The following is a 71,168-nucleotide window of genomic DNA, read 5'->3' as shown; positions in this document are numbered from 1 at the left end:
TTTTGGGTGATGACAGGGCTAAAATCCCAGATGCCCTGTCAGGATCCAATTTTTTCTTTCCTTGGCTAAGCCAATGTCCTAAGTACCCTATTTCCTTTTAGTGGTCCTCCGTGTCTCTTTTTCAGTCTCCCCAGCTATTAATAGGTCATCCACATATTGCAACAATTTCACTTCCCCCTTTACCTCAAAAAGCTGAAACAATTTTTCTAAGGTTTGGCCAAATAAATTTGGCGATTCAGTAAATCCCTGAGGAAGTACAGTCCATCTAAGCTGTTGTCGCCTTCCTGTTTCGGGGTCTTCCCATTCAAAGGCAAAGTAATTCCGCGACCCTTCACTTAATGGGAAGGCCCAGAAAGCATCCTTCAAATCTATTACACTATACCATTTATGCTGAGGTGTTAGGTGGTTTACTAAAGTGTATGGGTTAGCCACCACTGGAAATTTGGTTATGCTTCGCTGATTCACAGCCCTAAGATCCTGAACCAACCTATATGATCCATCAGCCTTTTTTACTGGCAAAATGGGGGTATTCTGTGGGGACATACACGGTTCCAGCATCCCCTTTTGGAGCAACCTGTCTATAACTGCTTTGAGTCTTTTCCCCTCCAATGGGATAGGATATTGCCTAATCCTTATTGGCTGTTGTGGATCCACTACTTCTACTACCAAGGGTTCCATATCTAATTTTCCTGAATCTCCCTCTTGATACCATACTTGTGGGTCTATTTCTCCCTCATCTTCTTGGGTTAGGGTATATAGCTGAATTTTTAGTTCTCCCCCCGGCTCTTGATTTCCAACCCTAATCTTAATAGTAAGTCCCTTCCTAATAGATTGTGCTCAGCCTCAGGCATCAGCAATAGGTCACTGAGACATAGAATCAGAGAAGAAACTATTTCTATATTTTCCAATAGAGGAACCTTGAAGGGCTCACCTTTTGCTCCTACTACCATGGTATTCCTCTTTCCTTCCTTAACCCCTTTTGGTAATTTTCTAATTGTTGATTTCTCTGCTCCAGCATCTACCAAAAAATACACCTCTTCCCTCTGGGGACCTATTAATAATTTTATCAAGGGCTCATTCGATGTTCGGGTCCCAAAAGATACAGCCCCTGACACCCCTAGTCTTCCTTAAACATTTCTTCATCCTGTTTCTTTTTTTTTCCCCCTACTGTTCCTCTGAAGGTGCCCCTTTTTGCCACAATAGTAACAGATCGGGATTCTATCTTGCTGTCCTTTCCATTTAGCCATGGGTTCTCTTTCACCCTGGTTTTTTCCTGATCCTTTCCTGCTTTCCTGTCCACTTGGTTTTTGACATTCCCTTATTGCTGCCGTAAAAACATTTGCTTTTCCCTTCTGTTTTTCCCCATCTCTCCTCACATAGACCTTTTGTGCTTCCCTCAAGAATTCTTCTAATCCTTTTTCATGCCAATCATCAAGTTTCTCCAATTTCTTTCGGATGTCTTCCCAGGATTTTGCTACAAACTGGGTTCTCAACAGTGCCCCTCCTGCAGGGGAATCAGGATCTATCCCCGAGTACATCTGAAGGCTTTTTCTCAGCCTGTCTAACCCTTCAGTTGGAGATTCGTCTCTGCACTGACACTCATTAAAAGCTTTATTTATATTTTGTCCCCTTGGAACCGATTCCTTTATCCCTTGTAGCATTATGGTCCTAAGCTCCCTCATATTTTGCCTCCCCTGAGCAGCCTGATGATCCCACTTAGGGTTGGTATTTGGCCATTTCACATCCCCTGGAGGACCTCCCTGGTTTTGTCTTTCCCACAGTCTCATTCCTGCTTGCCTGATCATTCCTCTTTCTTCTCTAGTGAAGAGGATTCCTAATATGGACTGCATTTCTTCCCAGGTCTACGTGTTTGGACCTAGGAACTGGTCCAATCTTTCGGCAACTCCTAAAGGCTCATCTGAAAGGTTTCCCATTTCCTTCTTAAAATTTCTTACATCCGACGTCTTCAAAGGAACCACTACAAACCCTATTCCCCCCTGGTTCCCCCCAAGGGCTACCTCCCTCAAAGGGCAAAGGCCTCCTACATCATCAGTCCAGCCTCCCGTTTCACTTTCCTCCCTTTCTGTGGCCCGTATCTTACTTCTAGTCCTTTGTGCAGGAGGAGAGGGATAGAGAACAGGGGCCACGGGCAATCGACTTTCAAAACGTGGCAGTTCTGGTTGCCATGAACAGGGAGGGGGTATATTATCCAGAGGTTCCCATTCTTCCTTTCCCCTGTCGGTTCTTGTATTTAAAGCGAATATTTGTTTTGGGGGAAATGCGTTTGAGGCTCCTACCCATAGAGCCGCATCATCGCTTTCTTCTTGGTTAAAAGGCTCCTTGGAGTTAACATAGCCGTTTAATGCCTGACATACCCAATCCTCAAAGGATCCAAAAACTGGCCAAAAAACATGCGGCCTTAAAGGTTCCTTTGGCCATTTTATCACACAAAATTGAGCCATTTTCTCTTTATTTTTTCCTTTCCTCCATTCCCAAACATCCCAATATATTAACATTGTCCCTAATGGGCTCTCTGAGTCTCCCAGGTCAGAGAATCTACTTTCCCCCAGACCCATCCTGGAACCTTCACGTAAGTTCTGAATCCCTGGAACCCTCTCAGAGGTTCCAAATCCCTGGAATCCTCTAAGAGGTTCCGAATCCCTGGAAGCTTCAAATAAGTTCCAAATCCCTGGAAACCTTAAAGAGGTTCTGAATCCCTAGCTGTGTTTGCGTAGAGGTGTCTTGCAAGCGGTTAACCCACCCACGAATTCCTGGACCGATCGCTTCGGTCCTTCACCGGCCGAGTCCCTCGCGGGAGATCAGAACCGTGCTTAGAAGACCTCCGCACTCACTTCAGAACTACGTTCCATCTCAGTCACACCCTTACACAGTCACACAGCCGAATCCCACCCAACCGAACGGTATACTCACAAATCCTCTTTGTTCGGGTCTTCGCGCGCAAGATTACGGGTCACTGATGGAGAGCTCTTTTTTTATTATTATTATTTTTTTACTTGCCTCTTATGTTCAAAATCTTGTTGAACTCTAGCGCCGCTATCGGCAAGGGCCACTAGATGGGGCACCTCCCTTTACCGGTCGCAGATCCAAAGTCCAAGATCACATCGGGGTCACCAATTTGTTATAAATGAAGTCTCAACTCTGAATTTAGTAGCATAAAAGAATATTTATAAAAGGCAAGTAAACAGCGCTGGGTGCACGGGGAGTCTATGCTCTACCAACACGCACACGCACCCATCCAACTTCCCAAATCTATAGAGGACATTGCTGTTACATCTTTACAAGAAACCCCAGTATGCCTATACATACGGATATCCTATCCCCGCTTCATGTTAGAATTCTCTTTGTGGTGGTCCTTGTGGGTGAAAGGCTCACGGTTTCCCCATCACCATTAGCAACCTTTTGTTCCAGACTGCAGGAGCGGCTTCGACTGTCTCCTCTTCTTCTGCACATGCTCTGCCCACCACAAGGTTCCCGAAAGCAACAAAACGGGATTGCTTTTCCCACGTTCCGTTAACCCTTGAAATCACACTAATAATATTAGTATCATGTAACATTCAACAATAAATGTTAACAGTTCTAACCAGCAACCCCCCCAGCAACTTCCATGCCTTAACAGTGGAGAAAACAAGCAACCCCAAACGGCAGGGCGTCGCCTCAATCACCCTTGTTTCCTCTAAACATTCCCAAAACTCCCCCTTCTTTATTAACATCAACCATTTTTCTGACACGAATTACCACTCCATATATAACAAGAACAAGGGTGGAAATCAGGTCTGACAGGGCGAGGGCATGCTGCAGTCAGAAAAGATGGCAGAATCAAATGGCGTCCGCTTAAGCCCATCAAACCACACCTTCAGAATAAAACTAAGGAAAACTGGGAGTTTCTGTTCACAGGACAGGATCATCGGACGACCCCGTAATCCGTATACCCCAGTGACAAGACAAGCCCAACAAGGATGGTTTGAATCATGGTTTAACCATTCACCGTGGTTAACCCCCCTGATATCTGCCTTAGTAGGGCCGATCGCAATGATCCTAACACTGATCTTTGGACCTTGTATACTAAACACGCTTGTGTCCTCTGTTAAAAGCCAGCTAGAGAAAGTTAACATCATGTTGGCAGAACACCAGCAACTGCTCAGAGTGTATTTACTCAGTGTTATCCCCAGTTATCCCAAGTTACACCCCATTATGACCAGTTACCCCCTAGTTTTCTCCTGTTTATTGTGCCTTATGCTTTTTATTCAAGCTACGATATCTACGTCCTAAGATTGTTGTAAAGCATAGAACTAAGACAGGAGCAGAGTTTTTTTGATTGTTATATTTAAGCTAATTTAGTTACACATAGGGAGGGGGGAAATGTAGGTAGTTAGGGTCTGGCAGCCCAAAGATATCGCGCTGTACGGAAAGCTAGAGCCCCTCCCTTCATAGGCAATAGCGTGTAGTTTATGATGGAAGCAGACGCAAGTGTCGTTGTGAACCCAAGCTATATAACACTGTGCAACTCAGCAATAAACGCCATTTGCCATCGACCACATTGGCGTCCGTGAGCTGATGGCCCGAGCGGCCTGCGGTTGGTCGCCGTGCCGTTCCTGAACCAGGTCGCCACTGCCAATGAAGGCAACAAAGGAGCCCAGCGACGCCTCTGCTACTGGGACCCTGACAGACCAGGGGGCCAGCTCTTGCAAACGCGAAATGCCAAAGCTCAAACCCAGGCTACCGACGCCATCACCCCATCCACGGTGACCCGAGCTTTGATTGCCCGGAGCTGCAAGAACATCGTCAGAGGGTTCAGATTCCAACCTCTTGGGTTGGAGCTCCTGGCCAGCCTCTTGGGGTGGCCAAGAGCTGCGGTCCTGCCGGCTCCCGCTGCCCTGGGCTCCTCCAGGACCTAGTGGAGGCCAGGCAGAGGACATTTGCCATCTTCATGCTCATCCCCTGCAGGTCCCCCAGCTGATGGACATGGTGGTGTCCCCGGTGTCAGCCGTGGCCTCCCTGACCTTCTCTGACTGTGTCACCATCTTCCCCGAGTGAGCATCTTTGCGGCTGTGGCCGCTGCTCGGGCTCGGTAGCATTTGCCCTTGCACCCATGAGTGCCCAGCCAGGGAGGTGGATGGGAAGCAACGCCTGCTTCCCATCGAGGCCTGGGCTTCTTTGTCGCCCACTTCCCAGGACGGTCCTTAAGGACAGTGACTCTATGGCAACGTCAAAGTGTCTCCGTGAGATCGGGGGCAGTGGTGGTGCCCTGGCTCACGCCGATCTCTTCTGGAGGAAGCATCCAATTCCAAGGACCCCTCTGCTTCTGGGACAGTGACACACCAGGGGGCCAGCTCTTCCAATGGCGAAATGCCAAAGCTCAAACCCAGGCTCCCAGTGCCGTGGCCTGTAGGTATTAGAGCCAGCCTGCCCAAGGCACCCAGCGACCCCTTGACTTCTGCGACACAAAGGGGCCACGTCTGCTCATCTTCAACCACCAAAGCTCGTACACAGGCTCTTCACACCGTTGCCTATAGGTATGAGCGCCAGCCTGCCAAAGGAGCCCAGCGACCCCTCTACTTCTGGGACACAGACCGCCCAAGGGGCCAGCTGTGTACATCTTCAACCACAAAAGCTCCTACCCAGGCCCTATACACGCTGTTGCCTATAGGTATTAGAGCCAAACCACCCAAGGAGCCAGGCGATGCCTCTACTACTGGGACACCGACACACCAGGGGGCCAGCTCTGTGCATCAGCTGCCAAAGCTCAAACCCAGGGAGGGAAACGGCGGGACCTGAAGCCATCCACGGGGTCTGCGTGTGGGCAAAGAGCCCCAAAAACCCGTAGCAGTTTTTGCTCAGAGTCTCACTCCCTTCACAGAAATCCATCTGACAGAGGACGGCGAGACAGTGGAGGAAAACACAACGATGTTTCCAGCTGAGGGACCTTCTCCACGGCCTCCATGGCCAGGAACCTCCCCTTGCTGGGACAAGAGCTGGGAAGCTGCCCCCAGAGCAACGTGGAGAAAACCTGCACATCCCTGGAGGGGAAAGGAGAGGATGCGACGGCAGCTGGGGAGAAAAAGACAGCACCATTTCCATCCTGCTGGACGCTTTCACAACGGAACCTGCAAGTTAAAATGATTTTTCCAAGTGCTTCTGCTTGTCAAGTAAAATTCTGTACAGCAATTGCGGCACTTCAGACTCACTTGGGTTTGAGGGGGATTCTATTGCTCGAGAATTTCAACTTTTGATGGGAGAGCAGAGTGGGAGCAATTCGCTCAGACACCAAGTGACGGGAGAGAAGAAAGGACGAAATAGGCTCTTTCCTCCAGGAAATAGGAAAGGGGCGTTTAGAGCTGGCTTACCTGAACCATGGCTGAAGGACCGGAGCCCAGTCTCTTGCTCTCCACGTGCTGCTGCCTCAGCACCACGGAAGAGATGGGCATCTGGTTTTGGGGGGGTGTGCGCGTGTCTACCTTCTGGGGACAACTTCCAGGCTGCAAAACATTTAAAAAGTCAACCTAAGATTTCCCCTGGGGGGCAGAGGGCGCAAGATGGCTCCGTATCAAGTTCGCCAGCGCTGGGGCTGTGGCTCCAGTGCCAGAATGTGCTCGTGTATATTGGTCAAGGCTGTGCGTGTTTAAGAACTGCTTGTGATTTTGTAGAAGTAGATAAGGAGAACAGAACTCTCCGTAGCAAACCTCACGCTAACTTTTCTCTTTGTAACTGTCAGAACCGTTGGCTGTGACTTTCTCTATTTGGCACCAGGGGTATCCCACCAGCTGATCAAGTCTAACACCACAATGGATCGTAAGTTACTACAATTTTAAAAGGCATTCAGGAAAATGGAGAGAAGACTCTAATCACCGGCCATCATGAGACAAAGGAAGTAAGCAGAGTTTTGCAGAGAGTAAAACAAGACCCAAATCACAACTGATGGGATACACTCTGGATGGTCGCCAACTGCAACTGGGATTTTGAACACCTCGAGACACCCAAGTATTGTTTTATTCCTATTAGTTGGTATAAGTTTAATACTGTTTTTGCATTGCTTGTTCGGAATTGGAAGTTGTTACAACACATGTCCATGTTAGCTTCCTCCACAAACGTGCATGGCAAGCTATGGGGAACATATCATAAAGAGCGGGAAGACAAATTTTCGTATTAAGTAAAAGAATTTACTAGATTGTCCAGAAAAGGGGGGAATGCCATTGTATAAACTCACTTTAGGATAGAGTAAATCTTGTGGTTATAATAATGAGGACAAAATAGACGACATCTTGTGATCTGTCGACCCTCTCTTCTGTTGAAGCATCTTGTTATTAGAAACATCGCGCTGTCTGTCACCCTTCAGTTCTGCTGAAACTTGAGCTAACTTGAGCCAAGTCGGCATTCCTGTGGCTTGGAAAACAACTGACTCAGCCCCCCCGGCTCCGCCCAAACACCCTCAGGGTTCCCCCCAACACCTCAAGTCCCCATCCACAACACCCCCACAAGAAAATCCTCCAGAGCCCCGCCAAACACCCCCCGGCCACCCCATCCCCCCCAACCCTTCACCAGAGTCTCCACCCCCCCAGACACCCATAACACCCCCCTGCACCCCCAAACTCCCTCCAGAAACCTGCCAGGGCCCCCTCAGCTCCCCCCCACAATCCACCAGGAGTCCCCAATCCTCTCAAGCCCCCCCGCAAGCCTCCCCAAACACCTCCTGCAGACCTCCCTCCACCAAAACACCCCACGTTCCCCCAGTCCCGTATGTCCCAATGTCCCCCCATGTCGCCCCACTCCCATACGTCCCCTCCATATCCCCTCGAGCCCCCGCTGTCCCTACCACATCTAGGCATCCCCAAATCCCATGTCCCACCCCAGCCCCAAGTCCCCCCCATGTCCCCACGTGTCCCACGTCCCCTCCGTGTCCAGATGTCCCCCCAGTCCCATATGTCCCAGTGTCCCCCATGGCTCCACGCCCTCCCCCCCTCAGGTCCCACCAATCTCCCTCCACCTACGATTCCACTTCTGAGGCTGCTCTGATGTCTCTAATTCTAGGATTCTGCGATTTCTCCTATTCTGCCATTTCTGCCATTCCGCGATTCTGTTCCTATGATTCCAATTTCTCCAATTTCAGGACTGGATTGCGCGACTCCTCCGATTCCTCCGACTCTTTGATGTCCTCCCCCCAGCACAGAGGTGCCTGGGCAGGCAGCAGCCTGTTGGTGCCGCCGTCACCGCGGGCAGCAGCCAGCACTGCCCGTGTCACCACGATGTCACCGCGACACGGCCATCGACAAGAGGCTGCGCGATGGGTCCTGCGCCAGCGGTACCGAGACGTTCGGGCAGGAGGAGCTCCCAGGTGGCTGATGCCAGCAAGGAGCAAGCTGCTCGCACCAGGTGGACCACGTTAGACTGCTGGGAGAACAGTGCTATGGAGCACGTCTCTGCGATATGAGGCGTCACTGACCAAGGTGCGAGCACCCCCAGCACTACAGGAGCGCGGCTGAGCCCCGTCTGGGGCTTTCTGTGGGGAGGACCTGGCTCTGTGGTCAACTCGGGGGGTCTCCGTTTGGGGACGGAGATGTGACGGCTCTTTTCCTCTGCCACCAAAACACGGTGGTGGGGGTGCTGGAAGGGTGGCAGCCACCAGAAGCAGCACGTGACCTGATTTTCCTTGCCTTCCAGAGAGATTGTGTGTCTGGGATGCTGTGTCAGCCTACATCCGGGAGCACCTCCAGCTGCGCCAGGTGGCTTGGCACCTACGTCGCCCTTGTTCCCCACCCCAAAAGCAGGAAACTCACCCCAAAAGGCCCCACCAAGAGACCCATAGGTATCGCACAAGTGCGGTGTTGCTTCTGGTAGGTTGGTGTGGTATCTCAGGGCTGACCCCAGTTGCTGGAAGCCCCTGGGTCCCCTCAGCCTGGCTCCCAACAGCGGGAAGTGCACAGCAGGGCCCGAAGCACCGTTCCTGGATGAGACCACCTCCGGCTGATCCTTAACCTTCGGCCCTTCCGTTCTCTGCCACTTGCAGGGCGTCCGAATTCCCACTCTTGGCTGCTTTGCCGTTGTTTCTGAACGGGTCGAGGTTGGGAACAAGTCCCTTACGGTGCAGTGGCCCACGTTCCGCCTGGCCAGGAACCTCATCGTTGCCCACAGCCTCACAGCCGACAAGGAGTACCTGCCAGGTAAGAGGGTGCAGGAATCCCTTGCTGCATGGATCTCAGGTGCTTCTCAGAAGCAAAGCGTCGCCTGCACGGAGCAGGTCCCAAACCGAAGCCTTTCTGGGTGACGACTGCCATGAGCAGCACTGGGGAACACGCGGGGAAGGGCCGCTGGTGACCGACTCCATCCCTCTCGTGTCGTTTTCCAGGTCATAAGGAGCTGGAGCCCCTCCAATTCCCTGAGGTGGCTGCAGCTGCCTCCGTGTCCTGGAAGAAGGTGGAGAGCTGCATCCGAGGCACCACGTCCCTCATCTCTCGCAGCCTGGGGAAGGGGGAGAACATCGCTCTCGTGCTGAAGGACATTGGGGTGCTCCTCATCGAAGGCACGAGGGTGGAAATCAAGTTCTATCGTGACTTCTTGGAGAGCCTGTCAGAACAGGAGAGCCTTCAGAAGGCTCTTTTCAAGGTGAGGGTTTTGTTTTCCCCACGGCCTGGGCAGCCTCACACAGGGGCAGCAGCAATGCTTGCCCTTGGCCCAGCAAGACCTCTTGGCTTGGAGCTCTTGGCCAGCCTCTTGGGGTGGCCAAGAGCTGCGGTCCTGCCGGCTCCCGCTGCCCTGGGCTCCTCCAGGACCGAGCGGAGGCCAGGCAGAGGACATTTGCCATCTCCTTGCTCCTCCCCTGCAGGTTCCCCAGCTGATGGACATGGTGGTGTCCCGGGTGTCAGCTGTGGCCTCCCTGACCTTCTCTGGCCGCGTCATCATCTTCCCCGAGTGAGTATGTTTGTGGCTGTGGCCGCTGCTCGGGCTCGGTAGCGTTTGCTCCTTGCCAAATGTGTCCGTGAGCGGGTGAGCGTGGGGAGTGGTGGTGCCCTGGGTCACGCCGATCTCTTCTTTTGCCAGCTATATAATGGACAAAGCGCCCCAGCTATCACCCGGGGAGCGTCTCAAGGCCCGCAGGGATGACAGGCAGGAGAAGGAACGGGCTGTGTTGTCTTCCAGCCAAGGTGAGAGATACAAAGCGGCTGCTGGCTCCTCTTGTGCCACAGCTTCATGCCAGCTCAGCACAGCCTCTTGTCTCCGGGCCTCCAAAATGGAGCCCTGGTATGTGACGTGCCCAAGGTGCCTGTCCCTGGGTGCTGCAGGAGGTCGGGGATCCAAAACACCCCAAATTGGCTGTACCCAGCTCCTCTCTGCCAGAACTTGGCCCCCAAACCACGTCACGGCCTAAGATTGAGCCGGCTGAGGCTGGTGCCAAGGAGGGCCGAGGCCCCTGCAGATGGAGGCTGGGAGGGGAGCACAGCGGCCCCTGGGACAGCGCAGGAGGAGGCCTCAGCACCCGGCGTGTCCCGGGTACAGCAGAGTCATGGAAATGTGCTTCTGACATCTCTCCTTGCCGATTCCAGAGAAACGGCCTGAACTGCCACCCTTCCTGTCGTGCAGGTGGAGGAATTCTTTTGGCTCTGTCCTTTCGGCAGGCTGCCGCTGATGCCCAAGCTGCCTCCTGCCATAAAGGAGCTTTTGCACAACCAGCTGCAGACAGGAACTGCGCCCAAAACAGAGCCCAGGAGGAAATGGAAACAAGAGCCCAAAACAGCAACCGGTGCAAGACCAGGGCCGGGCAAAGGCTGAAAGATGTGGAAAATGTCAGGAGAGCAAGGGCCAAAAAGCAGCAAAAGCCCCTCCTGAAGTCAGGAAGCTAGCCAGCCTGGAAGCCCTGCCAGAGACGGAGCGAGTGAAGCGCCCCGACTCTCAGAAAGCCCCAGGCCCGCTAGAAACACCCATCGTGCCCATGCTGTCCCTGCCGAGCTCGGAGGGCAGCCTGCCTCAGGAGCCCAGCGACGACACCGCTACTACTGGGACACAGACGGACCAGGGGGCCAGCTCTTCAAAACTGCAAATGCCAAAGCTCAAACCCAGGCTCCCGACGCCGTGCGCTGTACATGTGAGTGCCAGCCTGCCCAAAGAGCCCAGCGACCCCTCTGTTTCTGGGACACAGATACACCAGGGGGCCAGCTCTGCACAACTTCAAGAAGCAAAGCTCCTGCCCAGGCTCTCAACGCCGCTGCCCGTAGGTAAGAGAGCCAGCCTGCCCAAGGAGCCCAGCGATGCCTCTCCCACTGGGACAGAGATGCACCAGGAGGCCAGCTCTGCTCAACATCAACCACCGAAGCTCCTCTTCAGGCCCTGCACGCCATTGCCAAAGGCAAAAAAGAGCCAGTCCGCCCAAGAAGCAGAAAATGCCAAAGTTCAAACCTTTGTCCTTGGAGCTGTGCCCTTATCCTATCAGAGCAGGACCACCCGGATGTAGGCTGACACTGCATCCTCAGCCACCAGAGCTCAAACCCAGGCTCCCGACGCCGACGCCCAATCCACAGTGAGCCGAGCTTTGATTGCTCGGAGCTGCAAGAACGCCGTCAGAGGTGGCAAAAGAGGTGAGTGATCCACATCCCTGTTCCCTTGGGGGCTCAAGCCTCGGAGGCAAGTAGTTCTGGGGACAGCGGGGCCTCTCCAACGAGATCTCAGTTTGGAGCCGGGGGTTGGCTCGATCCAAGCAGAACCTTGGGCTCCTCCATGGCTAGCCTCAAGTCCCTCAAGTTCCCTTCTGTTGCCACGCAGACACAGCAGACACACGTTATTTGGCAGCATTTAGAAGGCCTAACGAAGCAGGAGGCTGCTCTTGGCCCGAGAGGAGAGTGTGTGTTTGCAGCTGGGTGCTGGTTTCCAGGCCGGGTGGGAAGAGAGGGGCTTTGTGGGTGGGCCTGGCAGAGCTGAGCCCTGCTGCTGGCCGGGTCTGGGGATGGGGTGAGCAGAGGGAGGGAAACGGCGGGACCTGAAGCCATCCGCGGGGTCCACGTGTGGGCAAAGAGCCCCAAAAACCTGTAGCAGTTTTTGCTCAGAGTCTCACTCCCTTCACAGAAATCCATCTGACAGCGGACGGCGAGACAGTGGAGGAAAACACAACGATGTTTCCAGCTGAGGGACCTTCTCCACGGCCTCCATGGCCAGGAACCTCCCCTTGCTGGGACAAGAGCTGGGAAGCTGCCCTCAGAGCAACGTGGAGAAAACCTGCACATCCCTGGAGGGGAAAGGAGAGGATGCGACGGCAGCTGGGGAGAAAAAGACAGCACCATTTCCATCCTGCTGGACGCTTTCACAACGGAACCTGCAAGTTAAAATGATTTTTCCAAGTGCTTCTGCTTGTCAAGTAAAATTCTGTACAGCAATTGCGGCACTTCAGACTCACTTGGGTTTGAGGGGGATTCTATTGCTCAAGAATTTCAACTTTTGATGGCTAGCCTTGTTTGGGTAAAGGCTCATCGGTGGCTTTTGATGCAAATTGCAGGCTTTGGTGGTCAGCTTAGTCCAAGGACTGAATGCTTCTGCCCCTGAGCCCCGCATCTGAAACTCCCAGCAAAGAATCAGCTACCATTTGCTGCTAACCCTCTAACCTTACTTAGCTTTCTGTCTTCCCTCGACATTTCTCTCTGTCTTTTTCTCCCAGACCTGCTCGTATTTCTTTTTGCTCTGTTTCTTGACTGTGTTTTCGCAGCCCTCTGCACCCTTTCTGGTGAGTGCTTTTTCCTCATCAGCCCCGAGGGAAGTGGCAGAGTTGAGGGCACAAATCTTTTCCTCGCCTATTTCCAGGCTGCTGCCAGCCCACAGCACTGCTCTGCTCGGGGGTCGCTCACGCCACGCGCGCCAGCGGCTTTCTTAACTCTCCCCGAGGCCTCCTGTCTTCATTTTGCCTCGACTCCCCCCAGATCCTCATCCCAGTGGCAGAAGGCTCTCTCAAGCACCTCTTGGGGCAGGGGAGGACGAGGAGCAGCAGGTGGAGGAGCTCTGTTTCTCCCCCCTCAGTTCTCCCGGAAAAGCTCTTCCTCTGTGCTGGCTTCTCCCCTTCTGCCGTGGCAGTGCCCCCTCCCCTCCTGCCTCGTCCTGGTGCTTCCCTGCTCTGAGAGATGGAGCAAGGATGTTCTCATCTTGACACCCTCTCAGCCCTCCCTCCCTCCTCTTCTCACTGCTGGCCACTTTGGGAGAGCAGAGCGGGAGCAATTTGCTCAGACACCAAGTGACGGGAGAGAAGAAAGGACGAAATAGGCTCTTTCCTCCAGGAAATAGGAAAGGGGCGTTTAGAGCTGGCTTACCTGAACCATGGCTGAAGGACCGGAGCCCAGTCTCTTGCTCTCCACGTGCTGCTGCCTCAGCACCACGGAGGAGATGGGCATCTCGTTTTGGGGGGTGTGCGCGTGTCTACCTTCTGGGGATAACTTCCAGGCTGCAAAACATTTAAGAAGTCAACCTAAGATTTCCCCTGGGGGGCAGAGGGCGCAAAATGGCTCCGTATCAAGTTCGCCAGCGCTGGGGCCGTGGCTCCAGTGCCAGAATGGTTCCTTCTATGAGCTCACCCGTCACGTTTCGTTCTTAACTGTCCCAGTCCCTACTGTCCCTCAACCCTAACTGCTAACCCAAAGGCCAAACTCAAAATAACCCCAAATCCAAAAAACATGCCTAAACCCAAACCATAAACCTTAACCTCCAACAGGAAGCCCTACCCATAATCTCAACCAAAAACCCAATCCTACACCTTCTAACCCCTCCCCTAAGGATACCTGCCATCCCTCAATGCCAAAACAGAACTCAAGCCTTTCACCCTAACACTTAACCCCATGCATAAACCCCAAACTTAACCCGTATTCTTGCACTCCAACTCTAAATCCCGAAGAAATAATCACAAACCATAATCCCCAACCCAGAACTTTGCCCCTCAACCCCTTTCCCAAACCACTACCCCTAGCACTAACCTCTACCCTAACCCTAAACCCGAACCCAGGGACCTGCAGGCTGGGAGGTGTCCGGGAGCACAGCTGAGGTGGGACCAGCGCCTGGTGACGCTGGCGACGCTGTCACCCTGCCTGGCCACAGCACAGCTGTGTCACCCACCCCAACGGCTCCAGCGACCACAGCTTCCCCCAGCACCTCCCAGTTGGGTGACCCCAAACTGCTGACACACGAGGGCAGTGCAGCCCTCGAGGGACCCAGGTGGGCTGGGACACCGGGGACAGGGACCTCAGGACACTCACCCATGGTCTGGGGCAGGAACGGGCCCAGAACTGGGGGCAGACACCACGTCCTGCCACCACCACACAGGGGTCCTGCTGTCCCCAGGGACCCCCAGGACCCAGAGAAGCTCCCCACTGCCCCCAGAGAGCCCATCAGCAGCACTGAGGGCACACCCAGCCACGTGCTGGGCTTTCGGAAAGTTTTTCCCTCAAAATCACACAACACAGCACAAACCTCTCACCTGCTGCAGGTCACCTGCTGCAGTTCTTCAACATCATTTTTTAACCCCAGCGTCACTGCACCAACCCAGGCGCAAAGACACCGACGCCACCAGCAGCATGTGGAAACCTCCCCCACCCCCCTATCCCTTGTAGGGAAAATGGTTGCACATCCTGAACATTTCTCTACGTATTCCTACTGCCAAGCAAAGCCCTGCTCGGTGGAGGCAAAATGGGTCAAGAAAGGGCTTTTCCACTTGTGGGAATTGAAGTGTTTTTGCAGAGTTACACTGTTTAGAAGGAGGGAATGTGGTACTGAGATATGCTTACAGTGATAAGAAAGTTTAGCAGGCGACCTTGTAAAATGCAGACAATCAGACTCCTTAGGACAATTAGGTGAAAATCACGGTGTCAAGTCAGATAAGTGAAGAAGCATGACCACTTCAAGCAGTAAAAATGTCAAAAGAAATTTGAAATTTAACAGGCCAGCGACTGAAGGCCATGCATTGTTTGTGAAGCATTAGATAGATTGTGGATCTGGATTACCCACTCAGTGGGGAAACAGGGGAGGGTCCTGCCATCAAAAGGTATATAAACTGTGTTTTGGAACTAGTAGACGCGCTCTCTCCTGCTTGTGGGGCGCCCGCCATTGCAATCGCGAATAAATTGCTACTTCACTGAGATCCTCGCCTGAGCCTAAGTTATTGGCTACGGAGTGTTTCTCACACACTCATTGCTGACTGGGAAAAGCTCCAGAAGAGTTGGTGCTGGGTATGGACACGGAGGGCTGGAGATGGCAGAGACAGGTTTTGGTTTCTGTTTTCCTCCCCCACAATCACAACTTTTGGCTCCCCAAGGCTGGGGCTGCCCTGCACGGGCACGGGGAGGAGCAGCTGTGGCAGCCGGCAAACGCAGCCACAAATTACCCAGGACAAGCAAAAGCAAAGAAAACCACCCCAAGCAGAACGTGACCTCCTTTCTCACCCGCTCCCTCTCTGCCTTTCTCAGCTTTTCACTCACCAAAACGACAAATGGGGCTTAGCCACGCACCACAGCCTGCGGCTCACGACCAAACCCAGCACATTCGGGTTGTCAGAGCTTTCCAATTCCCCAAACGCTGGCTTCTGCACGCATTTTAGCGGCCCCCCCTCAGCCAGAGACCACCCCCGGCCTTATTTCTGGGGGAGGGCAACTGTAAAGGGAATACAAATGCAAACCAGCGGCACCTCTCTGGCCTCAAAATGGCGGCCGCGCGTCTGGGGAAAGCCTCCGTGAGGGGACGCCTCTGCTCACAGCGCTGCCCCCTGGGCCCCACAACCAAAGCAAAGAAGAACACCGGCAGAAAAAGGCCAAAAACGGGTGAAAACGGGTTACTGGGCCGGCCGGGGAGGCTGCAGCAGGGCTGCGACGCCTGGACGAGGCGGCGGCGGCTCTTCAGCGCCTCAGCCGCGGCCCGTGAGCGCCGCCATTTGGGAGAGGAGGGAAAGCGACGGAGGGGGCGATGGGCGGGAAAACCCTCGCCCCTGATTGGCTGGTGATGGCTGGAGGCGGGAAGCGGCAGCCACTCAGGAAGCGGGGCGGGCAGCACCCGCACCTTGATTGGCTGAGAGCTGCCGCCTCAGCGAGGGCGGGAAGCCTGAGGCGCCTCCGGAGCCTGGGGACCCCAAAAAGGTACCCCCCAAACAACCCCAGGGGCCCCCCCAACAATTCAGGCCCCCACCCAAAACCCCTCAGGGCTCCCCCCAAACACCCCCTGGTCACCCAACCATCTTCCAGAGCGCCCCTAAACACCCCCAGGACCTCCCCAACTAGGGCCCCTTCAGGCGCCCCCCAAAACACCCAGCCCCCCCCAACCTCTCCGTGTCCCCAAAAGCATCCCCAGGACCCTCTCGAATCCCCCCATGACTCCTCCAACCCCCACAAGAGCCCCTTCGGGCCCCCCAAATGCCTCCAGGACCCCTCCAACCCCCCCCCCAGGATTCCCCAGAACCCCCAGGGCCCTCCCAGATTCCCCCAAATCACCCAGCCCCCCCTGAAACCCCTGAGAGACCCCCAGACATGTTCAGCACCCCTGCCAAAGCGCCTCCAAACCCCCCAAGGGCCCCTAGACTGCCCCCCAAAAGCCTCCAGGACCCCCCAGCCCTGCCCCCTCCCCCTCAAGCCCTCCCCCCAACCATCCCCAAGAGCCCCCCTCCCCCCAAGGGTCCCCAGACCTCCGCCCCGACACCTTACGACTCTTCCACGCTCCGTCAACAACATGGCTGCCCCCCCTTGGGAAAAGCCCCTTTATTGCCCCCAACCGCGGCCCCGCCCCTGCCTGGAAGCGCTGCGATTGGTGGGGAGAGGGAGAAGGGGCGGGGCTTGTGCTTGGAGCGCTGAGCCACGCCCCTCTCCAGCGGAGGGGGGAGAGCCCCGCGGCAGGGGGCGTGGCCCAGCCCCAGAGGAGGGGCGGGGCTCATGCAGGATCAGACCAATCAGGTGAGGGGGGGGCGTGGGTTGACGTGGCAAGGGCTTGGGAGCGGGGGGCCAGAGGGGTGGTTGCTGTGAGCAGGATCTGGAAGCTGCCCCGTGGTTGGGAAGGGCCCCGCTGGTTTGCAGAGCTGAGCCACTAAGCGATGTTGTTTTGCGCCTCTGTGAGAGCAGGTTTAAGACAGGGGAAAAAACGCTGCGCCACACAGCAGCTGCGAGAGTGAGAGGAGCGAGGAAGAGCCTTGCAGGCGCCAAGGGCAGTGAAGAGGGAGGGGGAGGGGGAGAGGTGCTCCAGGCATGGAGCAGAAGTCCCCTGCGGCCTGTGGGGAGGCCCGTGGTGAAGCAGGCTGTCCCCCTGCAGCCCATGGTGGAGCAGGGTTCCACGCTGCAGCCCGTGGAGGAGCCCACGGTGGAGCAGGTGGCCCTGCACCGACGGAGGCTGCGGCCTGTGGCAGAGCCCTGCCCGAGCAGATTCCGGGCCGGAGCTGTAGCCCGTGGAGAGGAGCCCACGCAGGAGCAGGTGAGCTGGCAGGAGCTGCTGCCCGTGGGGGAGCCAGGTTGGAGCAGTCTGCTCCTGAGGGATGGAGCCCGTGGTACAGGCCCATATCTGGAGCAGTTCTGGAAGAGCTGCTGCCTGTGGGAAGCCCACGCCGGATGAGTTCATCAAGGACTGCATCCCGTGGGTGGTGTTTCCACCCCCTCCCACGATACACAGCCAGCACACGATACTTCTGGAGTCCGTTTCAGTGTCAGTTTCAGGTCCTCAGGTCCTGGCGCTACTTCCCACTTATCCTCGTGGACTGGTCCTTTCACGCGGCTGGCATGAGTCCACCCCTTCTCCGCTGTCGGGACGGCCGTTTCTGTGGTAGGGGCCTTCCCATCGTGGTGTTAAAGACGTCTCTTTCCAAGTCTTAATTAAAACCTTGTCCCCGGGTTTTATCTTGTGAATTGCTGTGTCTAACGGAGGGCGTTGCGCTACCAAACCTTTTGCCCGGAGCTCTATCCGTCGGTTCATGAGTTGTATTAAATAAGGTCTTAACTGGGCATCCTGTAATTGGGGGTGATCAAGTGGCAATTCCAAGTCATAGGGCATACCATATAGCATTTCAAAAGGAGAAATTCCTACCTCAGTCCTGGGCTGTGTCCGTATGCTTAACGGTGCAAGAGGTAAACATTTTACCCAAGAAGCTTTTGTTTCCAGCATTAGTTTAGTTAGTTGTTTTTTAATGTCGCCATTCATTCGCTCTACCTTTCCAGCACTTTGGGGATGCCACGGAGTGTGGTATTCCCAGCTTGTTCCTAGAGCTTTCATAGTCTCTCGAGACGCTTTGGAGACAAAATGAGGGCCTCGGTCAGAGTCAATTGTTTCTACAATTCCATATCTAGGAATAATATTCTCAAGTAGTATTTTTCCCACGGTTTGAGCCGTGGCCCTTGCCGTCGGAAAAGCTTCAACAAAATGTGTAAGATGATCTACAATCACGAATAGATATTTGAACCTCCCTGTTTTTGGGAGGTCTGTAAAGTCCAGTTGAATTTTAGCAAATGGTCGGTGAGCCAATTCCCGACCTCCCGATACTTTTTCTCTCAAGTGTTGGGCGTTTACCTTTCTGCAAGTTAAACAATCATTTACAATTCGTTTTGCTATATTATACATTCCAAGACACATATACTTTATTGCAAATTGATCCACCAATGCTTGAGTTCCCCAGTGGGTGTTTTTGTGAAACCTTTGTAATAGCCTCAGAGCTGCGGATTTTGAAAGCACTTCCCGTCCGTCGGGTAGCACCCATTTGCCTTCATCTGTTTCTTTTATTCCCATTTGAATCATTTTGCTCTTTTCTTGTAATGTGAAGCTAAGCAGAGTATAAATTGGCCTATGATGGGAACAATGTGACTATTTCTTCCCGTCCTCCCATTCGTAATCACAGCATGGAAATTTCCTTAAATCATTCCTGCAGTCTGAGCAGTCTTCCCTTGTTTTTAGAATTCGCACGGTCATTAGTGCCGCTCTTTTAGCCTCCTGGTGTGCCAAATGATTCCCTGTGATCTGAGGGGTGAGGCCCCGCTGGTGTCCTTTAACGTGTACTACAGCAATGTCTTTAGGTCCTCTGATAGCCTGTAAGACTTGGGTAATCGGTTCTTGGTGTACTAATCCCTTTCCCTGTGAATTGATGAGCCCTCGCTCTTCCCATATTTTACCAAATGTATGTACTACCCCGTATGCGTCTTTTGAATCTGTATATATTGTGCCACTTTTGCCCTTTGACAGTCTTAAGGCCCGTAGTACAGCATAGAATTCGCAAGCCTGGGCAGACCAACTTGGACTTAAAGGTCCGGATTCAATTATTTCAAAAGTTTTCCCATTCCCTAATGCGTACCCCGATTTGCGCTTCCCTCCCGCTATTCGTGAAGAACCATCTCCATATATCTGTTCCCCTATACGTAACTCTTCTTCCTCCAAATCAGGTCTCAGTTTTGTTTGCTCTTCTGTATTTTGGAGGCAATCATGTTCTAAGGGCTCGTTCGGTTCCCCATAAAGAAACTGAGCAGGGTTTTGTAGGGAAGTTGTTGTTAATGTTAGTTTTGGGGAGGAAATTAAAATTCCTTCATATTTTAGTAAGCTGGCATCTGTGAACCATTTTTCTGCTTTTTGCTGTAGTACTCCCCGGATATTGTGTGGGGATATCACCTTGATCTCTCCTCCGAAGGTAATTTTCTGTGCTGCTTCTACTAATAAAGCAGCTGCTACTACTACCTGTAAACAACTTGGCCAGCCCCGACTAACCGGGTCCAGCCATTTAGATAGATAAGCCACAGGCTTTTTACTCCCTGCCCATTCTAGGGCTAATACTCCATCTGCAGTGCCCTCAGTGCTGTTAACAAATAAGAAAAACGGTCTCCTCAAATCCGAAAGACTCAACGCTGGAGGGCGTGCTAATTCTTCTTTCAATTTTTCTAATTGTTTTTCGTCTTCTTTGGTCCATTTTAGCAACCCATCCTTAGTCAATTTCTTAGAAAGAAATGTAACTTTGCCGCTGTAATCTTCACTCCATTGTCTACAATAGCCAGTCAACCCTAATAGTTGTCGTATGTCGCGTTTAGGGGTGTAGCTGATTAACCGTTACGGGCCCGGTCGTATTCCGGGTACTGAACCGGTCGGACACTCACCAAAAACGCATTAACCGTCTGGGGGTCTGCTTGGATTCAGAACACTGAACTATCACGGAGAACCACCCTTACCCTCGTTGCACTTAATGAGAGCTATGACAATGCAATCAAGTATGGTTTATTACAGCAACAGATAATCAGGTTCTTTTGGATTGCCAGCGGTAGTGACAAAAACAAGCTAGCGTGCATGAAATACACAGGTGTTACAGGCGTTACAGGTGCACGGCCTAGAAATAAATGCGTTAAAAAGATCAAAGACTCTAGAGAGATTTATAAGCAAGTATTCAGATCTCACCCAAAGGCGTCCCAATGAGGGGGGGGGGGAAGAGAGGCTCAGCCCGTCGACTGATCCCAGGAGTCAGGAGGTCCTAAGGATGTTGTATTTCCTCGGGATGGTATCTTCCCTGACATCCCCTCTCTCTTGGGCCAATTTATCTTATTTTCTATCCTTTAGGTGGAGCTTGAGTGGCTCTAGTCAAGCATCTCTTAGTTATGATTGGTGTAAAGTTCTCCCGTCTCCGTTTAAAGTAATAGGCTCCGAGAAATTCAGGGCGCATGCTTGGTGAGGGGTGGTCGCACGTTGGAGGCAGGTAGCTTTTGGGATGGAGGTGTGTTCTGGTATTATAATGATCTAGGGTACAGCATTTGTCAAAACATGACATGTCTTTGTCTCAGGGTGGCAAAAAGTGCCTACCCTGAAAGCCTCTTCAGTGCTGTACCTTTTCCTTAAAAATGTGAATGTTAGTTTTATTCTCCTAGTTACTTCAGGCAATTACACCACAGTCGTACCTGCCTCTTAGTTCATGGGGTCATTAAAGCCAATATCCCACTGATTCTGTCTGGGTCTAATTTCTTAGTTCCCTCACTTAGTCGGTGGCCCAAGTATTTTACCTCTTGTTCTACAAACTGCAGCTTCGATTTCGAGACTTTCAGTCCCTGCAGGCTAAGAAAGTTCAACGGCTGTATGCTGGCCTGCCTAACAGTATCTTCGTCTCTCCCTGCTAATAACAAATCACCTACATGCTGTACTAATGTTACTCCTGGTAACCCAATCGTCAAAGGACCCAAATACGGGCCAGTAAAGGTGGTCTCCTCGAATCTGTTTACCACCCCAAACTTCAACGCAATAATGTATCATTTTTACTTTATTCCTTCCCCGCCTAAAAGGGGAATCATCCCAATTTTGGATCCTTAATCCCAAAGGACTACCTGGAGGAATAGGGGGTAACCTAACATCTGTCGTTACCCCACCCATGGGACCAGAGGGCTTACTCTTCTTCTGTCCCATCTTCCGGAGCGCCTTCACACACACACACACGAATCGCTTCCCCCTTTTCGTGGCCCAGTCCCTCGCGGGATGTGGGAACCGCACTACCGAGGGGTCCGCACTCGCTTCGTCCGCAATTGGACGTCTCACAACGCTACGCTCCAGGAAAGCCAACCCCAACCGAACGGATCACCGGCCTATACTTACTCACTCCTGAGTCTTCGTTCGGTCTTCGTGCAGAAAGATTACTAGGGGTTGCCGGCTTTATTTGCTTGCTGCCGAATCTAGGGTTCGTCGGTGAAGGGTTTGAGTGAAAGCAGTCCTAGCAAAGGCCGCTGAAATCAGTGGGGCGCCCCCTCCGAAGGTCTTTCAATCAAATTGCCTTCATCCGAGTCACGGCACCAAATTTGTTATAAGTTGCCCCCTTCATTAATTTTCAGAGAGCATTGCATTAAGAATAGAAAGGAATTTATTGAGTAAGCAACAGCAAGCAAAACAGCGCTGGGCGGCCGGGGAGTCTCGGCTCCGCCAACGGCGCGCACCTCACCCCTGCCAGGGTCCCTTTTTCTATCTTGGTAATTCCGGGATTACGCAGCACATCCTGGTATATTCTGCGACTGCGCGCACTGTTGCTAGGGGGTCGTCTCTGTCCCTCTGGTGGTCGTGAAGATGAAGGCCGTAGTCTTTCTTGGCGTTGTGGTTCAACTTCTTTTTTGTTTTTTTTTTTTGGTCATGTTGGCCCAGCGTGAGACAGGAAGGCAGGATGTTGCTACACTAGTTTAGCAACTTATCAGGAGATGGTTAGATGAGCTTTGCAGCAGTGTCTTTGAACAAAAGAGGCAACTGAGATGCAGAAGGAGAGAAGGGGAGGGGGTTCTCTTTTTTGTTACATTAAGCAAAGGAATTTTCATAGTGTCTAGCCAAGCACTGTACATCTCCTTACTTCAGCAGGAAGCTTTTGCAACTCCCGCTCCTCAAACAGAACTCCTTGTTTTTATAATACAAAAGACAATGAACAAACATTTATTGTGTATTCCAGGTGGGACTCCACAACACAGGGGACGAGAGTGACCGAGAAGGAGCGGCAGAGAAGAAGTGCGGTAGAGTGACCATAACCCCCATTCCCCTGCGCCGCTCGGGGGGAGGAGGTGGAAGAGGGTGGATGGGGGGGGAAGGTGCTTTTGGTTTCTTTCCTTTGTTTTGATTCAAAGATGGAAGCCGAAATTCCTTGAAGTGGTATATTCTTTATTGCAGCGCTGGATGCACGGGGGATCTCTCCAGCTATCGTGCATGCCCAAAGCGGAAAGCAGTCTTGAATTTCTACAATCAATCTATCAATATTCTACAAGCGCCTCTACGTATTCATTCCCTATCCCCGCCTGCCCTGGCTTCTCATGCTAATTAGCCTTTTGGCACCTTGCGCCTGCGTCGAGCCTCCCAAGCCTTGTGGGCAGGGGTCTTTGGGAGGAAGACGCCGAGTCTTCCTCACAGTGTACTTTTCACCTTTGGTCAGGGTTGTGCTGAGTTGGCACGTTTCTGAATTGCAAGAGCTGGCTGTTGCTAATTCTTCCGTTTGTTGGCTCTTTCTCATGAATTGCAATGTCCAGTTTCGAGCCTTATAGTCCTTCCATTTGTTTCTCTGTCCGCCTGCCGCTTCCTTCTCGTGAGTTCCAGTGTCTTGTTTCGAAATACACAGTCCTTGTCTGGGGATTGTCCTTGCCTCCCCAATGCCTCCTTAATCAGTCCCCACTTTGCTTTTCCCATGCAAATTCTTTTGCGTCAGATACTTCTGTTATTTGCGGTACCACAACAAAGCAGGCATCTAAACAACATACACACAAATATTCCTAACACTACTAATGCGATTAGAGCAATGAAAACTTGTTTCTACCATTGGAAACTGGGCAACCAGGAGGTTAACTTATTCCATATTTCACTAAAACGCCATGAAAGATCACCTTTACTGATCTCATGTAGGATCCTTGTCTGCTCCCATATTTCTTCCAGGTCGGTAGAGATCCTTCCTCTCTGATCTACCTACATACAACAACTTGTGTTTATTACTGTACAGACTCCCCCTTGAAGGGCCAATAGGGCCATCCGATTTCGTAATACTACCTGTGATAAACTAGATATCTCTTCTTGTTGAGCCTTTACAGCATCCAGCGTTTTCCTCTCTAATTTCTCTCTAATTGCAGAAATATTTTTACTATTGCCTTTTCCAATTCACTCACTCCCAACCATGGGATAAAGCATCAAACAAAACTATGAAAAGCATTGGTTCTCTCTATCAACGGATTGTTAATTTTTCGTCCGATTCTCCGGAGATGATTTCTCAAGTAACCTTGAGGCACTACATACTACTGCTCCAAGAGTGCAAGTTCCCTTCCAGTTCTCGGGCAAGACCTTACGGGCTGTATCCTTGCATAGCCAATACCACCCTTTTCCTTCTGGTACTGGCCAGCTGGTTGAATTTGCCCAACTGCTAGTTGTACTAATATCAATTTTTCGATGGCAAGATGTCTGATTTCCCACAGAAGTGGTATTTGTATTTATACAATCCTGTGTTCCCATACCCTTAGGCGGGTTACACCTTTGTACACATCCATAGTATGATTCCAACGGCACGAGGCTACTCACTTCTAGTTCCAAAACTTCTTCATATTTTCGACCCCAAGCTGTGTTTTCCCACAAATTAGTCCAAGATACATTTGCAGGCAAAGGAATCCCGATTAACGCTACACCCTTATTCCCATGCTCTGACAGATGGGTGCATACCCAACAGTTGGTCTTATTAATCACTTGAGGTACAGTTTGTATTAGGGTCAGGTGTAAGTTCTCGTCCCAAGTTGCCCACCCCAAATCCGAGAACCACCCCCCCCGCAATCATTAGGATCTGGAAAACCGTAATTTTGTTGGTCCAATTGGAGTGGTGGTCCATATCCTCGCCGGGGCCTTCTTCACCCTTGAATAGTGGATCCAAGCTGCTTGCTCCTAAATCTTAATGGCGGTGTGTGTTGTCAGCAATACCTGGTATGGTCCTGTCCACTTTCCTTCCATTTTTCCTCTAGGGGTTGTCCTGAAAAAGTCTTTCTATATATGTGTGCATATATATATATATATCTATAATCCCCGAGCTTAAAGGCATGGATTGGTTGATCCAACCCTCTAGCCCTGGCCCCTAAAACAAATGTATGTACTTTATATAATTGTTTCTGAAGTTCAGTTATATAAGCATATAAATATTCTGATCCTAACCGCGTTAGGTCCTCTCCACTAAATTGATACGGCCTTCCATATAAGATTTCAAAGGGGCTCATATTCCCTTTTATTCTAGGTTTAACTCTGATTCTAAGTAATGCTAAAGGGAGGGATTGAGGCCATGACAAATTAGCTTCTTGTCCAATTTTAGCTACTTGTTGTTTAACTAAATGGTTCATTTTTTCTACCTGTCCACTTGCCTGCGGTTTATAAGGAGTATGCAGTTGCCAATCTATCTTTAGAATCTTACTTATCTGTTGTACCAGTGTGTTTTATTGTGTTCTGTAAGAACTCTGGGCCATGTCAAATTAGAGGGTATTATTACGCGGTTATCTTTTACATATACCCATCCATCTGGTTTCATTTTACCTTTCAAATCTTCAATTAATTTTACGTCTTCTTTGGTATAATTTGGCTTTTGGTTCATGTATATAGCTTGGATTTTACCATCTGGTATCAAAGACAATGCCTTCACCTCAGTTATTTCAGCTGCCCGCTTAGCCTCCTGATCTGCCAATCCATTTCCAATTTCAAAATCGGCAATTTTGGTGTCCCCGACAATGCATGATAGCTACCTTTTCTGGTTGTTTTACTGCCTGTAACAATTTTAAAAATTCTTCAGCATGTTTTATCTGTTTTCCCTGAGCGGTCAGCAATCCACGTTCTTTCCAAATCGCTCCATGAGCATGTACCACGCCGAATGCATATTTAGAATCTGTCCAACTATTTATTTTCCTTCCTGCTGCTAGTTCCAGTGCTCACGTAAGAGCAATTACCTCTGCTTTCTGGGTGGACGTCCCAGGGGGTAATGGTTTGGACTCGATTACCTGTTGAGTGGTTGTAATGGCGTACCCTGCCTTACGTTGTCCTTGTTTCACAAAGCTGCTTCCTTCAGTATACCAAGATTCGTCAGCATCTTCTAAAGATTCTTCCTTAAGATCGCGTCGATTAGGATACACAGTCTCCATTGTTTCTCTACAATCGTGGGTGATGGGTTCATCCAGAGTTCCGCTAAGGAAAGAAGCTGGATTTACGATGGTAGTGAGCACAATTTCCACATCATCTTGTTCTACTAATATTGCTTGATATTTTAAAATCATCAATTCTTGTTTAAGTTGTTCAAAGAATTTTTGTGCTTCTCCAGTCCAGACTAACTTTGACGGGTTAATCTTTATCAAATCATATAGAGGCTTTACCATTAGTCCGTAATTATAAATCCAAAGGCGACACCAACCTGTCATTCCTAAAAAGGTTCATAGCTCCTTTACCATTTGGGGTTCTGGAGTGCGGCAAGTGACTTTCTTACGTTCAGTTCAGTTCCTAGTTCTCGTTGTCCTCCCGAAATTTCAAATCCCAACTAGGTCACGCTTTATTGATCCAGCTGGACTTTCTGTCGAGAGACTCGATATGCATTTAAACCCAGAAAATTAAGAAGACTTATAGTCCATTGAATACAACTCCCTTTAGTCTCGGTAGCTATCAAGAGATCATCTACGTAATGTAACAAAGCACCTTCAGTGTCCGGAGGCATCCAAGTTTCGAGTTCCCTTGCTAATTGGTTTCCAAAAATAATGGGGTTATTCTTGAATCCTTGAGGTTAGTACTGTCCACGTAAGCTGCGTCTTTCTGCCTGAATCGGGGTATTCCCATTCAAAGGCAAATAGGTTTTGTCTTTCTGTGGCTAAGGCTAGGCAGAAGAAGGCGTCTTTTTAAATCCAGTACGGTAAACCAGACTTGACTATGCTTTAATTTAGTCAGCAAAGTATAAGGGTTTGCCACTACTGGATGTATATCCTCGGTGATTTTATTTATGGCCCTCAAATCCTGAACTAGCCTATAGCTTTTTCCATCTGCCTTTTTAATTGGCAATATTGGTGTATTGTATTTTGATTCGCATTCAATCAATAATCCATACTGTAAAAATTTATCAATTATCTCTTTCATTCCTTTCCTATCTTCTATCCGCAAAGGATATTGCTTAACCTTAACGGGTTTCTCTCCTGGCTTTAATTTAATAATTATTAAGGTCACATTTTTAGCTCTTCCAGGGACTTCGGTGGCCCAAACTCCTGGTTATACTTGATCTGTGATCTCTAAAGGTATTTCACTTTTAGGCTCAGTTTGTATTATTGCCAAGCTTAGCACATTTATTAATTGTTCTTCTCCTATTCTTAATTCCATTTTCCCTTTTTCAAAGACAATTTCTGCTCCTAAGTGCTCTAATAAATCTCTACCGAAGAGTGCCTCTGGGGAGTTAGGCATATATAAAAGATCTGTGTATGCCCCATTGTTTCCCTAACTTGTACTTCAAAGGTTGACAAAAATAAGCCTTTTCGGTTGCACCTTTTACCCTAACATAATCATTCCGTAAAGGCATTAATGCTTGATTTAGAACTGAATACGTTGCCCCATATCAATAAGAAATTTCACTTCTGTTCCTCCCCTAGCTTCATTATAACCAGTGGAGGATCCGCTAGGGTAGATTCCCCAGGTCCCCGTTATTCCTGTTGAAATCAGGGACCAGTGATTACCCTAGAAAAAGGCTAGTCAATTTGTCCTCCGAAGCCAGGTCCAAACTGCTTTTTTTTTTTTTTTTTTTTTCCCATTATATTTCAGAGTTGGTTCAAAAATTCCATAGGGGTTTCTTTTGGACCTTATTGGAAGCATATTTTCAATTCCCAATTCATCCAGATTTTAGTATTTACTTAACCGTTCATAATTTTGGGGATGATTCGGGTCTTAGTGGGGGTCGGTCAGGGGAATGCAATTGTCCGCAGTTCCCTGAGCGGTCCCATCGGCAATCTGAGCTCACACATGAACTCAGGTTGTTTTAAGAGTTAGCTGCTTTTCTGTTTCCGTGACAACTCTCTTGGACCCATCATGATCCCTTTGCCCCAGAGGGCTAACACCCGTGACCTTGAGATCTCAGCCTCGGGCTGAGACAGAACTGTTAACATTCCTACATCCTCTTTCCCTGCTCATTCAACTTCAAACACCTTTAACACTTTCAACAACCTTTTAACACTTCCTTTATCTTTCTCCAGCCTGTACTTTCCTAATGCCAACATCAAAAGCTCAGTCAGGGGCCAACTTAGTTCCGTACCTTTTCCCACCAAGGTGCTGAAACAACATCAGTATACACCATTTCATCCTGTTCTCCTTCTCAAAAACAACATTAACTGTAGCAAAATATTAGAGATTAAAGTTCTGTTTAGGGGCCACTTTTCTCCACATTCCAGCTTATAAAGCGGCCACCATTGATTACAATATTTTATCAATGTTTTCCTGTTCACGCTTCCACCGGCAGATCCTCCAATATCCTTCCAATGACTCAAAACACATCCTAAAGTGCTTTTCTTTAAAATCCCACCAGTTTGCCTTCCTCCCATTTTCCCAGTTCACACTTTCAGAAGACACTTATCACTTACAAAATGCAGCACGCAGGTATCTTTCAATAGCGATGTCATGAAACTACTCCTATTACCAGGAATATCGCCAAAATCACAATAACAATAATCAGAGTCAAATTCCACATGCGATAAGTCAGAAAACCGAAATATGTGACACTGTAACGATACCTTTCTTATAACAACGCCACGAACCTACTATTATCACCAAGAATATTGCCAAAATCACAGTAACAATAACCAGAGTTAAATACCACACTCCATGAGTCAGAAAACCGAAATAGGCAACACAATTCCAGATGGACCTGAAAGTGAGCTCCTCCCTTACGGTCCCCCAACATATACTTACAGTGCTAACCACAAAGTATATTCCAAACACTGCCTTGCGGAAGATCTCCTTCCGACCTACAGACAGTTCCAGATGACCGGTCTACCAGACAACCAAACCAGAATAAAGAGTATACTCACTTACACTGATGGGGTCCTTGTCTGCCTCCGCAGTGATCCAGTGAGTCGAGGAGTCCCTCTGGGAAATCCCGGGGGTACCCTAGGGAGTCCTGTTCCCAGCGGGTCCTGCGGTCCGGCAGAGAGGTTGTCCCATCTTGGGTGCCAGCTTGATTCAAAGATGGAAGCCGAAATTCCTTGAAGTGGTATATTCTTTATTGCAGCGCTGGATGCACGGGGGATCTCTCCAGCTATCGTGCATACCCAAAGCGGAAAGCAGTCTTGAATTTCTACAATCAATCTATCAATATTCTACAAGCGCCTCTACGTATTCATTCCCTATCCCCGCCTGCCCTGGCTTCTCATGCTAATTAGCCTTTTGGCACCTTGCGCCTGCGTCGAGCCTCCCAAGCCTTGTGGGCAGGGGTCTTTGGGAGGAAGACGCCGAGTCTTCCTCACAGTGTACTTTTCACCTTTGGTCAGGGTTGTGCTGAGTTGGCACGTTTCTGAATTGCAAGAGCTGGCTGTTGCTAATTCTTCCGTTTGTTGGCTCTTTCTCATGAATTGCAATGTCCAGTTTCGAGCCTTATAGTCCTTCCATTTGTTTCTCTGTCCGCCTGCCGCTTCCTTCTCGTGAGTTCCAGTGTCTTGTTTCGAAATACACAGTCCTTGTCTGGGGATTGTCCTTGCCTCCCCAATGCCTCCTTAATCAGTTTCTCACTTCTCTAGCTTGTTAGTAATAAGCAATAACTCTTCCTATCTCCTTCTGCCGAGTCTGTTTTGCCCGTTACAAGAATTACTGCGTGATCTCCTTGTCCTTATCTCCACTTTGAGCCCTTTTCATCATATTTTCTCCCCATTCCTCTTTGAGGAGGGGGAGGGAGAGAGCGGCTGTGGTGGAGCTCGGCTGCCCACTCGAGCGGAACCACGATAGAGGGGCCGTGCACCCCCCACCCCATAGATCCCCTCTGGGTGCCCCCACCCCATAGAAGCCCCCCCAGGTGCTCACCACCCCATAGAATCCCCCCCTACCCCACAGACCCCCCCCCGTGGCCCCATACGTTCCCTTATGGCCTCCCCATGCCATATGGCCCCACGGACCCCCAATGTCCTCCTGTGCCCCCCCAGTCCCATGTGTCCCCATGTCCCCTCCACGTTCCCTCCATGCCCCCCATCCCATGTCCCCATAATGTCCCCCATGTCCCCACATGTCCCATGCCCTCCCCATGTCCTCGCGTGTACCCCCAGTCCCCACATGTCCCCTCATGTCCCCACCTCCCCCCATGTCCCCATTCCCCCACCCACGCTCCCGTGTCCCTGTCCCACCCATGTCCCCCCAAATCCCCACGTCCCCCCCACGTCCCCACATTCCCCCATGTCCCCTTGCCCCCCAAGTCCCCACGTCCCCCCTATCCCCACGTGCCCTGCATGTCCCCCATCTCCCACGCCTCCCCATACCCCCCCCACACCCCGGCGGGCCCCCAGCCCGTGGTGCCCCAGTAGAGGGCCAGCACCTGCTCCACGGGGCTGCCTTCAACCCCCCCAGGCACCCCTAAACACCCCCCAGACTCCCACACACCCCGAAACTCCCTCCAGAAACCTGCCAGGGCCCCCTCAGCTCCCCCCCACAATCCACCAGGAGCCCCCAATCCTCTCAAGCCCCCCCGCAAGCCTCCCCAAACAACCCAAAGACCTCCTGCAGACCTCCCTCCACCAAAACACCCCACGTTCCCCCAGTCCCGTATGTCCCAATGTCCCCCCATGTCGCCCCACTCCCATACGTCCCCTCCATGTCCCCTCGAGCCCCCGCTGTCCCTACCATGTCTAGGCATCCCCAAATCCCATGTCCCACCCCAGCCCCAAGTCCCCCCCATGTCCCCACGTGTCCCACGTCCCCTCCGTGTCCAAATGTCCCCCCAGTCCCATATGTCCCAGTGTCCCCCATGGCTCCACGCCCTCCCCCCCTCAGGTCCCACCAATCTCCCTCCACCTACGATTCCACTTCTGAGGCTGCTCTGATTTCTCTAATTCTAGGATTCTGGGATTTCTCCTGTTCTGCCATTTCTACCATTCCACGGCTCTATTCCTATGATTCCTATTTCTCCAATTTCTCCAATTTCAGGACTCGATTCCGCGACTCCTCCGATTCCTCCAACTCTTTGATGTCCTCCCCCCAGCACAGAGGTGCCTGGGCAGGCAGCAGCCTGTTGGTGCCGCCGTCACCACGGGCAGCAGCCAGCACTGCCCGTGTCACCACGATGTCACCGCGACACGGCCATCGACAAGAGGCTGCGCGATGGGTCCTGCGCCAGCGGTACCGAGACGTTCGGGCAGGAGGAGCTCCCAGGTGGCTGATGCCAGCAAGGAGCAAGCTGCTCGCACGAGACGTTCCACGTTAGACTGCTGGGAGAGATGGAGGCTGGGAGGGGAGCACAGCGGCCCCTGGGACAGCGCAGGAGGAGGCCTCAGCACCCGGCGTGTCCCGGCTACAGCAGAGTCATGGAAATGTTCTGCTGACATCTCTCCTTCCCGATTCCAGAGAAACGGCCTGAACTGCCACCCTTCCTGTCGTGCAGGTGGAGGAATTCTTTTGGCTCTGTCCTTTCGGCAGGCTGCCAGTGATGCCCAAGCTGCCTCCTGCCAAAAAGGAGCTTTTGCGCAACCAGCTGCAGGAAGAAACTGCGCCCAAAACAGAGCCCAGAAGGAAATCGAAACGAGCCCGAAACAGCACCCAAAGAGCAGGCGCAAGACCGGGGCCAGGCAAAGGCTCAAAAATCTGCAAAACGGCAGAAGAGCAAGGGCCAAAAAGCAGCAAAGGGCCAAAAAGCCCTCCTCAAGTCAGGAAGCTATCCATCCTGGAAGCCCTGCCAGTGACGGAGCGAGTGAAGCGCCCCGAATCTCAGAAAGCCCCAGGCCCGCTAGAAACACCCATCGTGTCCGTGCTGTCCCTGCCGAGCTCGGAGGGCAGCCTGCTTCAGGAGCCCAGCGACGACAGCGGCAGATTCCAGCGAGGGAGCTCCAGCTCCCAAAGACTGCCGAAGTTACGGGCTGGGAGGTTCTGGTCCGTGCTTCCAGACCGCCCGAAGATGGAAGCATCCAATTCCAAGCCCTCTACTTCTGGGACAGTGACACGGCAGGGGGCAAGTTCTGAGCATCAACTGCCAAAGCTCGTACCCAGGCTCCCTACAGCGTGGCCTGTAGGTATTAGAGCCAGCCCGAGCACCTGTACTACTGGGACACAGACGGAGCAGGGGCCAGGTCTTCACAACTGGAAATGCCAAAGCTCGAACCCAGGCCCTCTACACCATCGCCTGTAGGTAAGAGAGCCAGCCTGCCAAAGGAGCCCAGCGAAGCCTCTCCTACTGGGACAGAGACAGACCAGGGGGCCAGCTCTGAGCATCTGCAACCACCAAAGCTCAAGTTCCCAGGACGGTCCTTAGGGACAGGGCCTCTATGGCAACGTCAAAGTATCTCCGTGAGATCGGGGGGGGAGTGGTGGTGCCCTGGGTCACGCCGATCTCTTCTGGAGGAAGCATCCAATTCCAAGGACCCCTCTACTTCTGGGACAGTGACACACCAGGGGGCCAGCTCTTCCAATGGCGAAATGGCGAAGCTCAAACCCAGGCTCCCGACGCCGTTGCCTGTAGATAGTAGAGCCAGCCTGCCGAAGGGGCCCAGCGACCCCTCTACTTCTGGGACACAGACCGACCAGGGGGCCATCTTTGAGCTTCAGCAACGACCAAAGCTCCAATTCGGGCCCTCTCCGCGAATGCCTACAGGTAGTAGAACAAGTCCGCCCAAGAAGTACAAAATGCCAAAGTTCAAACCTTAGTACGTGGAGCTGTGCCCTTATCCTATTAGAGCCAGACTGCCCAGGGAGCCCAGCGACACCTCTATTTCTGGAACACCGATGGACCAGGGGGCCAGCTCTGAGCATCTTCAGTCGCCAGAGCTCAAACCCAGGCTCCCAACACCGCCGCCCAGTCCAAGGTGACCCGAGCTTTGATTGCCCGGAGCTGCAAGAACGCCGTCAGAGGTGATCCACATCCCTGTTCCCTTGGGGGCTCAAGCCTTGGAGGCAAGTAGTTCTGGGGACAGTGGGGCCTCTCCAACGAGATCTCAGTTTGGAGCCGGGGGTTGGCTCGATCCAAGCAGAACCTTGGGCTCCTCCATGGCTAGCCTCAAGTCCCTCAAGTTCCCTTCTGTTGCCACGCAGACACAGCAGGCCATGTTATTTGGCAGCATTTAGAAGGCCTAACGAAGCAGGAGGCTGCTCTTGGCCCGAGAGGAGAGTGTGTGTTTGCAGCTGGGTGCTGGTTTCCAGGCCGGGTGGGAAGAGAGGGGCTTTGTGGGTGGGCCTGGCAGAGCTGAGCCCTGCTGCTGGCCGGGTCTGGGGATGGGGTGAGCAGAGGGAGGGAAACGGCGGGACCTGAAGCCATCCACGGGGTCCACGTGTGGGCAAAGAGCCCCAAGAACCTGTAGAAGTTTTTGCTCAGAGTCTCACTCCCTTCACAGAAATCCATCTGACAGCGGACGGCGAGACAGTGGAGGAAAACACAACGATGTTTCCAGCTGAGGGACCTTCTCCACGGCCTCCATGGCCAGGAACCTCCCCTTGCTGGGACAAGAGCTGGGAAGCTGCCCCCAGAGCAACGTGGAGAAAACCTGCACATCCCTGGAGGGGAAAGGAGAGGATGCGACGGCAGCTGGGGAGAAAAAGACAGCACCATTTCCATCCTGCTGGACGCTTTCACAACGGAACCTGCAAGTTAAAATGATTTTTCCAAGTGCTTCTGCTTGTCAAGTAAAATTCTGCACAGCAACTGCGGCACTTCAGACTCACTTGGGTTTGAGGGGGATTCTATTGCTCAAGAATTTCAACTTTTGATGGCTAGCCTTGTTTGGGTAAAGGCTCATCGGTGGCTTTTGATGGCAAATTGCAGGCTTTGATGGTCAGCTTAGTCCAAGTACTGAATGCTTCTGCCCCTGAGCCCCGCATCTAAAATTCCCAGCAAAGAATCAGCTACCGTTTGCTGCTAACCCTCTAACCTTACTTAGCTTTCTGTCTTCCCTCGACATTTCTCTCTGTCTTTTTCTCCCGGACCTGCTCGTATTTCTTTTTGCTCTGTTTCTTGACTGTGTTTTCGCAGCCCTCTGCACCCTTTCTGGTGAGTGCTTTTTCCTCATCAGCCCTGAGGGAAGTGGCAGAGATGAGGGCACAAATCTTTTCCTCGCCTATTTCCAGGGGGCTTTCTTAACGCTCCCCCTGAGGCCTCCTGTCTTCATTTTGCCTCGACTCCCCCCAAATCCTCATCCCAGTGGCAGAAGGCTCTCTCAAGCACCTCTTGGGGCAGGGGAGGACGAGGAGCAGCAGGTGGAGGAGCTCTGTTTCTCCCCCCTCAGTTCTCCTGGAAAAGCTCTTCCTCTGTGCTGGCTTCTCCCCTTCTGCCGTGGCAGTGCCCCCTCCCCTCCTGCCTCGTCCGGGCGCTTCCCTGCTCTGAGAGATGGAGCAAGGATGTTCTCATCTTGACACCCTCTCAGCCCTCCCTCCCTCCTCTTCTCACTGCTGGCCACTTTGGGAGAGCAGAGCGGGAGCAATTTGCTCAGACACCAAGTGACGGGAGAGAAGAAAGGATGAAATAGGCTCTTTCCTCTAGGAAACAGCACTAAACACCAAAGGGGTGTTTAGTGCTGGGTCAGTGAGTAGGGCACAAGGCTTCTCGTTTCCTGCTCATTTCTTGTATCCTGGGGCCTCTTCAGCACATGTCATCTCCTGCTCTGGTGAGGATGTTCCCAAATCTGTCTTTTCTTCAGTCCACGATCACTTCCACACCGGCAGCCGGGGTGCCAGGAGGAGCCGTGCTGCAGCACCAAGCACTCCCGAAGCAGCTCGCACCCCTCCATACGCTGCCAGTATCTCTTGTTTGGGGGGTTGGTTTCAGATGCTCTTCATACCAGACTCCCAAATCCTTGGGGTTGACCTCAAATCTCCCCTGGAGCTTTCTGCCAGAGGCTCCAGGTGGGGCCATTCTCCCTGCCTCTGCTATAAAGCAGACTTTAGACTTTTTTATACCTTTTGTCCTACCTGAAGTAGCCCAAGGGCTACTGTGTGAACGGTGTCCTGCTTAATTCGCTCAAAGGCTTCTCGTTGCTCGGGTTCCTGGTTGGAATTGTTCTGCTGGGTCACTTGGTAGAGAGGGCTACGAATCACACCACAATTTAGATCAGATTAACCATATAAAATTGAATCGTTCTCGCCTAATCCTTAGGTTTAGTGCTTCTGAATGTCTGGTAATTTTCCTCCTTTTTAAACCTGAGGCCCCTCCTCGAGCCTCCCGAGTCTGAGGATCTGCTTTGCCCCTGACCCACTCCTGGCACTTCTTGTTATAGAAAAAAACACCTTCCGAAGTCCTGGCTGGGCCAGTAGCTAAAGGGGTCTTGGGAGTGTTATCCCACCCACGAATACCTAGAACGATCGCTTCGGTCCTTCCCCGGCCGAGTCCCTCGCAGGATATCAGAACCGCGGTTAGAAGACCTCCGCACTCGCTTCGGAACTGAGTTCCGTCTCAGTCACCCCCTTACACACAGTCACACAACCGAACCCCCCCAACCAAAGGGCATACTCACGCAACGATAAATCTTTGTTGGGGTCTTCGTGCGCAGAGTTACGGGTTTAAACCAGAGGAGTTTACGGGTTTAAACAAGGCTGGGGGCACCTCCCTTAGCCGTTCACAGCCTTGGGACCCAAGAGGATCACGTCGGGGTCACCAAACTGTTAGAAATTCCGAGTCAATCTAGCTTTATAAGCTTTATTTATGGGCTTAATAAAAGGCAAGCAACAGCACAGGGTGCGCGGGGAGTCTGGGCTCCTCCAACACACACACACACGTTACATCAGGCGGCTGGTTTTTATGCTGCTAGGCTAATACATATTCATCACTACTTCTAGAAAAGGCAGGGTTATTTGAATTAGTTCCTGGAATCTGGACCCTCCCTCTGGCGCATGCATATCAGTCTCCGGTGCTCCCTCTGGGGGTCTCTCGTGCTGAAGGCTCATAGTCTTCCTCCCAGGCTTTGTCCTTGTCCTTCTTCTTTGTCCATCTTGGCCGCATGTCGGAGACTTGCGCAGCGTCCCATGCAATAATCACAATAGAGAGCAGTTATTCTGAAACCCCTTTGTTCTCTTATCCCCGGATATCAGAGACTTGAGGTTTACCCTTCAAGCGCTCTATTGACATGAATTGCTGGGACATTCCTTACAATCCCTCATCTGCTTATTAATCTTCTCAATTTGTGTCTCTTCAACTTTTGCCAGTAACAACTGGATTTCCTCGGTCGGTTCTTGGGGGGTCCGTTTCTTAAGCATCATTCTTGACACATCACCTTTCTTCTCTACCGAAGTCATCACAAATTGGGTACTATTTATTATTCGGTGTATCAATAACGTAAAGCAAGGCATCATACAAGGTATAAACAATAACGTCATTACACCACAGAAAAATGAAAATGACATCCTTTTAACCCGTGGTCCACCGGGCAGCCATGAAAACAAATCCCAATCCGTACCCTTCCAAGTTTGTACTGGGATGTGGGCTAATTTCCTAATTTCCTTTGTTATCCGCCTAACCACTTTTCCATTATCATCAATTTGTAAACAACAATTAGAATCGTTCAGTTTTCCACACGCTCCCCCTTCTTCTGCTAGTAAATAGTCTAAAACCATTCTATGTTGAAAGATGGCATTCCTCATCTGGGTGGCTTGGTCAGCCAAATGATCCAAAGGCGTCGCTGTTTGGTTACTATTTGGAGGACAGCTTGCAACCTAATTATTTGATTCCAATTATCAATAGGTTCTCGGGCCCCCCATACTACCTCATTTGGGTTCCAGGTAGCTGGTCCATAATGCTGTATGATTCAGGAGGCCATTCATTCTCTCCCCATTTTTGAGCACTACCCCCAGCTAAGGAAGCATAACTAGATCGTTTGACTCTGTTCAGATCATCATATAATCTTCCTAAATGATTTCCTTGTATTTGTGACAATAAAAAGAACCAGGGTCTTAGGTACCTGATGAAGACTGGCTGAAAGAGCAAGGGCACGGGTCTCTAGAGGAATTGTACAAGCAAGGCAAAGAAAATGCAGAGTTTATAGCCATGGAGTAGGCCGGATGAGAAGCATTCTTGTGCAAATATGCAAGGAGCAGTCTGTCCTTGAGAGAGAGAGAAACGGGGATGTGAGGCCTGGGAAAACAAGGGAGTAGCTTATGCGCTGTAACCGCAAGTAGGAGAAACAGTATTGTTTGCAACACTTTTAGGCTTAGCCACTAGGCTAGTGACCAGTAGGCATAATTAAAGCTGTGTGTATAAATATACGGATATCTGCGCAATAAAGTTGACGCTTGTATTACCACTCATATTGAGTCGATCACTTGCTTCCCCGCGCCGTTAATCGGAGGGTCTCGCACCCGCATGTACCCCACATAGCATATTGCCAACCAGTTTTCGGGTAGCCTCTTGTAGGCATGTTTGCCACACACCCAATAATGACCCTTTAGAGCCCACGTCCCATTTGGAAAAGGACCATCCCATCCTTCTTTATTTATTGGAGCGTGAAAATACAGTGTTCTCGTTACCGAGTGGTCCTGTTACAATGTCTGCCCCATTTGTACTCGTATATGCACACCTCCAAGCTCCCGCATTGGATTCCCGCTTACAATTACAATCAAGTTTTCCTTGGCGGCCTGTCATATTACGAGCTGACCAGAAATGTTTAAAGAAAACTCACCTCCCATTCTCATCCTGCCATCTCCAGGGGTAGACCCTTACCACATGCTGTTCCTTAGTGGTGTTATCACGCTGACGGCTCAAGATCTGAGCGTCAAATTGGCCCCCTGCTTGTGCTCTTGCCACGGTTTCACAGCCAGATCCCAAAAATTCCCTGTATGAGCATTTCAGCCAAGTGCCCTTTCTCAGCTGGACATGTGTGGCGTTCCATTTCGCACTACGTGCTGTACAGTTTAGAGGTCCACATTCAGGACCAGTACAATCATATCCGGGAGACAGAGTCCAATTACAAATGCTTTTTCCTACCGCTAACGTTCCTGTTCTGTTTAAACAGTATCTACGCCGATCTGACGAGTGCAATTGCCATGGGCCTCCTTCCTCTTTCCAAAATTGTGTCCCATTATGAACTTCACTCAAATTATTAACCCACTACTTGGGTTCGACCGGGCCAGCTACCCAGGGCCAGCTTTCAGTTCCCCCCCAGTCCTCCACAAACCCAGCAGTTACTAAGGTTAAAGGTCTTGGCCACTTCCTCCCCCAGAATGAAAGAGTTATTCCTCCAGTCTTGCCCATGGCTCAACTGCCCCTGTAAAAACAATACCAGTAGTATAGCATTTCTTATCCTTTGCAATGCTGAGGGTCTTGGAAACGCCTTCAATCAAGGGCTTGGGCCTGCTTTCAGGGTTCATCTGGGCTTGTGTTACTGTTCAGCTTTTTGGGGTGATCCAGCTCCTGGAAAACTAAGCACAATTGTACATGGGTTTTTAAAAAAAGGTTCTTATGTTATTTTCTCAGGACAACCGGGCTTTAGTGCGGGAGAAGTCAGGTCGAGGCCCTCTCACTCGGCAGTCAATACCCATAGGGGTTGCCTCCCTCGGTAGACCATACACACCACACTGGAGGGTCCTGGGTCCTGCCCCAGTCTTGTCTTCTCCCTTTCCTCCCTTCAGGCTTGTCCTCTTTATCTGGTGCCCTTAATTCATGCAGAGCCTTGTTGCCAGAATATTAGTCCCTCTTTAGCCTTATTTCCAGTTCCCCAGGAGTGGGCTCAACCTTCCAAGCTTCGGTAGTTATTGGTCCCTTTACTCTGGATGCATGGGTCCAACCCCTTTGTGCTGTTCTCACAGCTGTTTCAGTAGTAAGTAAAACAAGGGACGGTCCCTCCCCTCGGGGGTTCAGTGATTCTTCCCGCCAGGTTTTTATTAAGACTTTGTCTCCTGCTTGTATCTTATGAATAGCAAACCCCAGTGGGGCGTTTTGTGCTAAATTTCCCTTTTCCCTTCATTGTTGTAGTTGTTTCTCTGTCACGATCACGTATTTCTGACTTTCATAATTCTCTATCAAAGAATAGTCCAATGGCATTCCTTGGGAATACGGCATTCCATATGACATCTCGTAAGGTGAGATATCTGTTTCACTATGGGGCATAGTCCTTATGTTCAATAATGCCAATGGCAAACATCCGAGACAGTTGGGTTGCCATCATTAATTTAGCCAATTGTTGTTTAATCGTTTGATTCGTTCTCTCAACTCGTCATGAGCTTTGTGGATGCCATGGAGTATGGTATTCCCATTTAATGCCTAGGGCTGTGGTTAAGTCCCGTAACACCTTAGATGTGAAACGTGTCCCCTGGTCAGAGTCAAAACTCCCTACCAACCCAAAACGTGGTGTTATATTTTCCAACAGAATTTTAGCTACCATAGCGGCAGTTGCCCTCGCCACAGGGTAGGCCACTATCCAGTGGGTTAGTTGATCCACTATCACCAACAAATATTTATATCGTCCTCTTTTTGGTAGCTCGGTGAAATCAACCTGTACTCTTGCGAATGGCCTGTATGTGATCCTCCGTCCCCCAGTAGGTTCTTGCCTCACACTTTTCTGATTTATTTTCGGACATGTTAGACACCCTTGAGTAATTTGCCGAGCAATCTCATATATCCCAACGCACCCCTAAAATTTTAAAAACGGATCGCTCCATGCTTGAATTCCCCAAAGGATTTGCAAGTGCATCCAAAATAGCAGCTCCTTTGCTTGACTCTTAGGCGTATCTCGGCCATCCGGTGGGATCCGCTTTTCTTCCTCCTTTTCCAAAGATTGTAATAACTTTTCCAAAGTTTGTTCAAACAGCTTAGGAGACTCGGTAAACCCCTGTGGTAGTACTGTCCATCGTAACTGCTGTCTCCTTCGTCTTTCTGGGTCCTCCCATTCAGAAGCAAAATAATCCCTAGATTTTCTTCTAATGGACATGCCCCAAAAGCATCCTTCAGGTCTGTTACACTACTCCAAATATGTTGTGGGGCCAAATAATTTAATAGTGCATAAGGATTTGCCACTACCGAGAATTTAGTCACTGTTCTTTGATTTACAGCTCTTAGATCTTGGACCTATCGGCATGTCCCATCAGCTTTCTTTACGGGTAATATAGGCGTATTATGGGGGAACGTACATGGTTCTAAAGTCCCTCCTTGGAATAGCCGAACTATGACTGGTTTTAATCCCTTCCTTCCTTCTAATGGCATGGGATACTGTTTTACAGGTTTCTGGAGTTCTGTTACTTCTACCATTAGGGGTTCCACTTCCAACTTTCCCAATTCCCCTTCCTTATACCATACTCGGGGATCTATATCACCCTCATCTTCTTCTGTTAATGTAAATAACCAGATTTTCCCATTCTCCCCTATAAGCTTTAAGCCATTTTGATAATCAAATCCCTCCCCAGTAGGTTATATTCTGCTTCTGGAACAAGCAAGAGATCATTAAGACCCACACAGGTCTCAGATTCCACATCAACGTTTTATAATACTGACACAGGGAAGGACTCCCCTTCTGCCCCTACCACAGACATTTGCTTTTGCCCCTTTTTGAGTCCCCTTGGTGTATTCTGATTAAGGAGGTATTGGGGAGGCATTGGGGAGGCAAGGACAATCCCCAGACATGGACTGTATATCTCGAAACAAGACACTGAAACTCATGATAAGGAAGCGGCAGACGGACAGAGAAACAAACGTAAGGACTATAAATCTCAAAACTGGACATTGGAATTCATTATAAAGATACAACAAACGGAAGAATTGGCAACAACCAGCTCTCGCAATTAAGAAACATGCCAATTCAGCAGATTCCTGACCAAAGGTGAAAAGTACACTGTGAGGAAGACTCGGGGTCTTCCTCCCAAAGACCCCTGCCCACGTCCCAAAGACCCCTGCCCACAATTCTTGGAAGGCTCTACGCAGGCGCAAGGTGCCAAAAGGCTAATTAGCATGAGAAGCGAGGGAAGGCGGGGATAGGTAATGCATATGTATAGGTGCTTGTAGAATATTGATAGATTGATTGTATAAATTCAAGACTGCTTTCCGCTTTAGGTATGCACGATAGGTGGAGAGATCCCCCGTGCATCCAGCGCTGCAATAAAGAATATACCACTTAAAGGAATTTCGGCTTCGATCTTTGAATCAATCTGGCACCCCAGATGGGACGACCTCTCTGCCGGACCGCAGGACCCGCTGGGGACAGGACTCCCTAGGGTACCCCCGGGATTTCCCGGAGGGACTCCTCGACTCACCGGATCACTGCGGAGGCAGACAAGGACCCCATCATTGTAAGTGAGTATATTCTTTATTCTGGTTTGGTTTTCTGGTAGACCGGTCATCTGGGACTGTCCAGTAAGTCGGAAGGTGACTTCTGCAGGACAGTATTTGGTATATACTTTGTGGTTAGTACCACAAGTATATCTGGGGACCTTGGGGTCCATCTGTATCTGGAACTGTCTGTAAGTCAGAAGGTGATCTTCTGCGAGGCAGTGTTTGGTATATACTTTGTGGTAAGCACCATAAGTATATTTGGGGACCTTAAGGAAAGAGCTCGCTTTAAGGTCCATCTGGAATTGTGTTGTCTATTTCGGTTTTCTGACTCATGGAGTATGGTATATAACTTTGGTTATTGTTACTGTGATTTTGGCTATTTTTCTGGTGGTAATAGTAGGTTCGTGGCATTGTTATAAGAAAGATATCGTTACGGTGTTACACAGTTCGGTTTTCTGACTTATCGCATGTGGAATTTGACTCTGACTATTGTTATTGTGATTTTGGCAATATTGCTGGTAATAGTAGTTTTGTGACATCGCTACTGAAAGATAATGCGTGCCCGTATTTTTGTGAGTGATACATTTTGTGATACGCTTTTGCAAGTAACATGTGTATTCTGAAACTGTAAACTGGAAAATGGGGGGGCAAACAAGCAGTGAAATTTTAAAGAAAAGTGTGTTAGGATGTGTTTTAAGTCACTGGAAGGATATTGGAGGATCTGCCGGTCGAAGTGTGAACAGGAAAACATTGATAAAATATCGTAATCAGTGGTGGCCACTTTATAAGCTGGAATGTGGAGAAAAGTGGCCCCTAAATGGAACTTTAAACTATAATATTTTGCTACAGTTAGTGTTGTTTTTGGAGAAGCAGAACAGGATGAAATGTTGTATACTGATGTTTCAGCATCTTGGTGGGAAAAGGTACAGAATTAAGTTGGCCCCTGACTGAGCCTTTGATGATGGCATTAGAGAAGTACAGGCTGGAGAAAGATAAAGGAAGTGTTAAAAGGGTTGTTGAAAGTGTTAAAGGTGTTTGAAGTTGAATGAGCAGGGAAAGAGGATGTAGGAATGATAATAGTTCTGCCTCTGCCCGAGGCAGAGATCTTAAAATCATGGGTGTTAGCCCTTTAGGGCAAAGGGACCATGATGGGTCCGAGAGAGTTGTCACAGAAACAGAAAACCAGTTAACTCTTAAAACAACCTGAGTTCATGTGCGAGCTCAGATTGCCGATGGGACCGCTCAGGGAACTGTGGACAATTGCATTCCCCTGACCGACCCCCACTAAGACCCGAATCATCCTGAAAATTATGAACGGTTAAGTAAATACTAAAATCTGGATGAAATGGGAATTGAGAATATGCTTCCAACAAGGTCTAAAAGAAACCCCTATGGAATTTTTGGACCAACTCTGAAATGTAATGAAAATAAATAAATAAATAAATAAATAAATAAAACAAAACGGTTTGGACCTGGCTTCGGAGGACAAATTGACTAGCCTTTTCCTAGGATAATAGACCCCTGATTTCAACAGGAATAACAGGGACCTGGGGAATCTACCCTAGAGGATCCTCCACTGGTTATAATGAAGCTAGGGGAGGAATGGAAGTGAAATTTCTTATTGATATGGGGCAACATATTCAGTTCTAAATCAAGCATTAATGCCTTCACAGAATTATTATGTTAGGGTAAGAGATGTGTCGTGGTTTAACCCGGCCGGAAGCTAAACACCACGCAGCTGTTTGCTCACCCTCCCCCTCCCTCTCTGGGACGGGGGAGAGAAATGGAAAGTGAAGCCTGTGAGTTGAGATAAAGACAGTTTAATAAGACAAAATAATAATAATAATAATAATAATAATAATAATAATAATAATAATAATAATAATAATAATATGATGATGATGATGATGATGATGATGATGATAATAGTACTACTACTAATAATGTGTACAAACAAGTGATGCACAATGCAATTGCTCACCACCCGCTGACCGATGCCCAGCCTAACCCCGAGCAGTCCGGCCCCCGGCTAGCCACCCCTATATATTGTTTAGCATGACGTCAGATGGCATGGAATACCCCTTTGGCTAGTTTGGGTCACCTGTCCTGGGTCTGTCCCTTCTCAGCTCTTACTGCACCCTCAGCCTGCCCACTGGCAGGACAGAGCAAGAAGCTGAGATGTCCTTGGCTTGGTATAAGCACTGCTCTGCAACAATTAAAACATCAGGGTGTTATCAGCACTCTTCTCATCCTAAGCCAAAACATAGCATTCTACCAGCTACTGGGAAGAAAATTAACTCTGTTCTAACTGAAACCAGGACAAGGTGTAACCGAAAAGGCTTATTTTTGTGAACCTTTGAAGTACAAGTTAGGGAAACAATGGGGCATACACAGATTTTTATATATGCCTAACTCCTCATGGGCACTCTTAGGTAGAGATTTATTAGAGCAAGTAGGAGCAGAAATTGTCTTTGAAAAAGGGAAAATGGAATTAAGAATAGGAGAAGAACAACTAACAAATGTGTTAAGTTTGGCACTAATACAAACTGACCCTAAAAGTGAAATACCTTTAGAGATCACAGATCAAGTATGTCCAGGAGTTTGGGCTACTGAAACCCCTGAAAGAGGTAAAAATGTGACCTTAATAATTATTAAATTAAAGCCAGGAGAGAAACCCATTAAGGTTAAGTAATATCCTTTGAGGATAGAAGATAGGAAAGGAATTAAAGAGATAATTAATAAATTTTTACAGTATAGATTATTGATTGAATGCGAATCAGAATACAATGCACCCATATTGCCAATTAAAAAGGCAGATGAAAAAGCTATAGGCTAGTTCAGGATTTGAGGGCCATAAATAAAATCACTGAGGAAATATATCCAGTAGTGGCAAACCCTTATACTTTGCTGACTAAATTAAAGAATAGTCAAGTCTGGTTTACCGTACTGGATTTAAAAGATGCCTTCTTCTGCCTAGGCTTAGCCACAGAAAGCCAAAACCTATTTGCCTTTGAATGGGAAAATCCCGATTCAGGCAGAAGGACGCAGCTTACGTGGACATTACTACCTCAAGGATTCAAGAATAGCCCCACTATTTTTGGAAACCAATTAGCAAGGGAACTCGAAACATGGATGCCTCCGGACACTGAAGGTGCTTTGTTACAATATGTAGATGATCTCTTAATAGCTACTGAGACTAAAGGGAGTTGTATTCAATGGACTATAAGTCGTCTTAATTTTCTGGGTTTAAATGGATATCAAGTCTCTTGACAGAAAGTCCAGCTGGCTCAACAAAGTGTGACCTATCTGGGATTTGAAATTTCGGAAGGACAATGAGAACTAGGAACTGAACATAAGGAAGTCATTTGCCAGACTCCAGAACCTCAAATGGTAAAGGAGCTACAAACCTTTTTAGGAATGACAGGTTGGTGTCGCCTTTGGATTTATAATTATGGACTGTTGGTAAAGCCTCTATGTGAATTGATAAAGATTAACCAGTCAAAGTTAGTCTGGACTGGAGAAGCACAAAAAGTGTTTAAACAACTTAAACAAGAATTGATGATTTTGAAATATCAAGCAATATTGGTAGAACAGGACGACGTGGAAATTGTGATAACTAATATTGTGAATCTAGCCTCTTTTCTTAGTGATGCTCCAGCACAACCTGTGATTCACGATTGTTTAGAAATTATAGAGACTGTGTATTCCAGCCGACCAGACCTTAAGGAGGAGCCCATGGAAGATGCGGAAGAAACTTGGTTCACGGATGGGAGCAGTTTTGTTATGCAAAGACAACGTAAAGCTGGATATGCTATAACAACTACTCAGCAGGTAATCGAGTCTAAGCCTTTACCCCCTGAAACATCAGCTCAAAAGGCGGAGATAGTTGCTCTCACAAGAGCATTGGAACTGGCAGCAGGAAAAAGGGTAAATATTTGGACAGATTCTAAATATACATTCGGCGTGGTACATGCTCATGGAGCAATTTGGAAAGAACATGGATTGCTGACCGCTCAGTGAAAACACAAAGTATGCTGAAGAAATTTTAAAATTGTTAGAGGCTGTAAAACAACCAGAAAAGGTAGCTATCATGCATTGTCAGGGACACCAAAAGGGGAACACCGATTTTGAAATTGGAAATCGATTGGCAGAGGCTAAGCAGGCAGCTGAAATAACTGAGGTGAAGGCATTGTCTTTGATACCAGACGGTAAAATCCAAACTATATCCAAATTATACAAAAGAAGACTTAAAATTAATTGAAGATTTGAAAGGTGAAATGAAACCAGATGGATGAGTATATTTAAAAGATAACCACATAGTAATACCCTCTAGTTTGACATGGCCCATAGTTCTTACAGAACACAATAAAACGCATTGGGGAGCTGGCACACTGCATAAGAGCCTGAGTCAGACATTAGTGGGACGATATGATAAAACAAGTAACTCAACAATGTAGCATTTGCTTACACAATAACCCCAATACCAAGAATAGAATAAAATTTGGAATAATCGGTAAAGGAAATTATTCGGGGCAACAGTGGCAAATTGATTTTTCAGAACTCCCTAGAAAAGGGGGATATCATTATTACTGGTTCTGACTGACACGTTTTCAGGAAGGCCTGAAGCCTTTCCCTGTCGAACAAACAAAGCAAGAGAAGTGGTTAAAGTCTTGTTAAATGAAATAATACCATGCTTTGGGATTCTAGTAGCAATGTCTTCTGATAGAGTTTCACATTTTTGTGCACAAGTGGTAGAACAGATAAGTAAGATTCTAAAGATAGATTGGCAACTGCATACTCCTTATAGACCACAGGCAAGTGGACAGGTAGAAAAAATGAACCATTTAATTAAACAATAAATAGCTAAAATTGGATAAGAAGCTAATTTGTCATGGCCTCAATCCCTCCCTTTAGCATTACTTGGAATTAGAGTTAAACCTAGAATAAAAGGGAATTTGAGTCCCTTCAAAATCTTATATGGAAGGCCATAGCAATTTCTATTTAGTGGAGAGGACCTAATGCAGTTAGGATCAGAATATTTATATGCTTATATAACTGAACTTCAGAAACAATTAAATAAAGTACATAAATTTGTTTTAGGGACCAGGGCTAGAGGGTTGGATCAACCAATCCACCCCTTTAAGCTCGGGGATTATATATATATAAAGACTTTTTCAGGACAACCCCTACAGGAAAAATGGAAGGAAAGTGGACGGAACCATACCAAGTATTACTGACAACACACACCGCCATTAAGATTAAGAAGCAAGCAGCTTGGATCCACAATTCAAGGGTGAAGAAGGTCCCGGCGAGGATATAGACCACCACTCCAATTGGACCAACAAAATTACGGTTTTCCAGATCCTAATGATTGCAGGGGTGCGGTTCTCGGATTCGGGGTGGGCAACTTGGGATGAGAACTTACACCTGACCTTAATACAAACAATTTCTCAAGTAACTAATAAGACGAACTGTTGGGTATGCACCCATCTGCCACAGCATGGGAATAAGGGTGTATCGTTAATCGGGATTCCGTTGCCTGCAAACTTATCTTGGACTAATTTGTGGGAAAACACATCTTGGGGTCGAAAATATTAAGAAGTTTTGGAACTAGAAGTGAATAGCTTTGTGCTGTTGGAATCTTACTATGTATGTGTACAAAGGTGTAACCCACCTAGGGGTATGGGAAAACAGCATTGTATAAATACGGATACTACTTATGTGGGAAATCAGACATCTTGTAATTGAACAATTGATATTAGTTGGTATAAGTTTAATATTGTCTTTTGTATTACTTGTTTGGAATTGGAAATTGTTACAACGAATGTCCATGTTAGCCTCCTTGACAAATGTGCATGGTAAGGTATTGAGGGGTACATATCATAATGATTGGGAAAGAAAATTTCCGTATTAAGTCAAAGAATTTACTAGATTTTCCAGAAAAGGGGGAGTCTGTACAGTAATAAATACAAGTTGTTGTGTGTATGTAGATCAGAGTGGAAGGATCTCTACCGACCTGAAAGAAATATGGAAGCAGACAAGGGTCCTACATGAGATCAGTAAAGATGATCTTTCGTGGAGTTTTAGTGAAATATGGAATAAGTTAACCTCCTGGTTGCCCAATTTCCAATGGTTGAGACAAGTGTTCATTGCTCTAATCACATTAGTAGTGTTAGGAATATTTGTGTGCATGTTGTTTAGATGCCTGCTTTGTTGTGTTACTGTAAATAATGTATCTGATGCAAAAGAATTTGCATGGGAAAAGAAAAGGGGGGATTGATTAAGGAGGTATTGGGGAGGCATTGGGGAGGCAAGGACAATCCCCAGACATGGACTGTATATCTCGAAACAAGACACTGAAACTCATGATAAGGAAGCGGCAGACGGACAGAGAAACAAACGTAAGGACTATAAATCTCAAAACTGGACATTGGAATTCATTATAAAGATACAACAAACGGAAGAATTGGCAACAACCAGCTCTCGCAATTAAGAAACATGCCAATTCAGCAGATTCCTGACCAAAGGTGAAAAGTACACTGTGAGGAAGACTCGGGGTCTTCCTCCCAAAGACCCCTGCCCACGTCCCAAAGACCCCTGCCCACAATTCTTGGAAGGCTCTACGCAGGCGCAAGGTGCCAAAAGGCTAATTAGCATGAGAAGCGAGGGAAGGCGGGGATAGGTAATGCATATGTATAGGTGCTTGTAGAATATTGATAGATTGATTGTATAAATTCAAGACTGCTTTCCGCTTTAGGTATGCACGATAGGTGGAGAGATCCCCCGTGCATCCAGCGCTGCAATAAAGAATATACCACTTAAAGGAATTTCGGCTTCGATCTTTGAATCAATTCTGAATAGTCAATCTTTTGGCCCCTGTATCTACCCGAGCTCTAAACACCCCTGTCCTATTTCCTAGAGGAAAGAGCCTATTTCGTCTTCGGTGTCAGGTAGCAAGGAGTAGGTGGTGGGCAGAATACGCCCCCTCTCCTGCTGCTGACCTTGATCTCTGCAGTGTTTTGCTTTCTTTCCTGGGAGAAAGTGACTGCTTGTCTAATTAGTCAGTTCTTTCCTCTCTGTGATTCCCAGGTACTTTCTTCTCTCCCATTGCTTGGTGTCTGAGCAAATTGCTCCCGCTCTGCTCTCCCAAAGTGGCCAGCAGTGAGAAGAGGAGGGAGGGAGGGCTGAGAGGGTGTCAAGATGAGAACATCCTTGCTCCATCTCTCAGAGCAGGGAAGCACCAGGACGAGGCAGGAGGGGGCACTGCCACGGCAGAAGGGGAGAAGCCAGCACAGAGGAAGAGCTTTTCCGGGAGAACTGAGGGGGGAGAAACAGAGCTCCTCCACCTGCTGCTCCTCGTCCTCCCCTGCCCCAAGAGGTGCTTGAGAGAGCCTTCCGCCACTGGGATGAGGATTTGGGGGGAGTCGAGGCAAAATGAAGACAGGAGGCCTCAGGGGGAGCGTTAAGAAAGCCGCTGGTGCGCGTGGCGTGAGCCATCACCGAGCAGAGCGGTGCCGTGGGCTGGCAGCAGCCTGGAAATAGGCGAGGAAAAGATTTGTGCCCTCAACTCTGCCACTTCCCTCGGGGCTGATGAGGAAAATCCTGAAGTAGCCCAAGGGCTACTGCGTGAATGGTGTCCTGCTTAATTCGCTCAAAGGCTTCTCGTTGCTCGGGTTCCTGCTTAGAATTGTTCTGCTGGGTCACTTCGTAGAGAGGGCTACGAATCACACCACAATTTAGATCAGAGGTGAGGAGGAAATTCTTCCCTCGGGGGGTGGCGAGGCACTGGGACGTTTTCACTCCCTCTCTGCCAGGGCAACGTCCTGGACCAGTTCTTCTGCCAGATCCCCCAGATCCTCGAGCTCTCTTGCTCCAACTCCTACCTCAGGGAGGTCGGGCTTCTTGTGCTCGGGGTCTCTCTTGCCTTCGGGTGCTTTGTTTTCATCCTGCTGTCCTACGTGCAGATCTTCGGGGCCGTGCTGAGGATCCCCTCCGAGCAGGGCCGGCACAAAGCCTTCTCCACATGCCTCCCTCACCTGGCCGTGCTCTCCCTGTTCAGCAGCACGGCCATGGGCACCTACCTGAAGACCCCCTCCATCTCCTCACCTCGGCTTTCTGGAACAAAACAATCTCCCCTTTTTACCTGCAGTGCCTGAAGACTGTTCTTTGAAACAGTACCAGCTGTTCTTTGAAGGCTGGTAACAAACACAGGCACAAGCAGCTTTTCCAGGAGCAAAGCGCTCTCCTACAGCACCTTGGGACCTGCTGGAGACCCAGGGATGCATTTGGGGCTGACCACCAGGCTCTAATGGCCATGGAGCAGGTTTCTTTTCAGCTGTGCCCAGCCACAGGACGAGGGGCAATGGGCACCAAGTGAAGCCCAGGAGGTTCTGGCTCAATGTGAGGGGGCACTTCTGCACTGGGAGGGTGGCAGAGCACTGGGACAGGCTGCCCAGAGGGGCTGTGGAGTCTCCTTGTCTGGACTGGGCGATCTTCAGAGCTCCCTTCCAACCTCGGGCGATTCTGTGCCACGCAGAGGAAGGAAGAGCCCTGAAAGGGCAGCACCGCTCTGAAACTGGTCAGCTGTGGTGCAAGGGGCCTCGAGCGCAGGCCGGGATCTCACCCCCAAGGCACAGGATTGCTCTGTAAAACCCAGCAAGGCTTCCGCCAGCACAGGAGCCCCCTGCGCTTCACCTGCCTGTGCTCACAGCTGGCAATTACCTGCACTAACGAGGCCACCGGGACTCGCTCCCAGGGCTGGGCCTCATTAAGCCTTCAGTAACACTCAGAGCCGCTTCTCACTTCTCCGTGCAGCCTCCTCTCGGCACCAAAGACACCACGGGGATCAGTCCAGCGCAGAACGCCCGCCTCTGCCTCGTCCCTCCACAGAATTCTCTTGAAGTCCAGCTAATGAACACCACGAGAGCAAGGCTACGACGAGGGGAGAGAATTAACTCCGTGGCACTGAGTGAAGTAACTTACTGAATTAACTACGTGGCACCAGCCCAGGCTTCTCCTGCGTGCACTTTGCTCCGTTTCCGTCTGTTCCTCAGGGGAGCTTCAAGGCGGAGGAGGCTCCTGGGGCTCCAACTCTTGGTGCTGCGGTCGCACCAGTTCGCGCCCAGCAAGGTCCTGCAGAGAAAGCTCCGCTTGGAGACGCACAGGGTGTTTCAGGAAGGCGCCGTGGTTTCCCTCCGAAGCTCTGGGCAAGGAGAAGAGATTCCCCAAACTCAACATATTTCCAGCTCCAGAGAGCCTCAAGCACTATTGAATGCCCACTTTAAACTCCACCAGCAGCCAACACACAGCCAGTCACTGCCTAATGGCAGCCCAACCAAGCCACCCGTCAGCATGTGCACATGGAACGTGAAGACGCTCGGAAAGACCAAGATTCTAATTAAAGGTGTGTTAATGTGAAGAAAACAAAGAGAAATGGAGCAGATGCTGCACATTCCTCGTGGGTACTTATGTTTCTGTGTGATGGTGGTGGAGCTGAGTATCTGTGAGCAGAATCAGTGCGTAATTTGCACTAGTGGCGTCCCACAGGGCTCGGTGCTGGGGCCAGTCCTCTTTAATATCTTCATCGATGATCTGGACGAGGGCATCGAGTGCACCCTCGATGACACCAAGTTAGGTGCGTGTGTCGATCTGCTTGAGGGTAGGAAAGCTCTGCAGGAGGATCTGGATAGGCTGCACCGATGGGCTGAGGTCAACTGCATGAAGTTCAACAAGGCCAAGTGCCGGGTCCTGCACCTGGGGCGCAATAACCCCAAGCAGAGCTACAGGCTGGGAGAGGAATGGTTGGAGAGCTGCCAGGCAGAGAAGGACCTGGGAGTGATGGTGGATAGTCGGCTGAATATGAGCCAGCAGTGTGCTCAGGTGGCCAAGAAGGCCAACAGCATCCTGGCTTGTATCAGAAACAGTGTGACCAGCAGGGCTAGGGAGGTGATCGTCCCCCTGTACTCAGCTCTGGTGAGGCCGCACCTCGAGAACTGTGTTCAGTTTTGGGCCCCTCGCTACAAGAAGGACATCGAGGTGCTTGAGCGAGTCCAGAGAAGGGCGAGGAAGCTGGTGAGGGGCCTGGAGAACAAGGCCTACGAGGAGCGGCTGAGGGAGCTGGGCTTGTTCAGCCTGGAGAAGAGGAGGCTCAGGGGTGACCTTATCGCTCTTTATAGGTACCTCAAGGGAGGCTGTAGCGAGGTGGGGGTTGGCCTGTTCTCCCACGTGCCTGGTGACAGGACGAGGGGGAATGGGCTTAAGTTGAGCCAGGGGAGTTTTAGGTTAGATGTTAGGAAGAACTTCTTTACTGAAAGGGTTGTGAGGCACTGGAACAGGCTGCCCAGGGAAGTGGTGGAGTCACCATCCCTGAAGTCTTCAAAAGATGTTTAGATGTAGAGCTTAGGGATATGGTTTAGTGGGGACTGTTAGCGTTAGGTCAGAGGTTGGACTCGATGATCTTGAGGTCTCTTCCAACCTAGAAATTCTGTGATTCTGTGATTTAGGTTGGAAAGGATTTTGGAATTCCCCAAATGGTGGCTTTTTCACGCATTTTCGCGTGAAATATGCATTTGGCATGGTACATGCTCATGGAGCGATTTGGAAAGAACGTGGATTGCTGACCGCTCAGGGAAAACAGATAAAACATGCTGAAGAATTTTTAAAATCGTTACAGGCAGTAAAACAACCAGAAAAGGTAGCTATCATGCATTGTTGGGGACACCAAAATTGCCGATTTTGAAATTGGAAATGGATTGGCAGATCAGGAGGCTAAGCGGGCAGCTGAAATAACTGAGGTGAAGGCATTGTCTTTGATACCAGATGGTAAAATCCAAGCTATATACATGAACCAAAAGCCAAATTATACCAAAGAAGACGTAAAATTAATTGAAGATTTGAAAGGTAAAATGAAACCAGATGGATGGGTATATGTAAAAGATAACCACGTAATAATACCCTCTAATTTGACATGGCCCAGAGTTCTTACAGAACACAATAAAACACACTGGGGAGCTGACACATTGCATAAGAGCCTGAGTCAGACCTTAGTGGGACGAAATTTATATACAACGATAAAACAAGTAACTCAGCAATGTAGCATTTGTTTACACAATAACCCCAATACCAAGAAGAGAATAAAATTTGGAATAATCGGTAAAGGAAATTATCCGGGGCAACAGCGGCAAATTGATTTTTCAGAACCCCCTAGAAAAGGGGGGTATCGTTATTTACTGGTTCTGACTGACACGTTTTCAGGAAGGCCCGAAGCCTTTCCCTGTCGAACAAAGAAAGCAAGAGAAGTGGTTGAAGTCTTGGTAAATGAAATAATACCACGCTTTGTGTTGCAGGAAGCACGGCCGAAAGCACGACAGACACCAGTAGAGTCAGATCATGCTCCATTTTATTGCCCGAATAGCCTAACTTTTATAGTGAACTTAAGAGGGGCGGACAGTGTTTCACACAAGATTATTGGTCAAAAGCACTCAGACAAACAACTACAAGAAAACAACCCCACCTGCAAGAAAACAACCCCCTTGTGATTAGCAGTCACGTTGACCTTGTCCTTGAAGCCCCATGCTGGTAACAATATTTTTCTAAATTCCTCACTTGGGCGATGTGGGAACACTGTCATGGGAACTTCTCAGTTGCCCTGGTAGCTTGGTTTGCTCAGCTGCAGCAAGCCATGGGATTTTTGCCGTTTCAAAAAATCCTTCAACAGCTTTGGGATTCCAGTAGCAATGTCTTCTGATAGAGGTTCACATTTTTGTGCACAAGTGGTACAACAGATAAGTAAGATTCTAAAGGTAGATTGGCAACTACATACTGTACTGGCTCTGGCTGGAATGGTAACTTTCCCTGCAGCAGCCCATACAGTGCTGTACTCTGCACTTGTACTTGGAACAGCAGTGTTATCACACCAGTGTTTTGTCTCCTGCTGAGCAGTGCTGGCACAGCATCGGGCCTCTCTCTAACCCTCCTAGGGGGTGGGCAAAAAGGGAGAGGAGAAACATCACCAGGGCAGCTGACCTAAACCAATCAAAGGGATATTCCATACCAGGTGATGTCACACTCAGCAAGAAAAGGTGGAAACAGGCAGCAGAGCGGAGGGGTGGGCGCTCCTTGTGAAAACGTTGGTCCTCCTCCCGAACACCGGCTACGTGCGTTGAGGCCCTGCTTCAAGGACGCGCTCAAGCATCGCTCATTTGTGGGAAGTAGAGGTAAGTTCTGTCCTCTGCACTTCCACATAGCCTTCATTTGTTTTATTTGTTTGTTTTCCTTCCTTTATTTTTATTTCCCCTTTCCCCCTCCCTGTTCCCTTTCCCTTTACTTAAATTGTTTAGTTCATAATAATCTTTATTTAATTATTATAATTATTTCCCTTTAATTAAAGCGTCCTTATCTCAACCCGCGAGTCGTTCTTTGCTTTATTTCTCCCCCTCCTCATCTAAAGAGGGGGAGTGAGAGAGCGGTTGTGGGGTTTAGCTGCCCAGCACGGTAAAACCACAACACATACTCCCTATAGACCACAGACAAGTGGACAGGTAGAAAAAACGAACCATTTAGTTAAACAACAAGTAGCTAAAATTGGACAAGAAGCTAATTTGACATGGCCTCAATCCCATGGACCGCAGCCGTAACAACAGAGGAGAAGAGCATTAATGGAAAGTTAGCACTTATGGTCATCTGGTGAACAAATGGTAACCATTTCTATACACCATCAGAATGGCGAAAATTAGGGGAAGAGTGGACACACCAAAGAAAACCACGGGGGCCGAAATTAAAATAGGGTGCCGAATGATTAATGGAACGACCCTCGAGAAAGTAACGGGGATTTTAGTCTGGTAAATTTTACCTATGATCCCATTGTTAACATGGCTACTGCCTTCGTGCTTACTATACGTAATGCCACAGTTTATGTTATCCCCCCGATCATTGATTAAACCGTGAGAAGACAGTGCTCTGTCCTTCGGAGCACAGAACATGGGCACGGATGGAGAATGGGAAACGGCAGCCTGGAAATCTAGAGTCATGTGTTAGCCGGGAACAACAAGGAGTTATTGGTGAAAGCAATACAATTGATGCTCAGGAGGTATGCCTTGACACGGAGCAAGGTGTTTGCCACTTTGAAATTCATCCAAATCCTAGTCAAAAGACTGTGCTTGTGTATATTGGTCAAGGCTGTGCGTGTTTAAGAACTGCTTGTGATTTTGTAGAAGTAGATAAGGAGAACAGAACTCTCCGTAGCAAATCTCACGCTAACTTTTCTCTTTGTAACTGTCAGAACCGTTGGCTGTGACTTTCTCTATTTGGCACCAGGGGTATCCCACCAGCTGATCAAATCTGACAACACAATGGATCGTAAGTTACTACAATTTTAAAAGGCATTCAGGAAAATGGAGAGAAGACTCTAATCACCGGCCATCATGAGACAAAGGAAGTAAGCAGAGTTTTGCAGAGAGTAAAACAAGACCCAAATCACAACTGATGGGATACACTCTGGATGGTCGCCAAAAATAGACGACATCTTGTGATCTGTCGACCTTCTGTTCTGTTGAAGCATCTTGTTAATTAAAACATCGCGCTGTCTGTCACCCTTCAGTTCTGCTGAAACTTGAGCTAACTTGAGCCAACTCGGCATTCCTGGAGCTAACTTGAGCCAAGTCGGCATTCTGGCAGCTTGGAAAACAACTGACTCAGCCCCCCCGGCTCCGCCCAAACACCCTCAGGGTCCCCCGCAAAGCCCACCAGCCTCCCCCCCAACACAAACCAGGGCCCCCCCTAAACACCTCAAGACTCATCCGCAACCCCCCCATGAGAAAATCCTCCAGAGCCCCTCTACCACTGCAAGGGCCCCTGACCAACATCCCCCGGCCACCCCGTCCCCCCCAACCCTTCACCAGAGCCTCCCCCCTCCCCAGACACCCATAACACCCCCCAGCACCCCCAAACTCCCTCCAGAAACCTGCCAGGGCCCCCTCAGCTCCCCCCCACAATCCACCAGGAGCCTCCAAACCTCTCAAGCCCCCCCGCAAGCCTCCCCAAACCACCCAAAGACCTCCTGCAGACCTCCCTCCACCAAAACACCCCACGTTCCCCCAGTCCCATATGTCCCAATGTCCCCCCATGTCGCCTCACTCCCATACGTCCCCTCCATGTCCCCCATATCCCCTCGAGCCCCCGCTGTCCCTACCACGTCTAGGCATCCCCAAATCCCATGTCCCACCCCAGCCCCACATCCCTCCCATGTGCCACCCATGTCCCCACGTGTCCCACGTCCCCCCAACCCACATCCCCTCCGTGTCCAAATGTCACCCCAGTCCCATACGTCCCAGTGTCCCCCATGGCTCCACGCATACTTTTTCTCTTGTGTCCCTTTTCCGCTATCCCTTTCTTGTAGGGTTAGGACTACATCATGCTTCCTAAGAGCTGCTTCCCTAGCTTCTCTATCCGCTAGGTTATTATTCCCTCTTATGTGGAAGCCAGTTCCCTTTTGATGTCCTCTGACATGTACCACAGCAATCTCCCTAGGTCCTCTCAACGCCTGCAATATTTGAGTAACTAAAGGTTGGTGAATCAGCCCTTTTCCCTGCGTGCCTATGAGTCCCCTTTCTTCCCAAATTTTCCCAAATGGGTGGACTATTCCATAAGCATATTTAGAGTCTGTATAAATAGTGCCACTTTTTCCTTTCAATACTTCTAGGGCTCGTAATAATGCATAAAGTTCACGTGCTTGAGCGGACCAGGCAGCGCTGAGTGGTCCCGATTCTATTAGGACCATATCTCCATTTATGATGGCATACCCTGATCTTCTTTTTCCATCTACTACTTTGGATGATCCATCAATAAATAATTTTCCCCCTGTTTCTAATTCTGCCTCCTCGAGATCGGGTCGGATTTGGGTTGGCAATTCAATCGCTTCCATGCAGTTATGTTGTAGTTCTGTTAGGGGTTCCCCATATAGAAATTGGGCAGGACTCTGTGCAGCAGTTACTTTTAGTTCTAAATCAGGGGAGTGGATCAGGATGGCCTCATACTTCAGCATCCTACTATCAGTTAACCATTTCTCAGCCTTTTGCTGGAGTACTCCCCTAACATTATGTGGAGTCTATATCTTCAGAGGTGCCCGAAAAGTGCCTTTTCTAGCTTCCTCAGTCAGTAAGGCAGTAGCCACAATTGCCTGGAAGCACACTGGCCACCCCCTCCTCACAGGGTCTCATAGTTTGGAACAATATCCCACACGTTTCTTGATTCCTGCCCATTCTTGAGGTAGTACTCCATATGCAGTTTGGTTAGAAACATTTACAAATAAATAAAAGGGTCTTTCTAAATCTGGGAGGCTCAGCACTGGAGTTTCTATTAACGTTTTCTTGATCAACCTCAACTTTTCCTCATCTGCCTCATTCCACTTCATTTTTTTCTCCAGTCAATTTTTCATATAAAAACTTTGCCTTTTCACTAAACCCTTCAATCCAGGGCCTACAATATCCCAAGAGGCCCAGCAGTTGCCTCACTTCCTTCTTTGTTTTGGGTGATGACAGGGCTAAAATCCCAGATGCCCTGTCAGGATCCAATTTTTTCTTTCCTTGGCTAAGCCAATGTCCTAAGTACCCTATTTCCTTTTAGTGGTCCTCCGTGTCTCTTTTTCAGTCTCCCCAGCTATTAATAGGTCATCCACATATTGCAACAATTTCACTTCCCCCTTTACCTCAAAAAGCTGAAACAATTTTTCTAAGGTTTGGCCAAATAAATTTGGCGATTCAGTAAATCCCTGAGGAAGTACAGTCCATCTAAGCTGTTGTCGCCTTCCTGTTTCGGGGTCTTCCCATTCAAAGGCAAAGTAATTCCGCGACCCTTCACTTAATGGGAAGGCCCAGAAAGCATCCTTCAAATCTATTACACTATACCATTTATGCTGAGGTGTTAGGTGGTTTACTAAAGTGTATGGGTTAGCCACCACTGGAAATTTGGTTATGCTTCGCTGATTCACAGCCCTAAGATCCTGAACCAACCTATATGATCCATCAGCCTTTTTTACTGGCAAAATGGGGGTATTCTGTGGGGACATACACGGTTCCAGCATCCCCTTTTGGAGCAACCTGTCTATAACTGCTTTGAGTCTTTTCCCCTCCAATGGGATAGGATATTGCCTAATCCTTATTGGCTGTTGTGGATCCACTACTTCTACTACCAAGGGTTCCATATCTAATTTTCCTGAATCTCCCTCTTGATACCATACTTGTGGGTCTATTTCTCCCTCATCTTCTTGGGTTAGGGTATATAGCTGAATTTTTAGTTCTCCCCCCGGCTCTTGATTTCCAACCCTAATCTTAATAGTAAGTCCCTTCCTAATAGATTGTGCTCAGCCTCAGGCATCAGCAATAGGTCACTGAGACATAGAATCAGAGAAGAAACTATTTCTATATTTTCCAATAGAGGAACCTTGAAGGGCTCACCTTTTGCTCCTACTACCATGGTATTCCTCTTTCCTTCCTTAACCCCTTTTGGTAATTTTCTAATTGTTGATTTCTCTGCTCCAGCATCTACCAAAAAATACACCTCTTCCCTCTGGGGACCTATTAATAATTTTATCAAGGGCTCATTCGATGTTCGGGTCCCAAAAGATACAGCCCCTGACACCCCTAGTCTTCCTTAAACATTTCTTCATCCTGTTTCTTTTTTTTTCCCCCTACTGTTCCTCTGAAGGTGCCCCTTTTTGCCACAATAGTAACAGATCGGGATTCTATCTTGCTGTCCTTTCCATTTAGCCATGGGTTCTCTTTCACCCTGGTTTTTTCCTGATCCTTTCCTGCTTTCCTGTCCACTTGGTTTTTGACATTCCCTTATTGCTGCCGTAAAAACATTTGCTTTTCCCTTCTGTTTTTCCCCATCTCTCCTCACATAGACCTTTTGTGCTTCCCTCAAGAATTCTTCTAATCCTTTTTCATGCCAATCATCAAGTTTCTCCAATTTCTTTCGGATGTCTTCCCAGGATTTTGCTACAAACTGGGTTCTCAACAGTGCCCCTCCTGCAGGGGAATCAGGATCTATCCCCGAGTACATCTGAAGGCTTTTTCTCAGCCTGTCTAACCCTTCAGTTGGAGATTCGTCTCTGCACCGACACTCATTAAAAGCTTTATTTATATTTTGTCCCCTTGGAACCGATTCCTTTATCCCTTGTAGCATTATGGTCCTAAGCTCCCTCATATTTTGCCTCCCCTGAGCAGCCTGATGATCCCACTTAGGGTTGGTATTTGGCCATTTCACATCCCCTGGAGGACCTCCCTGGTTTTGTCTTTCCCACAGTCTCATTCCTGCTTGCCTGATCATTCCTCTTTCTTCTCTAGTGAAGAGGATTCCTAATATGGACTGCATTTCTTCCCAGGTCTACGTGTTTGGACCTAGGAACTGGTCCAATCTTTCGGCAACTCCTAAAGGCTCATCTGAAAGGTTTCCCATTTCCTTCTTAAAATTTCTTACATCCGACGTCTTCAAAGGAACCACTACAAACCCTATTCCCCCCTGGTTCCCCCCAAGGGCTACCTCCCTCAAAGGGCAAAGGCCTCCTACATCATCAGTCCAGCCTCCCGTTTCACTTTCCTCCCTTTCTGTGGCCCGTATCTTACTTCTAGTCCTTTGTGCAGGAGGAGAGGGATAGAGAACAGGGGCCACGGGCAATCGACTTTCAAAACGTGGCAGTTCTGGTTGCCATGAACAGGGAGGGGGTATATTATCCAGAGGTTCCCATTCTTCCTTTCCCCTGTCGGTTCTTGTATTTAAAGCGAATATTTGTTTTGGGGGAAATGCGTTTGAGGCTCCTACCCATAGAGCCGCATCATCGCTTTCTTCTTGGTTAAAAGGCTCCTTGGAGTTAACATAGCCGTTTAATGCCTGACATACCCAATCCTCAAAGGATCCAAAAACTGGCCAAAAAACATGCGGCCTTAAAGGTTCCTTTGGCCATTTTATCACACAAAATTGAGCCATTTTCTCTTTATTTTTTCCTTTCCTCCATTCCCAAACATCCCAATATATTAACATTGTCCCTAATGGGCTCTCTGAGTCTCCCAGGTCAGAGAATCTACTTTCCCCCAGACCCATCCTGGAACCTTCACGTAAGTTCTGAATCCCTGGAACCCTCTCAGAGGTTCCAAATCCCTGGAATCCTCTAAGAGGTTCCGAATCCCTGGAAGCTTCAAATAAGTTCCAAATCCCTGGAAACCTTAAAGAGGTTCTGAATCCCTAGCTGTGTTTGCGTAGAGGTGTCTTGCAAGCGGTTAACCCACCCACGAATTCCTGGACCGATCGCTTCGGTCCTTCACCGGCCGAGTCCCTCGCGGGAGATCAGAACCGTGCTTAGAAGACCTCCGCACTCACTTCAGAACTACGTTCCATCTCAGTCACACCCTTACACAGTCACACAGCCGAATCCCACCCAACCGAACGGTATACTCACAAATCCTCTTTGTTCGGGTCTTCGCGCGCAAGATTACGGGTCACTGATGGAGAGCTCTTTTTTTATTATTATTATTTTTTTACTTGCCTCTTATGTTCAAAATCTTGTTGAACTCTAGCGCCGCTATCGGCAAGGGCCACTAGATGGGGCACCTCCCTTTACCGGTCGCAGATCCAAAGTCCAAGATCACATCGGGGTCACCAATTTGTTATAAATGAAGTCTCAACTCTGAATTTAGTAGCATAAAAGAATATTTATAAAAGGCAAGTAAACAGCGCTGGGTGCACGGGGAGTCTATGCTCTACCAACACGCACACGCACCCATCCAACTTCCCAAATCTATAGAGGACATTGCTGTTACATCTTTACAAGAAACCCCAGTATGCCTATACATACGGATATCCTATCCCCGCTTCATGTTAGAATTCTCTTTGTGGTGGTCCTTGTGGGTGAAAGGCTCACGGTTTCCCCATCACCATTAGCAACCTTTTGTTCCAGACTGCAGGAGCGGCTTCGACTGTCTCCTCTTCTTCTGCACATGCTCTGCCCACCACAAGGTTCCCGAAAGCAACAAAACGGGATTGCTTTTCCCACGTTCCGTTAACCCTTGAAATCACACTAATAATATTAGTATCATGTAACATTCAACAATAAATGTTAACAGTTCTAACCAGCAACCCCCCCAGCAACTTCCATGCCTTAACAGTGGAGAAAACAAGCAACCCCAAACGGCAGGGCGTCGCCTCAATCACCCTTGTTTCCTCTAAACATTCCCAAAACTCCCCCTTCTTTATTAACATCAACCATTTTTCTGACACGAATTACCACTCCATATATAACAAGAACAAGGGTGGAAATCAGGTCTGACAGGGCGAGGGCATGCTGCAGTCAGAAAAGATGGCAGAATCAAATGGCGTCCGCTTAAGCCCATCAAACCACACCTTCAGAATAAAACTAAGGAAAACTGGGAGTTTCTGTTCACAGGACAGGATCATCGGACGACCCCGTAATCCGTATACCCCAGTGACAAGACAAGCCCAACAAGGATGGTTTGAATCATGGTTTAACCATTCACCGTGGTTAACCCCCCTGATATCTGCCTTAGTAGGGCCGATCGCAATGATCCTAACACTGATCTTTGGACCTTGTATACTAAACACGCTTGTGTCCTCTGTTAAAAGCCAGCTAGAGAAAGTTAACATCATGTTGGCAGAACACCAGCAACTGCTCAGAGTGTATTTACTCAGTGTTATCCCCAGTTATCCCAAGTTACACCCCATTATGACCAGTTACCCCCTAGTTTTCTCCTGTTTATTGTGCCTTATGCTTTTTATTCAAGCTACGATATCTACGTCCTAAGATTGTTGTAAAGCATAGAACTAAGACAGGAGCAGAGTTTTTTTGATTGTTATATTTAAGCTAATTTAGTTACACATAGGGAGGGGGGAAATGTAGGTAGTTAGGGTCTGGCAGCCCAAAGATATCGCGCTGTACGGAAAGCTAGAGCCCCTCCCTTCATAGGCAATAGCGTGTAGTTTATGATGGAAGCAGACGCAAGTGTCGTTGTGAACCCAAGCTATATAACACTGTGCAACTCAGCAATAAACGCCATTTGCCATCGACCACATTGGCGTCCGTGAGCTGATGGCCCGAGCGGCCTGCGGTTGGTCGCCGTGCCGTTCCTGAACCAGGTCGCCACTGCCAATGAAGGCAACAAAGGAGCCCAGCGACGCCTCTGCTACTGGGACCCTGACAGACCAGGGGGCCAGCTCTTGCAAACGCGAAATGCCAAAGCTCAAACCCAGGCTACCGACGCCATCACCCCATCCACGGTGACCCGAGCTTTGATTGCCCGGAGCTGCAAGAACATCGTCAGAGGGTTCAGATTCCAACCTCTTGGGTTGGAGCTCCTGGCCAGCCTCTTGGGGTGGCCAAGAGCTGCGGTCCTGCCGGCTCCCGCTGCCCTGGGCTCCTCCAGGACCTAGTGGAGGCCAGGCAGAGGACATTTGCCATCTTCATGCTCATCCCCTGCAGGTCCCCCAGCTGATGGACATGGTGGTGTCCCCGGTGTCAGCCGTGGCCTCCCTGACCTTCTCTGACTGTGTCACCATCTTCCCCGAGTGAGCATCTTTGCGGCTGTGGCCGCTGCTCGGGCTCGGTAGCATTTGCCCTTGCACCCATGAGTGCCCAGCCAGGGAGGTGGATGGGAAGCAACGCCTGCTTCCCATCGAGGCCTGGGCTTCTTTGTCGCCCACTTCCCAGGACGGTCCTTAAGGACAGTGACTCTATGGCAACGTCAAAGTGTCTCCGTGAGATCGGGGGCAGTGGTGGTGCCCTGGCTCACGCCGATCTCTTCTGGAGGAAGCATCCAATTCCAAGGACCCCTCTGCTTCTGGGACAGTGACACACCAGGGGGCCAGCTCTTCCAATGGCGAAATGCCAAAGCTCAAACCCAGGCTCCCAGTGCCGTGCCCTGTAGGTATTAGAGCCAGCCTGCCCAAGGCACCCAGCGACCCCTTGACTTCTGCGACACAAAGGGGCCACGTCTGCTCATCTTCAACCACCAAAGCTCGTACACAGGCTCTTCACACCGTTGCCTATAGGTATGAGCGCCAGCCTGCCAAAGGAGCCCAGCGACCCCTCTACTTCTGGGACACAGACCGCCCAAGGGGCCAGCTGTGTACATCTTCAACCACAAAAGCTCCTACCCAGGCCCTATACACGCTGTTGCCTATAGGTATTAGAGCCAAACCACCCAAGGAGCCAGGCGATGCCTCTACTACTGGGACACCGACACACCAGGGGGCCAGCTCTGTGCATCAGCTGCCAAAGCTCAAACCCAGGGAGGGAAACGGCGGGACCTGAAGCCATCCACGGGGTCCGCGTGTGGGCAAAGAGCCCCAAAAACCCGTAGCAGTTTTTGCTCAGAGTCTCACTCCCTTCACAGAAATCCATCTGACAGAGGACGGCGAGACAGTGGAGGAAAACACAACGATGTTTCCAGCTGAGGGACCTTCTCCACGGCCTCCATGGCCAGGAACCTCCCCTTGCTGGGACAAGAGCTGGGAAGCTGCCCCCAGAGCAACGTGGAGAAAACCTGCACATCCCTGGAGGGGAAAGGAGAGGATGCGACGGCAGCTGGGGAGAAAAAGACAGCACCATTTCCATCCTGCTGGACGCTTTCACAACGGAACCTGCAAGTTAAAATGATTTTTCCAAGTGCTTCTGCTTGTCAAGTAAAATTCTGTACAGCAATTGCGGCACTTCAGACTCACTTGGGTTTGAGGGGGATTCTATTGCTCAAGAATTTCAACTTTTGATGGGAGAGCAGAGTGGGAGCAATTCGCTCAGACACCAAGTGACGGGAGAGAAGAAAGGACGAAATAGGCTCTTTCCTCCAGGAAATAGGAAAGGGGCGTTTAGAGCTGGCTTACCTGAACCATGGCTGAAGGACCGGAGCCCAGTCTCTTGCTCTCCACGTGCTGCTGCCTCAGCACCACGGAGGAGATGGGCATCTGGTTTTGGGGGGGTGTGCGCGTGTCTACCTTCTGGGGACAACTTCCAGGCTGCAAAACATTTAAAAAGTCAACCTAAGATTTCCCCTGGGGGGCAGAGGGCGCAAGATGGCTCCGTATCAAGTTCGCCAGCGCTGGGGCTGTGGCTCCAGTGCCAGAATGTGCTCGTGTATATTGGTCAAGGCTGTGCGTGTTTAAGAACTGCTTGTGATTTTGTAGAAGTAGATAAGGAGAACAGAACTCTCCGTAGCAAACCTCACGCTAACTTTTCTCTTTGTAACTGTCAGAACCGTTGGCTGTGACTTTCTCTATTTGGCACCAGGGGTATCCCACCAGCTGATCAAGTCTAACACCACAATGGATCGTAAGTTACTACAATTTTAAAAGGCATTCAGGAAAATGGAGAGAAGACTCTAATCACCGGCCATCATGAGACAAAGGAAGTAAGCAGAGTTTTGCAGAGAGTAAAACAAGACCCAAATCACAACTGATGGGATACACTCTGGATGGTCGCCAACTGCAACTGGGATTTTGAACACCTCGAGACACCCAAGTATTGTTTTATTCCTATTAGTTGGTATAAGTTTAATACTGTCTTTTGCATTGCTTGTTCGGAATTGGAAGTTGTTACAACGCATGTCCATGTTAGCTTCCTCCACAAACGTGCATGGCAAGCTATGGGGAACATATCATAAAGAGCGGGAAGACAAATTTTCGTATTAAGTAAAAGAATTTACTAGATTGTCCAGAAAAGGGGGGAATGCCATTGTATAAACTCACTTTAGGATAGAGTAAATCTTGTGGTTATAATAATGAGGACAAAATAGACGACATCTTGTGATCTGTCGACCCTCTCTTCTGTTGAAGCATCTCGTTATTAGAAACATCGCGCTGTCTGTCGCCCTTCAGTTCTGCTGGAACTTGAGCTAACTTGAGCCAAGTCGGCATTCCTGTGGCTTGGAAAACAACTGACTCAGCCCCCCCGGCTCCGCCCAAACACCCTCAGGGTTCCCCCCAACACCTCAAGTCCCCATCCACAACACCCCCACAAGAAAATCCTCCAGAGCCCCGCCAAACACCCCCCGGCCACCCCATCCCCCCCAACCCTTCACCAGAGTCTCCACCCCCCCAGACACCCATAACACCCCCCTGCACCCCCAAACTCCCTCCAGAAACCTGCCAGGGCCCCCTCAGCTCCCCCCCACAATCCACCAGGAGTCCCCAATCCTCTCAAGCCCCCCCGCAAGCCTCCCCAAACCACCCAAAGACCTCCTGCAGACCTCCCTCCACCAAAACACCCCACGTTCCCCCAGTCCCGTATGTCCCAATGTCCCCCCATGTCGCCCCACTCCCATACGTCCCCTCCATATCCCCTCGAGCCCCCACTGTCCCTACCATGTCTAGGCATCCCCAAATCCCATGTCCCACCCCAGCCCCAAGTCCCCCCCATGTCCCCACGTGTCCCACGTCCCCTCCGTGTCCAAATGTCCCCCCAGTCCCATATGTCCCAGTGTCCCCCATGGCTCCACGCCCTCCCCCCCTCAGGTCCCACCAATCTCCCTCCACCTACGATTCCACTTCTGAGGCTGCTCTGATGTCTCTAATTCTAGGATTCTGCGATTTCTCCTATTCTGCCATTTCTGCCATTCCGCGATTCTGTTCCTATGATTCCAATTTCTCCAATTTTAGGACTCGATTGCGCGACTCCTCCGATTCCTCCGACTCTTTGATGTCCTCCCCCCAGCACAGAGGTGCCTGGGCAGGCAGCAGCCTGTTGGTGCCGCCGTCACTGCGGGCAGCAGCCAGCACTGCCCGTGTCACCACGATGTCACCGCGACACGGCCATCGACAAGAGGCTGCGCGATGGGTCCTGCGCCAGCGGTACCGAGACGTTCGGGCAGGAGGAGCTCCCAGGTGGCTGATGCCAGCAAGGAGCAAGCTGCTCGCACCAGGTGGACCACATTAGACTGCTGGGAGAACAGTGCTATGGAGCACGTCTCTGCGATATGAGGCGTCACTGACCAAGGTGCGAGCACCCCCAGCACTACAGGAGCGCAGCTGAGCCCCGTCTGGGGCTTTCTGTGGGGAGGACCTGGCTCTGTGGTCAACTCGGGGGGGTCTCCGTTTGGGGACGGAGATGTGACAGCTCTTTTCCTCTGCCACCAAAACACGGGGGTGGGGGTGCTGGAAGGCTGGCAGCCACCAGAAGCAGCATGTGACCTGATTTTCCTTGCCTTCCAGAGCGATCTTCTATCTGGGATGCTGTGTCAGCCTACATCCGGGAGCACCTCCAGCTGCGCCAGGTGGGTTGGCACCTACGTCGCCCTTGTTCCCCACCCCAAAAGCAGGAAACTCACCCCAAAAGGCCCCACCAAGAGACCAATAGGTATCGCACAAGTGCGGTGTTGCTTCTGGTAGGTTGGTGTGGTATCTCAGGGCTGACCCCAGTTGCTGGAAGCCCCTGGGTCCCCTCAGCCTGGCTCCCAACAGCGGGAAGTGCACAGCAGGGCCCGAAGCACCGTTCCCGGATGGGACCACCTCCGGCTGATCCTTAACCTTCGGCCCTTCCGTTCTCTGCCACTTGCAGGGCGTCCGAATTCCCACTCTTGTCTGCTTTGCCGTTGTTTCTAAACGGGTCGAGGTTGGGAACAAGTCCCTGACGGTGCAGTGGCCCACGTTCCGCCTGGCCAGGAACCTCATCGTTGCCCACAGCCTCACAGCTGACAAGGAGTACCTGCCAGGTAAGAGGGTGCAGGAATCCCTTGCTGCATGGATCTCAGGTGCTTCTCAGAAGCAAAGCACTGCCTGCACGGAGCAGGTCCCAAACTGAAGCCTTTCTGGGTGACGACTGCCATGAGCAGCACTGGGGAACACGCGGGGAAGGGCCGCTGGTGACCGACTCCATCCCTCTCGTGTCGTTTTCCAGGCCATAAGGAGCTGGAGCCCCTCCATCTCCCTGAGGTGGCTGCAGCTGCCTCCGTGTCCTGGAAGAAGGTGGAGAGCTGCATCCAAGGCACCACGTCCCTCATCTCTCGCAGCCTGGGGAATGGGGAGAACATCGCTCTCGTGCTGAAGGACATTGGGGTGCTCCTCATCGAAGGCACGAGGGTGGAAATCAAGTTCTATTACGACTTCTTGGAGAGCCTGTCAGAACAGGGGAGCCTTCAGAAGGCTCTTTGCAAGGTGAGGGTTTTGTTTTCCCCACAGCCTGGGCAGCCTCACACAGGGGCAGCAGCAATGCTTGCCCTTGGCCCAGCAAGACCTCTTGGCTTGGAGCTCTTGGCCAGCCTCTTGGGGTGGCCAAGAGCTGCGGTCCTGCCGGCTCCCGCTGCCCTGGGCTCCTCCAGGACCGAGCGGAGGCCAGGCAGAGGACATTTGCCATCTCCTTGCTCCTCCCCTGCAGGTTCCCCAGCTGATGGACATGGTGGTGTCCCGGGTGTCAGCTGTGGCCTCCCTGACCTTCTCTGGCCGCGTCATCATCTTCCCCGAGTGAGTATGTTTGTGGCTGTGGCCGCTGCTCGGGCTCGGTAGCGTTTGCTCCTTGCCAAATGTGTCCGTGAGCGGGTGAGCGTGGGGAGTGGTGGTGCCCTGGGTCACGCCGATCTCTTCTTTTGCCAGCTATATAATGGACAAAGCGCCCCAGCTATCACCCGGGGAGCGTCTCAAGGCCCGCAGGGATGACAGGCAGGAGAAGGAACGGGCTGTGTTGTCTTCCAGCCAAGGTGAGAGATACAAAGCGGCTGCTGGCTCCTCTTGTGCCACAGCTTCATGCCAGCTCAGCACAGCCTCTTGTCTCCGGGCCTCCAAAATGGAGCCCTGGTATGTGACGTGCCCAAGGTGCCTGTCCCTGGGTGCTGCAGGAGGTCGGGGATCCAAAACACCCCAAATTGGCTGTACCCAGCTCCTCTCTGCCAGAACTTGGCCCCCAAACCACGTCACGGCCTAAGATTGAGCCGGCTGAGGCTGGTGCCAAGGAGGGCCGAGGCCCCTGCAGATGGAGGCTGGGAGGGGAGCACAGCGGCCCCTGGGACAGCGCAGGAGGAGGCCTCAGCACCCGGCGTGTCCCGGGTACAGCAGAGTCATGGAAATGTGCTTCTGACATCTCTCCTTGCCGATTCCAGAGAAACGGCCTGAACTGCCACCCTTCCTGTCGTGCAGGTGGAGGAATTCTTTTGGCTCTGTCCTTTCGGCAGGCTGCCGCTGATGCCCAAGCTGCCTCCTGCCATAAAGGAGCTTTTGCACAACCAGCTGCAGACAGGAACTGCGCCCAAAACAGAGCCCAGGAGGAAATGGAAACAAGAGCCCAAAACAGCAACCGGTGCAAGACCAGGGCCGGGCAAAGGCTGAAAGATGTGGAAAATGTCAGGAGAGCAAGGGCCAAAAAGCAGCAAAAGCCCCTCCTGAAGTCAGGAAGCTAGCCAGCCTGGAAGCCCTGCCAGAGACGGAGCGAGTGAAGCGCCCCGACTCTCAGAAAGCCCCAGGCCCGCTAGAAACACCCATCGTGCCCATGCTGTCCCTGCCGAGCTCGGAGGGCAGCCTGCCTCAGGAGCCCAGCGACGACACCGCTACTACTGGGACACAGACGGACCAGGGGGCCAGCTCTTCAAAACTGCAAATGCCAAAGCTCAAACCCAGGCTCCCGACGCCGTGCGCTGTACATGTGAGTGCCAGCCTGCCCAAAGAGCCCAGCGACCCCTCTGTTTCTGGGACACAGATACACCAGGGGGCCAGCTCTGCGCAACTTCAAGAAGCAAAGCTCCTGCCCAGGCTCTCAACGCCGCTGCCCGTAGGTAAGAGAGCCAGCCTGCCCAAGGAGCCCAGCGATGCCTCTCCCACTGGGACAGAGATGCACCAGGAGGCCAGCTCTGCTCAACATCAACCACCGAAGCTCCTCTTCAGGCCCTGCACGCCATTGCCAAAGGCAAAAAAGAGCCAGTCCGCCCAAGAAGCAGAAAATGCCAAAGTTCAAACCTTTGTCCTTGGAGCTGTGCCCTTATCCTATCAGAGCAGGACCACCCGGATGTAGGCTGACACTGCATCCTCAGCCACCAGAGCTCAAACCCAGGCTCCCGACGCCGACGCCCAATCCACAGTGAGCCGAGCTTTGATTGCTCGGAGCTGCAAGAACGCCGTCAGAGGTGGCAAAAGAGGTGAGTGATCCACATCCCTGTTCCCTTGGGGGCTCAAGCCTCGGAGGCAAGTAGTTCTGGGGACAGCGGGGCCTCTCCAACGAGATCTCAGTTTGGAGCCGGGGGTTGGCTCGATCCAAGCAGAACCTTGGGCTCCTCCATGGCTAGCCTCAAGTCCCTCAAGTTCCCTTCTGTTGCCACGCAGACACAGCAGACACACGTTATTTGGCAGCATTTAGAAGGCCTAACGAAGCAGGAGGCTGCTCTTGGCCCGAGAGGAGAGTGTGTGTTTGCAGCTGGGTGCTGGTTTCCAGGCCGGGTGGGAAGAGAGGGGCTTTGTGGGTGGGCCTGGCAGAGCTGAGCCCTGCTGCTGGCCGGGTCTGGGGATGGGGTGAGCAGAGGGAGGGAAACGGCGGGACCTGAAGCCATCCGCGGGGTCCACGTGTGGGCAAAGAGCCCCAAAAACCTGTAGCAGTTTTTGCTCAGAGTCTCACTCCCTTCACAGAAATCCATCTGACAGCGGACGGCGAGACAGTGGAGGAAAACACAACGATGTTTCCAGCTGAGGGACCTTCTCCACGGCCTCCATGGCCAGGAACCTCCCCTTGCTGGGACAAGAGCTGGGAAGCTGCCCTCAGAGCAACGTGGAGAAAACCTGCACATCCCTGGAGGGGAAAGGAGAGGATGCGACGGCAGCTGGGGAGAAAAAGACAGCACCATTTCCATCCTGCTGGACGCTTTCACAACGGAACCTGCAAGTTAAAATGATTTTTCCAAGTGCTTCTGCTTGTCAAGTAAAATTCTGTACAGCAACTGCGGCACTTCAGACTCACTTGGGTTTGAGGGGGATTCTATTGCTCGAGAATTTCAACTTTTGATGGCTAGCCTTGTTTGGGTAAAGGCTCATCGGTGGCTTTTGATGGCAAATTGCAGGCTTTGGTGGTCAGCTTAGTCCAAGGACTGAATGCTTCTGCCCCTGAGCCCCGCATCTGAAACTCCCAGCAAAGAATCAGCTACCGTTTGCTGCGAACCCTCTAACCTTACTTAGCTTTCCGTCTTCCCTTGACATTTCTCTCTGTATTTTTTCCCCGGACCTGCTCTTATTTCTTTTTGCTCTGTTTCTTGACTGTGTTTTCACAGCCCTCTGCACCCTTTCTGGTGAGTGCTTTTTCCTCATCAGCCCCGAGGGAAGTGGCAGAGTTGAGGGCACAAATCTTTTCCTCGCCTATTTCCAGGCTGCTGCCAGCCCACAGCACTGCTCTGCTCGGGGGTCGCTCACGCCACGCGCGCCAGCGGCTTTCTTAATGCTCCCCCTGAGGCCTCCTGTCTTCATTTTGCCTCGACTCCCCCCAAATCCTCATCCCAGTGGCAGAAGGCTCTCTTAAGCACCTCTTGGGGCAGGGGAGGACGAGGAGCAGCAGGTGGAGGAGCTCTGTTTCTCCCCCCTCAGTTCTCCTGGAAAAGCTCTTCCTCTGTGCTGGCTTCTCCCCTTCTGCCGTGGCAGTGCCCCCTCCTGCCTCGTCCGGGCGCTTCCCTGCTCTGAGAGATGGAGCAAGGATGTTCTCATCTTGACACCCTCTCAGCCTTCCCTCCCTCCTCTTCTCACTGCTGGCCACTTTGGGAGAGCAGAGCGGGAGAAATTTGCTCAGACACCAAGTGACGGGAGAGAAGAAAGGACGAAATAGGCTCTTTCCTCCAGGAAATAGGAAAGGGGCGTTTAGTGCTGGCTTACCTGAACCATGGCTGAAGGACCGGAGCCCAGTCTCTTGCTCTCCACGTGCTGCTGCCTCAGCACCACGGAGGAGATGGGCATCTCGTTTTGGGAGGTGTGCGTGTGTCTACCTTCTGGGGATAACTTCCAGGCTGCAAAACATTTAAGAAGTCAACCTAAGATTTCCCCTGGGGGGCAGAGGGCGCAAAATGGCTCCGTATCAAGTTCGCCAGCGCTGGGGCCGTGGCTCCAGTGCCAGAATGGTTCCTTCTATGAGCTCACCCGTCACGTTTCGTTCTTAACTGTCCCAGTCCCTACTGTCCCTCAACCCTAACTGCTAACCCAAAGGCCAAACTCAAAATAACCCCAAAACCAAAAAACATGCCTAAACCCAAACCATAAACCTTAACCTCCAACAGGAAGCCCTACCCATAATCTCAACCAAAAACCCAATCCTACACCTTCTAACCCCTCCCCTAAGGATACCTGCCATCCCTCAATGCCAAAACAGAACTCAAGCCTTTCACCCTAACACTTAACCCCATGCATAAACCCCAAACTTAACCCGTATTCTTGCACTCCAACTCTAAATCCCGAAGAAATAATCACAAACCATAATCCCCAACCCAGAACTTTGCCCCTCAACCCCTTTCCCAAACCACTACCCCTAGCACTAACCTCTACCCTAACCCTAAACCCGAACCCAGGGACCTGCAGGCTGGGAGGTGTCCGGGAGCACAGCTGAGGTGGGACCAGCGCCTGGTGACGCTGGCGACGCTGTCACCCTGCCTGGCCACAGCACAGCTGTGTCACCCACCCCAACGGCTCCAGCGACCACAGCTTCCCCCAGCACCTCCCAGTTGGGTGACCCCAAACTGCTGACACACGAGGGCAGTGCAGCCCTCGAGGGACCCAGGTGGGCTGGGACACCGGGGACAGGGACCTCAGGACACTCACCCATGGTCTGGGGCAGGAACGGGCCCAGAACTGGGGGCAGACACCACGTCCTGCCACCACCACACAGGGGTCCTGCTGTCCCCAGGGACCCCCAGGACCCAGAGAAGCTCCCCACTGCCCCCAGGGAGCCCATCAGCAGCACTGAGGGCACACCCAGCCACGTGCTGGGCTTTCGGAAAGTTTTTCCCTCAAAATCACACAACACAGCACAAACCTCTCACCTGCTGCAGTTCTTCAACATCACTTTTTAGCCCCAGCGTCACTGCGCCAACCCAGCCGCAAAGACACCGACGCCACCAGCAGCATGTGGAAACCTCCCCCACCCCCCTATCCCTTGTAGGGAAAATGGTTGCACATCCTGAACATTTCTCTACGTATTCCTACTGCCAAGCAAAGCCCTGTTCGGTGGAGGCAAAATGGGTCAAGAAAGGGCTTTTCCACTTGTGGGAATTGAAGTGTTTTTGCAGAGTTACATTGTTTAGAAGGAGGGAATGTGGTACTGAGATATGCTTACAGTGATAAGAAAGTTTAGCAGGCGACCTTGTAAAATGCAGACAATCAGACTCCTTAGGACAATTAGGTGAAAATC

General features: G+C 50.3%; 3 long non-coding RNA genes across 4 annotated transcripts; all 3 read right to left on the bottom strand.

Moving 5' to 3' along the window:
• Positions 1–4,324: 4,324 nt before the first annotated feature.
• LOC311428717 lies at positions 4,325–6,395 on the bottom strand. The gene is made up of 2 exons (XR_014687835.1): positions 6,366–6,395; positions 4,325–6,125 (listed from the first exon to the last, which is right to left on the bottom strand). It is a non-coding gene; the product is annotated as an uncharacterized lncRNA (long non-coding RNA).
• A 5,783-nt stretch (positions 6,396–12,178) lies between these two features.
• On the bottom strand, positions 12,179–15,584 carry LOC311428716. The gene is made up of 3 exons (XR_014687834.1): positions 15,453–15,584; positions 13,299–13,429; positions 12,179–12,316 (listed from the first exon to the last, which is right to left on the bottom strand). It is a non-coding gene; the product is annotated as an uncharacterized lncRNA (long non-coding RNA).
• Positions 15,585–60,660: 45,076 nt separating this feature from the next.
• Positions 60,661–69,735, bottom strand: LOC311428715. 2 transcript variants are annotated; one of them, XR_014687832.1, is made up of 4 exons: positions 69,644–69,735; positions 63,563–63,738; positions 62,702–62,833; positions 60,661–62,461 (listed from the first exon to the last, which is right to left on the bottom strand). It is a non-coding gene; the product is annotated as an uncharacterized lncRNA (long non-coding RNA). The 2 variants fall into 2 exon arrangements; XR_014687833.1 differs by lacking the exon at positions 69,644–69,735 and adding an exon at positions 64,353–64,585.
• Positions 69,736–71,168: the final 1,433 nt, after the last annotated feature.

This window comes from Aythya ferina, assembly GCF_964211825.1.
Source record: "Aythya ferina genome assembly, contig: HAP1_SCAFFOLD_121, whole genome shotgun sequence".
Taxonomy (NCBI): domain Eukaryota; kingdom Metazoa; phylum Chordata; class Aves; order Anseriformes; family Anatidae; genus Aythya; species Aythya ferina.
The sequence above is the reverse complement of the archived record's forward strand: the minus strand, read 5'-3'. Positions and strand labels throughout refer to the sequence as shown.